The sequence below is a fragment of the Eucalyptus grandis genome, chromosome 3 (genome assembly GCF_016545825.1).
Source record: "Eucalyptus grandis isolate ANBG69807.140 chromosome 3, ASM1654582v1, whole genome shotgun sequence".
In the NCBI taxonomy this organism is placed as follows: Eukaryota; Viridiplantae; Streptophyta; class Magnoliopsida; order Myrtales; family Myrtaceae; genus Eucalyptus; species Eucalyptus grandis.
Window position 1 is genome coordinate 6,300,060 of NC_052614.1, and position 72,089 is coordinate 6,372,148.

The 72,089-nt window shown below is 38.5% G+C and overlaps 3 protein-coding genes and 1 pseudogene across 7 annotated transcripts; 2 read left to right on the forward strand and 2 right to left on the reverse strand.

Moving 5' to 3' along the window:
- The first annotated feature begins 1,032 nt into the window (after positions 1–1,032).
- Positions 1,033–5,144, forward strand: LOC104436245 (VAN3-binding protein). Its single transcript, XM_010048969.3, has 9 exons — positions 1,033–1,136; positions 1,229–1,512; positions 2,094–2,159; positions 2,391–2,459; positions 2,544–2,916; positions 3,761–3,931; positions 4,047–4,096; positions 4,427–4,484; positions 4,563–5,144. Coding segments are annotated over exons 1-9 (1,266 nt in total). The 5' UTR covers positions 1,033–1,135; the 3' UTR covers positions 4,757–5,144.
- LOC104436244 (probable lactoylglutathione lyase, chloroplastic) lies at positions 4,092–8,070 on the reverse strand. 5 transcript variants are annotated; one of them, XR_005548939.1, is made up of 11 exons: positions 7,824–8,026; positions 7,140–7,344; positions 6,914–7,038; positions 6,756–6,817; positions 6,348–6,560; positions 6,193–6,240; positions 5,560–5,667; positions 5,294–5,434; positions 4,967–5,038; positions 4,522–4,596; positions 4,092–4,438 (listed from the first exon to the last, which is right to left on the reverse strand). XR_005548939.1 is itself a non-coding variant. In XM_018869722.2 (10 exons), the coding sequence occupies exons 2-9, from the start codon at positions 7,280–7,282 to the stop codon at positions 4,997–4,999; spliced, it is 882 nt and encodes a 293-aa protein (XP_018725267.2). In that variant the 5' UTR covers positions 7,283–7,344; positions 7,824–8,026; the 3' UTR covers positions 4,092–4,438; positions 4,967–4,996. The 5 variants fall into 5 exon arrangements, 4 of the variants coding, with proteins under 4 accessions (XP_018725267.2, XP_018725266.2, XP_010047269.2 ...); XM_018869722.2 differs by lacking the exon at positions 4,522–4,596; XM_018869721.2 differs by lacking the exon at positions 4,092–4,438 and having other exon boundaries at positions 4,474–4,596.
- Positions 8,071–14,557: 6,487 nt separating this feature from the next.
- LOC104438935 lies at positions 14,558–38,207 on the reverse strand (annotated as a pseudogene).
- A 14,259-nt stretch (positions 38,208–52,466) lies between these two features.
- LOC104436246 (dehydration-responsive element-binding protein 3) lies at positions 52,467–54,205 on the forward strand. Its single transcript, XM_018869724.2, has one exon. It carries the CDS (start codon positions 53,103–53,105, stop codon positions 53,820–53,822), a length of 720 nt encoding a protein of 239 aa, XP_018725269.2. The 5' UTR covers positions 52,467–53,102; the 3' UTR covers positions 53,823–54,205.
- Positions 54,206–72,089: the final 17,884 nt, after the last annotated feature.

Here is a 72,089-nt window from a genome sequence, read left to right on the forward strand (position 1 = left end):
AGACTAGCAACGAGACAAAGTTGACCCCCCTTTAACATGGGTTCTTCCAACTGTCTACATGCTCTTTTGCAAATTAGCTTTAGATATATGAATGCAGAAAAACCGCAATTATGAAATGAAGTATCGGACTCCAATTGCATGCTATAAAGCATACATTTACTCTATATTGAATATAATCCATTTATTTAGAGACTTGCATATAATATGTCACATCGTTTGATATGGTTCTAATTGTAAAATCATTATGATATGATGTCAAGAGAATGTAGCATGAATTCTCTTTTAAATTTATGGGACTGATGAAGTGATTGTCGAAGCAAGAAGGCTTGGACAAATTGTGGTTCCTAGCAGGCTTTTTAGATGGTGAAGGAGCGCAGGAATAAATTATATGGAAGGAGACATTTTTAGATTATGTAACTTAGTGCCTTTTGATATAATGACATTGTTTAATATTGGTACTCCAAGATTGAGCGTATTCAGATAAGAGCATTCCTAGGTGAGGACTTCCTAGAAAAAAAAGGTGCGTACTTGTACACCATAGAACACATGAGACTTGGTATAAGATGAATCTTCTTCGGTGCAATAAACTAAGAGAGTCACAAGTTCCTTAAAAGTTGGGTGGTGCAATACCTAAAAACCATTTTAGTTGTTGCAACGGTGGATGCCCTACAACCTACTAATAAGAGATGTTTATTGAGGGTTTGATTAACGAGTGCTCTCGAGATACTTATTACATAAGCTTAACGAGTGAATAGTCAATTTGAGGTATTGACATGTATATGAATATATATTAATATATATATATATATATATATATATATATATATATATATTATGAGGATGCATTCCTTTATTCAGTTACTTGACAAGAACTCCAGTGACACTCTTTTAACAAAATCTTTTTGCTAAACAGTGAATACCTTATAAAAGCTGAAGCTCCTTATACGGTTGAAACTGCTTTAAAAAAACTGTACCAAACAATATTTTAGTATATCTATAATCATTCTTTCCTCGATAAAGAAAATGAAGGCCCTTCTTTGCCCGCAACCCAATATAAGTACCCTTCTGTCATCATATCATGATCACTCTTGACTAGCTTGTTCTTGCAGGTTCCTCAAGTCTTGAATGTGCAAAAAGTAAGCTTTGTCTCTTGAGTTGGAGCTCAGTCCCGAATGAATGACAGTTTTATATGAGACTAACAATTGTTTTCTTTGAGCTTTGTTTACAGTGACTTCATGCAGCGTCAAGCAGAAGAAGCTGGAGCATATCGATGAAAATGGGCCTACAAACTTGTCGTCATTGCAAGCGTCATGCATGACCCCTGAGACTCCAATTGAGTCCATGGAGTTTCTGGCAAGATCATGGAGTGTTTCAGCCATGGAGCTGTCGAAAGCTCTCCACACTACTCATGTCTCTGGCGGCAACGACAATAATGATAATGCAGAGAGATCATCTTTTTCTTCAGTTGGCACAGATACGAACGAAGCAAATTCCAGGTCTCCAAGAGACTATGTAAGATTCCCATTCCAAACTCTTATTTTGTACACCGTGAACAAAAGGAGAAGTTTTATAAGCCTATGGTAGTAGCCACTGGCATAAACACTTGGATGGGAAGTAAGATCGCTTATGTGTAGCTCCTACTTTGTAAAATGCTCAGTAAATTTTCTGTGTCAAATCTATTCTATGTATTTTCTTGGTTGTATAATCTATAGATAAATCTCTTATCTCTGGTCACTTGTAAAATTATCTTGACTACCTCAAATAATTTTGGAGCTGGAGTTATATTAGTTTCCCTGCAGAGATAAAGAATCCCACTTACTGTAGAATCTTCTAAGGACCTGTCAAGTCTGTCTTCCAAAATTTATGTTCAGATGAAACAATATCATGTAAGTTAAGTTGGGTCTTGAAAGAAGAAGATGAAATTGACACCATATTACTCTTGAACGAAGCAAAGCAGAGACATTTACCTAGTTAAAGAGTACCTTAAAACACTTGCCACCCATCTGTATTTTTTTTCCCCTTTAAAGTTTTGTCATCTTTGCCATCTGCTTTGGTTGTACATGATCTTGACAATTCTTTCTTTCACCTTGCAGCTACCTCAGCAACCACCAACTAATGAAACCGAGTCCATCTCTCCAAGAGACAGTGGTGAAGTCAGGGTAACTCAAAGCTTTCTATTTTTTTCCCACCCCACACACTTGCCCTTCACTTGTCATCAAGCGGACAAAAAGAAAAGAAGTTTTCAAGCACTTCAGATAAAAATGGTTATTAAACTTTTGTTCCAAGAATGTTCTGGATAAGCTCAGAAATTTCACTTTGAAAAAGAGTAAGTGAAACACATAGGTGACAATCTGCAACTCAAGTTTAACTCAGGAGTCTTGTCTGTGAAGGAATTATTCCTACTCCATCAAGCACTCAACCCGGAGTTCCTTTCCAATCAACAACTTCTCAGAAATGGGGTAAATCATCACTCAAAATCACTACTTTCACGAAACTCCAGAAACAATACTTAATCATATTGACATTGCTACTTTGTTCTGCAGATCTACAAGAACATAATGAGGGGGAAAACAATTGGGAGGTGGTTGAAGGACCAGAAAGAGAGGAAGAAGCAGGAAACCTGGGCCCATAATGCACAGCTACACGCAGCCGTGTCTGTGGCAGGGGTTGCAGCTGCTGTGGCGGTGCTCGCAGCATCCAACGCAACCCTGACAGAACAACCGACCAATCACCAGAAGAATCATGCCAGGACATCCACAGCTATAGCTTCTGCAGCAGCTCTGGTGGCATCCCACTGCATCGACCTTGCGGAGGAAATGGGAGCCGATCACCAACAGATTACGGCTGTGGTGAGTTCCGCAGTCAGTTCAAGGACTAATGGTGATATCATGGCCTTAACTGCTGGAGCAGCTACAGGTACGAGCAACGCTTAAAACATAATCCTCAGGATAATTAGGACACAAAAGCCAAGTTTTTCTCAAAGGGAAAAAGAAGAGGCAGAGTAAGCTTTAGTTGAATAGAATTGAGCTTTTATCAATGGAAAATCATAGTGCAAACCCCCCGCACTTTGTTTAGCAATCCTTGGTCCAGAATTCTACAATTTGGCCCCATATGTCAAAGGCTTGCATTGCGCAATTTTTGGTGTTCTTTGAATGGAAATTCAATTAATATATCTTACAGAAAAAAAGTACACCTTAAGCTGATTGGTTCAAGTATCAACAGAAAATGTAGAAAAAATGGAGGTATAAACGCTTGTTGAAATTTGGAAAGGGTACATTTCTGGGGCAAGGGGGTGCTCAGCACCAATGGTGGTTTGGGCTTCTGTTCCCAAACACAAGATCACCACTTCAGATTGCTTGTGGTAGCAATGCGTTCACTCACTTTGATTGATATGATTTGGACCTCTAAACACTTCAGCAGGGCTAAGGTGATGGGGCTTGCCTACCTCAGACCAGTGGTTCACCACTGTTGCTAAGTGACAACCACTCTGCCTTTTTAATCTAAACATATGTAGGCCGCAGTGGGTGTTAGAACCCTCATGGTAACGCCCAATGGGAGTAGCCACGATGATTGCCCTCCCTCGCCTTTTTGACACAGTTAAAAGGAAAAAGAAAAGGACAAAGAGTATACCTGTGCAATTTGACCTACCCATAGAGCTTACTGTACTTTCTAAGTTATCATCTTGAGGAGCACTGTCATTCTTGGTATTTTTCCTACAATAATCCAATTAAGTGTAACTTCTACAACTCAAACTGTGCAGCATTAAGAGGAGCCGCCACCCTGCGATCAAGGCTTCAAAAGGGTTATGGAGGAGGGACATTTGCCATGGCAGAGGACAAGGGAGAAACTGACAAGGAAAACTACATGTCGATGTCAAATGCATTAGACTTTGTGTCTAAAGGAGGAGAACTTCTTAAACGCACAAGGAAAGGTATACGGACAGCATTAGAGAAAAAAGAGCATCCGCTTATGCTTTTATGCTTCTGACTTCGTTGTCTAACATTTACACTTCTGCATTCGGTTTCCAACATAAATGCTGTTGACAGGAGCCCTCCACTGGAAACAAGTGTCTTTCAATGTAAATTCAAACTTTCAGGTACAAACCTAATATTATAACAACTACATTTATGTTAAGAAAATTGGAAGGGTACATCAAATTTTACCGGTGCACTTAAATTTTTTTCTTTCCTTTTCTTGTCTCCTCCTTAATTTGCTTCAAATGACACAGAAAGCTCCACGTGTTCATGAAGAGCAATTTATTATCATCTTTTTCATGGCTCGATAGATAATTTGATAAGCCAATGATTTTTTTCCGTGTTTCAGAATACGGTTAACCAACATGTTAACTAATCGATTCTCCATCAGACCCATAGATAATGCATTCTTCTAATCTTCAATTCTAACGATTGCTCAAAATTTGAGGCAGGTGGTAGCAAAGCTGAAAAGCAAGCATGTGGCAGGAACATTCACAAAGAAGAAAAAATGTAAGCGAATGCTTTTCATGATAAACTCTTTTGTCACCTGTCGGCTCTGTTTCATCTGAAACGAATTTCAAATTACAGGTGTAGTCACTGGAGTGCATCATGATATCCCAGTCTGGAATGGAAGGGAAAAGGAAGACGGCGGTGAGAAGGCTTACTTTGGTATTATAACAACAGACAGGGTGGTTGAGTTTGAATGCCAAAGCAAGGGAGACATGCAAATGTGGACTGAGGGGATCCAGCAAATGCTGAATTACTGTTCCGACATGATATGATCTGGAGGGAAAAGTGGTATGGTTGGAATTTAGAAGCCCAGAGAAAGTTTGTTCCGCATAAAAAATATCTGCATGGTGAGATTGATTGGAGAAGAAGACTAGCAATTAAAACGTCTGAAAGAGCCGTGGAGTAATCTCCAAGGCTACCTCTGTACAAATACCTAGTGAAAAGCAAGATGAAAAAGCTAATCAAAGGTGAATTTGAATTACCTCAATATCTGCCCCCCATCAATGCTTCAGTCACTCCAATTCTTTGAGGAAGTCGACATTATCAACAAAAACCTGAGTGAGAGAGAGTCAAACTTTGTACTTGTATTTAAATGGAATTAGAAAATACAGTGTGTGTGCTTTCAAAATCATTTAGCACCAGAATAAAATGAGTTCCACATGCATATGCGTATTAAATCTTCAAATGAAAAGATTATAAAGGTCTTCATTGTTGAACTTAGCTCTTTTTATTTGCTCAGCAACATCTACTGGGTAAAATTATAAGAAGAGTATTCATAAGGCCAAGGAAATCACAAGAAAAAGACGTACCGATTTCCAACCATCAGGGTCCAAGCAAGCAGTTATCTTCGTATTAATACCTGGTAACGGGCCAGGTTCAAGGGCAATTATCCCATCAAACAGTTTAATTGCCTCGGCCGTCTTATAAACATCATCAGTTCCAATTGCTATCTGATGAAAGACATAAAAGCTCGGGTGTGTCACATGATTCACCATGAATGAACACAAGGACTCCAAGTGAACTTTTGCTCAAATGATAAGAAAGACTGGTGGGAGCATAAGGGTGGAGACCTCACCTGGGCATAGCCGTCCCCCTTATCATATACCGTGACCCCATAATTGTAAGTTAGTTTCAGGACTGGGTTTGTGTCTTCGGGACCATAACCCAATGTAACTTCAGAATACTAAAAAGTGAGAAAAATGCTGAAAGCATCAGAGAATGAGACATTGCCATTTTAAAGAGAAATTATCTGCAGACCACAACCAATAAACTGCTTTAAGAAGGAACTAAGAAGCATTCCTGAATTGAACTAAAGAAATGAAGGCATTGACTTGTGCTCAGAACAGGGTCAATGTGTTCAATGCATCAGATATTGAACGAAGAGAGACAAAACGACACATGGTTTTGGTGCAGACCTTTCTTGAGACATTACAAATCATCACTCACCAAGAAAAGGAGTGTGCCTACGTACTTACACCACATGCCATGGGATAAAGGATAAAAGATAGTATGAAAAGATTCAGGATCAAGAGAGATGCAGAATTCTCATTGCCACACAACCTTCCCATGCATGATTACACCACACCCACCATACGACATGCAAGCACACGTTCCCAACTTTTAAGACTTCATAGGACAGCCTAAGCTCAATGCTTTCAACAAGGTTCAATTAAGTTGAGATTGGCTATGATGAGAGACATTAAATCACCTTGTATTCAGGGTTGTCTTGTTTGCTGAGAAGGTCCATTCCAAAAGCCTTGCAGTTCAAAAAGGACAGCAATTTTTATCTTAAGCACGTATATGCGACAAGAACTTACATGGTCTGGTGGAAACAAAGGAAGCTCTTCATAATTAGTCAATCACCTTCTTGTAAAAGTTTATTGATCGATCGAGATTGCCCACACAAAGCTTTACATGATGTAGGGGCTCAGGAGTAGTTGCTGCTTCTGACAGCTCAAATTTGTATCCATCTGGATCTTCCACATAGGTAATTATTTTACTGTTTCCATCAAGTAGAACAGATTCCTTTATCACTTTACCTCCCTTTGCCTTTACAAGATTCACTGCTTTTGCTACCTGCAAGGAAATATTGGTACATAAGCCACAATATAGAGCAGTGGATAAGTCTATTTCATTGGGCAAAACAAAATTTAAGAGACAAAGAAAGTAACTTTTGAGATTTCATAGCAAACTTTTAGACGAATGCAAGGATACTGTCAGTCTCATAGACACAAGAAAGGAACAAACTTTAGACAAAGAAGGATAATTTACATCGTCCACTGTGATGCCAAAGTGGAGTCCATTTCCTACATTGTACTTGTCCGTGCCATAATCTGTTAGGCATCAGCAAATTAGCTCAAGAATAGAAGGAATATCTGAGCAAAGATTTCAAATTCAAAAAGGATGGAAAAAAAAAGGAAACAACTTACTATAAGTTAGTTCCACAGTGAAATGGGAATCTTCAGGTCCATATCCAAGAAAAGCATTCGAGTATCTCTCCTCTGGTATGTCCCGTTTTCTCAATAGTTTCATTCCGAAGCATTCAGTGTAAAATCTGCAGTATCTTGCTAATTAGCTATTTGCATGAAAGGCACATCATTAGATGAGGAAATGAGCAATATGAGCAATTACAGGTCAAACGGTTAATGGACATACTTTATAGTCTTGTCCAAATCACCAACACGATAAACGGCATGGAGCATTCTTCGCTTGTCTTTCTTAGCCCACTGCAATGCACTGTCCTCAGTGAGATTACTGTTCATTTCTGCTACATTTCCGATGTTATTTGTTTCGGTCATGCTTTCTGCAGGCCTAAGCAATTCAGATGCTTTTACACCCAAGACTTGTGACTGAGGAATAGCTGGAGAAATTCCCCAAAAGCTCTTCAGATCGTGGCACATAACAATATTATAATCACAGAATGAAGCAAAGTAGAAAAAGCTAACTCAACAGGTTATTACAGAATAGTCACAGATAATGCAATCACTACATAATCCATGAATTATTCATGAAATAGGAGCTCTGTGACTACTATGTTTCGGGCATATTTTCAAGCATTGATTTTTATATATTGACTATTTACAACCGCAAGAAAGAGAAATAAAAACCACTAATCCAGTAGTGATCAGAATATTCATAAGAAAGCAGTTAAAATTGGTCAATTGTCATTCAAGAAACCACTGGAGAGAACCGGTCAGAGCTTGCTGTAGACAAAAATAAATAAATAAATAAAGTAGTGAACAATGCTGTGGAGTTGAATTTTGTCACCATCAACCAGAACAAACCCGAAGCCGAAATGTCCAAACTCTTGACATTGTTTCCTCTTCTATGAGAATTTACCTGTACCCAGTTGGAACAGAGCGAGCCTCCGGGAGAAATTCGAGCAAGAACTCTCATTGCTTTGGTTGTCGCTACAACAGAGCTTGAACGAGCACTGTGACGAAAAAGAATGCTTTTTTGGGAGAGAAAATGGCGTGGAACCGGTACCGTTATCATCGTCAACATGGCGCTGCAAATCTGCACTTGCTTGGTCACCGACGAACGGAAGCAAAAATCCTAGCGAAATTGGAAGCTGGAGATTGGGTGCATGTGGACGGGCTTCAGCTTCAGGCCCATTTGATCACCTACTCTGTTCTTATTGTATTATTGATGGCGTTGAGCAGCCTTGCTTTTCTATTACGTCGGTTCATACGACACTCGAAAATCAAATCTTTCCCATTGTAGTAATCTATTATTTGTTGGAAAGCATGTAATAGAAATCCAATACCTTCATCCATCCATGGAGATCGCCAAGATGAAGCTTAAATTCGAGCCCATCAATACTAGTAAAGCATGTAACGAAAACTCAATACCTTCACTTGTAGTGATTGCTAAAAGAAAGTTTAAGTCCGAACTCGTTAATATATTCAGTTGAATCATCCTTTACTCAAAAATCAACTAAAATATGTTAACTGCTCAATGAGTGAAATTTTATTGACAAAATTCAAATGTGTAACTTAATATTTTCTACAATAGCATGAAAAACCTTTTTTTTTCTTATTATATTCATCATCATGTCAACTTTTTTATTCTTTTGTGTTTGAGCTGTCTAGATGATCATATGAAGCAATCATATAATCTTATGCGGAATAGCAATTAGATAAAGTTGTGATTATCAGAATCCAGTCTCATGTTAGTAATCCGCCGGTTGGTAAATGACAAGTAACCCTGATAAAGGTAAAGTATTTGGTAACTTGCTTACGCAAGTGTTAGTCATTTACCAACATACTTTGACAAGTACCAACATCTATCTACACTTCGAATATTACTAACCTTTCTAATAATTTACAAAAAATTTATGACTTATCAACGACACGAAAGTTTATACGTGTCTATCACGTTATGATACTAAATAATTTTTGTCTCTTATTAATTGTTATTTTACTTATTTTGAAAAGTACCAAAAATTACTCTAATAATGTAGTAACACCTATTTTAATGGCCTATTGACCCTTTTATTTGAAATTACCAATCTTAATTTGACTAACGTGCCAAAATCTGTCACGTTATGATACCAATTATTTTTTGTCACTTATTAAATATTTATCTTACTTCTTTTCGAAAGTAGCGTTTTTATTTATGCTTACCTAGAAAACATCCACTTTTTCTTTTCTTTTGATTAGCGGGTCAAGTGGCGTCTGGGCCAACGACTTCCTGCACCTCAACTAGTACATTTAAGATTTTACCCCTTCAATGCTATCAATAAATACTTAAACCCAAGACCACAAGGAGATGAGCAAAATTTCTTACTCAAGGCTATTTTGTGACTTAATAATACCTTGAAAGTTGTTAATTTTTATATAAAATCACCAATCTTAATTGTTTCAGTTTACTAGTTTTTGTCCCATTAAGATATCAACAAATTTCAGTCGCTTATCAATTCTTTATCTTGCTTGGTTTTGAAAAGTGCAAACCTTTATTTATACTTCCATGATTACCAATTACTTGGGAAAAAAGCCAAAAAAGTCTTAAACATTTAGTTTTTGTACCGATTTAGTCCTAAACATTTTTTTGTGCCGATTTAGTCCTAAATCTTTTTTTGGTATCGATTTAATCCTAAACCTTTTTAGGTTGTGCCAATTCAGTCCTTTCCGGCCAATTTTGCTAGATTTTGCTGATTGAACGCTGGCTGGCCAACGTGGCCTAATCGGCGATGTGGACAATTTTTAATAATATTTTTTTTTTTTTTTTTTCTTTTTCTTTTTCTTTTTCTTTTTTTCTTTTCCTCTCCTTCCTCCAGCCGGTCACTAGACCTCAACAACCGGCCAGAGGCAACGGCCGGCGAGGTCACCCTGGCCGGCCACCTCGCCAATGGCTGCGAGGGCGGCCTCACGCGAGCCAACGATCGGTGAGGACAAGCCTCGCCCATGGCCGGCGAGGGCGAGCCTCACTCGCCCAGCGCAAGGCCGCCCTCAAGGCCTAGGTGGCGAGGCTCACTGGATTTGGCGAGTGAGGGGGTTCGAGTAGGGGGAGAGAGTCGGAGGGGTAGACCGCCGGCCACTGCACCTAAGCCGTAGCCGTTGGCCTACGGTCACGCCTGGTTTCAAGCACCGAAGCTCCGATAGGCCTTGGTCCTTTTGAGCCTTGCGTTGGTCGGACCAGGCCGGAGCTTGCAATCGTCCGTTGCACAAGCTCCATCCCCGACCTCCCTTTGTTTGCTGTGCACATCCTAGATTGTTCTTCAAGGATTCAATTCGAGATATGAGGGTGTTCAATCTAGGCGGGACCTAAGAGAGAGAGAGAGAGAGAGAGAGAGAGAGAGAGAGAGAGAGAGAGAGAGAGTCCTCTCTCGGCCAAGCCGAGGAAACCTAGCCACACGAGACCACCGCCACAACGCTGCTGTCCGGTTCCGTCCATCGATGCTCGCCACTTCACCAACCCACCACCATATCCAGCGAGCTAGCTAGGCTCACCCTCGCTAGCCATGGGCGAGGCTCAACCCTCCCAAATCCGGCGAGGGCGAGCCTCACCGCCTGGGCCTCAAGGGTGGCCTCGCACCGAGCGGGCAAGGCTCACCCTTCGGCCACTACGGGCGAGGTGGCCGGCGAGGTCAACCTCGACCTCACCAGCCATCGCCTCTGGCCGGTCGCCGAGGTCCGGCGGCGGCCAAAGAAGAAGAGGAGAAGAAAAAATTAAAAAAATTAAAATATATATATTAAAATATTAAAATATTATTAAAAGTTGTCCACATCGGCGTCGATCAGGCCATGTCAGTCGGCCGGCATCCAATCAGCAAAATCCGGCCAAAATTGATTGGAAAATACTAAATTGGCACAACCTAAAAATGTTTAGAACTAAATCGACACCAAAAAAAAGTTTATGACTAAATCAGGACAAAGGTGAAAGGTATAGGACTTTTTTGCCACTTTTCCCCCAATTACTTTTATAATTTACTAGGATTCATTTGTGTGACTTACTAACGTCCTTAGTTTGACTGATAAATTAGCATTCTCCATATTAGGATACCAACTAATTTTAGTCGCTGACCTTGGCGATGGCCAGCAACCTCATTAGAGCCTCGCTAGCCCCTAACAAGACTTGGCGTCACCTTGGTTGGGTGAGGTCAAGCCAAGGCGAGGCCAACCCCCATCGACCGCTAGCCAAGGCTCGGCTTCATTGGGGCTAGACCTCACCCAACCACTAGCCAAGGCTCAGCCTCACTGGGGGCTGGTGACACTTTGGCCCTCATCTAGCTTATCACCAACCTAGTTGAGATCGACGATCGGCTAAAGAAAAAGGAAAAAAAAGAAAAGAAAAAAGTAAAAAGTAATATAATTATTAAAAAAATTGTTCCCAGAAATAGAAATGTTATTATACGCATCCTTAAATACCATATCAAAGAAAAAAATTACTAAAATACCAATGGCGAGAAATTACAGCCAAAAATAAGACGTTACTTTTATAATTAGAAATTTTATATAACTTGGCATATTATTTAAAAAATCCAATCCGTGTGGCATTTCCATGTGGTGTGCTTGGCATTAAAGTGATCATTTTTTAATAATAATTGGCACTAAATGATCAATTTAAACAAAATTTAGCATTCAAATTATCACTATATATATATATATATATATATATATATATATATATATATATATAACTTTTAAATGATGTCGTTTATGGGTTATATACTAACTAGGCACGTCGACAAAGCACGAGATTGAAAATTAATAAAACATGGCATAATGTCGAATTTTAAGCTACCTAAATCTAAATTGGCACTTAAATGATTATTTTTAAAAATGTGGCACTTTAACACTAAAGTAAGTACCGGCTATAACTTTTAAAACTTTTAGTGTCCTTCTCCCATTTAAGACTTTAACAAGCTGAGGGCAATCAATTGACAAGCCACAAGGGGAAAATTTTCCCCTTCTTTTTCATCATTACAGAGTTAAAAACGAAGGACTCATTTCCATAGCAAGAGTAGGCAGGAGGAGCTAATCATGAGAGCCAAAAGAAGAAGAAGAGCACTCAACCCTATAGATGCAAGACCTGGTAAAACGATAAGATGCTACATGGTAAGCGAGTTCTCGAGACTGATTCACATATCTTAGAAGTTGTAAAGAATCGATCTTTTCGGATAGACAACGGTTTGCCTAGAAAATAACCACGTGAAACATCGATAAAAACAAATAGAATGGATAATCTAAAAATTGGACGGCAAATCTTTCAGCCAAAAGAAACGACAAAACCCACCCTCTCTACATGTATTACCTTCCGATCCAAGGGAACCGACAGCTTCAGGCGATCAAAACTACGACTCTGAGAAATGGATGGCTTGTGGAGAGATGCACTGACATGCAAAGCATGAGAAGAGAGTGCCATCTTCTTCTTCTTCCTCCTCCTCTTCTTCTGCGATACTACAACAGACTATCACGATGTTTACCGAGAATGAAGAGAGGCTACAGTGATGCACACATAAGCCTTCGACATATATAACAAGAGGCCTCAAAATTCGTCCGATGACATAGGTATGTCGCTTTCCCGGAGGCGGATATTCACTCATGCTTGTCTCTGCCAGAAAGGACAGATGAAGAACATGCTCATCGAAGAAGGGAGAAGAAGAAAGATTATATATATCATCACACACACACACACACACACACTTCCATCCATGCACTCAGGCACTTAAAAATCAGCTCAAAATAAAACGCTACATCCCATGATCTGCGTCGTAAGAATAAGTCTGCAATAAAAGCTCTAGTTGCTGTTGTTCAAGGAGGGATGGCGTGGCGTGGTGGGTGCTGCATCTCAAAGTGTCGCGACATTGATCGAATTCAGCCATTGCTGGCCTTCGAATATTCCAACGCGTACACTATTGGATATTTGTACAAAATCAAACGTAGGATCTCAAATTCAATTCCTACCAATATTTGGGCAGGCATGAATGACTTTGTTGAGGTGCAAGAGTGAGTCGTGATGAGTGTCGGCACCTAAATTTTGGCAAATTATTTAGTTGTTCCTTGCATGGAAAATTAAAGAATCGACATCAATCCCTAACCAAAAAAATAAAACAAAAAAAAAAAGTAATTGCATTTACTTATAGATTACATTTCTTATGCATTGTTAAACCCATATAATTTGCATGTTAGTTCAACTAGCAATGGATGGACTGGTACAGGGGAGGTCATGATCTTGATCAGACTAAACCCATGTAAATTAAAATTTGGCCAAAATTCATTACATGGCCAAAATCTTAGGGTGGCGAAAAACATATTGATTAGAGAAAATTGGAGAACCGATTTAACTAGGTGTAGCCAAATTTTGATCATGGAGGGTGAGGAACGAGGATAAAGAACATATTTGAACTGTTTAGCACGTCCAAGTTGTGTGTTTAAATATTGGAAATGTGTATGTCAGCACGTTCACACGTGGCAGTATCCCCTGATTTTTCGAAGAAAGGATGCAAGGTAATATAGTTTTGTTTTAAAACAGGATAGAGGGGAACATGGAAGACACACAAGTTCAAAGAAAAGCGACAAGAAGTAAGATATTTTCTAAGCATCCCCCAATAGGGAAAGAAGATCTGCCCTCTTTCCTTAAAGATCACCGGCCATCTCACTTATAAAAAGAACATGACCCTTTACAGAAAGGGGTCTTCCTCCCTCTCTCCCCTTATTACATGCTAAAAAGGGAAAAGCACGTTCTTTCACGGACATAAAAGACGACATGGGGAAGAGATTGGACCGAGATCGGACGCTCGCCCGGTCCCTAATGGTTGCAGGAGCAGGCATTTCGCCATCAATGGAAGTTGGGTAGTAATAAATATATGAGAACGATGCGCTCTATCCTCTAGCCGGTTTCAACTAGCAATCTTTAAATAGTTACAATAGAATATGTCATTTCTAGCCAAGCACTTCTTCCCAAAGCTGGTATTGCTTATACTCAAACAAATAGATTTCACTTTCTTACAGCTAAGCACATACTAGAATATTGATAACACTTCTCAAAAGTGCGATTTCAATATGCTCAAAAAGACAATGTAATAATTTTCGTATAACGTTCATTTGAATGTTATAACCTACTTTTCAATCACTTAAGTATCATAACTTTTAAGAAAAGTTTACCTAAAATACTTGCATCTTAAACCCTCAAAATTCACATGGGAGATTTCGATATGCTTCGAATCACCTTATAGCATTATATATTTATGATTTTGTACATATATCATGAGGCCGATGGCCTTGAAGCCTCTAGTTAAGGTGGGATTTCAATCTTCTCTGACACATGCAAATTGTAATTGGTTAATAAGTTAGTTTAATAATAACTAAGAATTTTCAAACGCAATCTCGATAATAATATGGCGCGTAGTCTCAATGGCTCAAACAACCGATACCATGCTAACACATGCTCAACTTTAAATGTTCGTTGTGTACAATAGATTAAGCGATTGGGCAAATGCAGCCACTGATAAGCACGAAACGCTTGCACATAACTGAACTCAGAAAGAAAGAACATCTCACACAAAAGGCAAAAAAAAACTACTATATGATGACAAGAGTAAGGCCTACTACTATGATTTGCACGTGAGATCTGGATTCCTGGTGATCAATTCGGTACGCAAATGAAGGCACCGTGAAATCCATAGGGTACTCTTTGAGGCAGCGTGATTTTGGCTATCGGCTCGCTTTCAAACTTCTGCGCGTCAATCACGTGCACCTGCAAATTCACAATCTCAAAATCACAACGAAAGTCGTTACCGGTAGGCAAAGCTACGTGCTGATACTACTGGAACACCCAGACTTGACCTGCGACACTGTTGGTGTTTCATGAATCATGTATAAGAAAAATTAACGAAATGAACGCAGCGGAAACAAAGATATCTTTTACACATGATTCTCCTAAGGCGTTGTTCGTGCGTTTTAATCAAAAATCTAAACATAAAAGGGAGTTAAACGAAATACCTCTCGAAGCGCGCTTTGAAACAAGTCGGTTCGGTTGTTCTACATTCGAGTCCCACAAGTGTCGGACCTCTAGTTCAGACACACCAACAACGAACGTCGAACGGAAGAGAGAACTTTCGGATATTCTCCACTTCGATTGTGCTAGCAATCACGTGGAAAGAATCCAACGTATCCTCTTGTGTATTATAGTCACAGCCCGAATGAGAAAAACACTCTTCTTTTCGTGTCTCTCAAAGAATACAAGAACACAAGAACACACACATTTCTCTTTCTCAATATTCAGCAAAGAGAACTCTAAATTTGTTTATGGTGTTTCGGATCCGGAACAAAAGACAAAACACACTAACTCTTTTCCAAATTTTCAGCAGCTCTTTTTTAACTCGTCCCTCATTCATTTTTTATAATAAAATGACCAGCAACGGTTGCTGATCGATGGACGATCAGCAACCGTTGCTGATCGTCCATAGCGGACGATCGTGCATGAGCGGTTGCTCATGCACGACCATCGTGCATGAGCAACCGCTCATGCACGATCTTGGCATGATGGTCAGCGGTTGCTGACCATCCATGCTCGTGCATAATGGTCAGCAACTGCTGACCATTACGCTCGTGCATGTGCACGAATTCGTGCACATGCATGAAGCTTTATTTTTTTTTTTTCTTTTTAATTATTTATTAATAAGTTAATTTAGGGCATACTACTAACAATCTCCCACTTGCACTAAAGCCAACTTGTTTGGTATGTTAACATATATCCACTTTGGGCATGTGTGTGCATCATATGCAAGTAGGCTTGTGACTATAATACAAATTAAATTAAATCTCATTTAATTTAATTTCAAATCGACTCAATTCGATTTCAGTAATTGCAAACACATTTGCAATAATATTTCTCTCTTGTTCCACGTCATCCTAGTTGTTTATGGTGTGTGACATCCCTAGGTTCATCACTAAGCTAGTAGTAAGACTTGTACTAACACATTAGTACTTCCAAAAGAATTAATTGTCCCGATTAATCTTTTAGGTCCTACAAGCCACGATTGACATCTAGCAATATGTCATGGCTACCCAGATAGTGTGAATACTTTAAGAACATAATGAACCTGTCAGCTTTGGCTACAGTGTAATTCAATCCCTCTGTCTTACTATGTCCCGATCAAACAAAGACCATGGAATATTTGTCAAGTCATTAATTCGATCATATGCACAAATCTAATTGACATGCATTTTATTCGAGACATAAACAATTTATTCTCGGTTACAACCCCGGCCGAGGATTTCAATGCAGTGTCACAATTAGATCGCATAGGACATCATTATCATACCTTGCATATAACAAGGAGACAGATTCCATATTGCGCACACGTGTAACTTCGTATATGAACAAACTATGACCATCAAGTATAAAGACGGATCGACGACCCGGCATTATGTGCACCCGTGAACCATAGTTGTTCGATACACAAGTTAACACTGTGCCTCAGGTCTAAGGATTATTTACACAAGACCAAAGCATGAACAATTAGACATTGACCACGCTAAAAGCTTCCATGTCGCTAATCGTTCCATATGCGTCACGTTCAGTGAATTTGTCTAATACAAACACCTGTGTTCTAACTCAGGCATCATAATACCCAATGACATGTGACTCATCATTCCCTTAAGTATCCAATACTTAATGGCGAAGTTAAGAACACACCGGTCTCAACAGGATTATTAATATCCACTTAATAATCCATCGACCGGGAACAATTTAAAGATTCAGTCTAACTATGAACCCGTCACATATATTCTTGACGTCTCAAGAATAGGTCTAGTTGCAATTGATCTTATGGAATCATTCATCAAGATAAAATAATTGGACAAATGAATGAATACGTCATTGCCATTAGTTAAATAATAATAATGAAAGTACAACTGAAATCCCTAATATGTAACTATTACATAACAACTTTAGGGCATACATCAACAATTTCTCACTTGCACTAAAGCCAACTTGTCCGGTACCTCAAACCCATTTTGTCAATATGTCTTTCAAAAGAAGATTGAGGTAAGGCCTTAGTGAAGGGATCTGCCACGTTTTCTGCCGAGGCAATTTTCTGCAAGGCGATATCACCTCTCCCAACAATTCTCTCGATGAGATGGAAGCGTCTCTCAATATGCTTGGACTTCGGTGAGACCTTGGTTCCTTAGCTTGAGCTATCGCCCCATTGTTGTCACAAAACAATGTGATCGGTTGCTCAATTGAAGGAACGACTCCAAGTTCAGAAATAAACTTCTTCATCCAAGCGGCTTCCTTTGCTGCTTGAAGCGCCTACATACTCGCCTCGGTGGTGGAATCGGCAGTTATGCTTTGTTTGGAACTTTTCCAACTAACCGCACCACCATTGAATGTGAAGACAAACCCGGATGTAGACTTATAATCATTAGGATCCGATTGAAAATCGGAATCGTATAAGCTACAACTTTAAATTCTCCTTCTCCATATATCAAGAATAAATCTTTAGTCCTTCGCAAGTACTTAAGAATATTCTTGATTGCTATCTAGTGCTCTTCTCTGGATCGACCGATATCTCGCTGGTAATACTTACAGCATGCGCAATATCAGGTCTAGTACATAGCATATCATACATTATGCTTCCAATAGCGGATGCATATGGTATCTTTGCCATCCGCTCTCTTTCTTCAAGAGTGTTGGGACACATCTCCTTAGAAAGACGGATCCCTTGCCTAAAAGGCAATAATCCTCTCTTGGAACATTGCATGTTAAACCGTGTTAACACTTTGTCTATGTACGTAGATTGTGAGAGGCCAATCAATCGTCTTGATCTATCTCTATAGATCTTGATACCTAAAATGTAGGTTGCCTCTCCTAAATCTTTCATGGAGAATTTCTGTGACAAGAATAGTTTTATCGATGATATCATTGGTACATCATTTCCAATCAAAAGTATATCATCGACATACAAAACCAGAAATGCAATTGCACTCCCACCGATCTTCTTATATACACAAGGTTCATCCGGATTTTTGATGAAGCCAAACGATTTGACTACCTCATCAAAACGAATGTTCCAACTTCTGGAGGCTTGTTTGAGTCCATAAATGGATCTCTTAAGCTTACACACCTTCTGTTTTTCACTATTGGATTCAAAACCCCGTGGCTGTTCCATATAGATGTCCTCATCGAGAAAACCATTTAGAAAAGCCGTTTTGACATCCATTTGAAATATCTCATAATCAAGGTGTGCAGCTATAGCCAACATAATCCGAATGGATTTTAGCATGGCCACATAGGTGAGAAAGTTTCGTCATAATCAATTCCTTCTTTTTGACGATATCCTTTCGCCACCAGCCGTGCTTTGTAAATTCCAATTTGACCTTCAACATTCATCTTCCTCTTGAAGATCCATTTACAGCCAATTGGTACAATACCATCAGGTAGGTCAATCAAGGTCCAAACCTCATTGGAATACATTGAATCCATTTCGGATTTCATGGCCTCTAGCCATTTACCAGAATCGATGTCCAACATCGCCTCCTCATAGGTTTTAGGATCACCGGGTTGATCACTATCATTCACAATGAATAATGGTTCAATATGATCAACCGAGTGTCTATAACAAGCAGGTGGGCGAGACGTTCTCGCACTTCTCCTAAGAGGTTGTGTATCGAAGCTCCCACCGAATCGAGATTGGTATCTCGAACTCGGTTGTTTGGCACTTCATTATTTTCTTCTTGTAAGACTATTTTCCGCCCAACACCACTTTCTTGGATGAACTGATTCTCCAAAAAGAAGCGTGCTTGCATACCAAAATTCTTTGGTTTGAATGAAAATAGAAATAATATCCAAGAGTTTCCTTTGGATATCCAATGAAGCGACCTTGTTCAGATCTTGCCTCCAATTTTTCCATTTTCAGCTTTTTCACGAAAGCTGGACAACCCCAAATCTTAATATGATTAAGACTAGGTTTCCTACTATGCCATATCTCATAGGGCGTAGTTGGAACAGATTTGGACGGCACTCTATTCAGTATATATACAGCAGTCTCAAGGGCATATCCCCAAAGGGATATTGGCAAATCGGTGTAACTCATCATAGACCGTACCATATCTAATAAAGTACGATTTCTTCGTTCAGATACACCATTATGTTCTGGAGTTCCGGGAGGTGTCCATTGTGATAAAATGCCATTCTCTTTAAGATAGTCCAGAATTCAGTACTAAGGTATTCACCTCCTCGATCCGATCGAAGAGCCTTAATACATTTTCCTGTTTGTTTCTCAACTTCAGCCTTGAATTCCTTGAACTTTTCAAAGGATTCAGATTTATACTTCATGAGGTATAAATAACCATACCGTGATTGATCATCGGTGAAGGTAATGAAGTAATTATAACCACCTCTAGCAGTTTCATTAATTGGTCCACATACATCTGTATGTATTAATTCTAATATGTCAGCAGCTCGCGCACTTTGTCCCACAAAAGGCGCTTTGGTCATTTTTCCTAGAAGACATGCCTCACAAGTCGAGTATGACTCAAAATTTGAAGGATCAATGTATCCATCATTACTCAACTTGTTAATTCTGTCTTCTCCAATATGACCTAATCGGAGATGCCAAACATACTTTTTATTTGGACCGTCTCTAGGGCGTTTATTAGTTATGGCATTTATATCAATTCTATTTTGCTTATTGACATTGGTAATCACATTACCGGACATTGTAATGGTATAAAGATTGTTGGTTAATAAGCTAGAACCAACACATATTCTATTATGATAAATAGAACATACATCATCAGCAAAAGAAAATTCATAATTCTCTTTACCCAAACGAGGTATAGAGATGATGTTCCTAACAGCATTCTTATAATGCAAACAGTTCTTTAAAACCATTACATGTCCAGAAGGCAAACATAAACGAAAAGTCCCTATAGCTAATGCAGCAACTCTTGCTCCATTGGCAAACGTTAGGACAATCTCATTTCGCCTTAGCATCCTGCTTATTTCCAGATTCTGCAAAGACATACAAATATGTGAAGTTGCAGCAGAATCTAGAACCCATGAGCTGGATTCAGCACTAACCATAAGATTGGTTTCAATAAGCATAGACACCATACCTTCATAAGGTCGGTTCTTGGGCTTGACCTTCAAGCTCGCGAGGTACCTCTTATAGTTCCTCCTCCAATGCCCTTTGACACCACAATAATGACATTTCCCTTTATCAATCATGGGTTTTGGTTGCACAACAGGTTTGGCAGGCCTCTTCCATTTATTCTTCTTTAAAACAATCTTACCCTTTGAAGAAGAAGCCTTAGCCATAGCCACTACATTTGGCCTCGTGTTATGCATTTCCTTCTCATAAACTACCAACATGCTATGTAACTCAGCAAGAGTTTTCTCCATCTTATGCATGTGGAAGTTTTGGACAAAACCAGAGAAGGAATCGGGTAAAGATTGGAGGATCAAATCCACAGCTAACTCATTGTCCATAACAAGATTCAGCCTAGCCAATTCTTCAATGTGCCGATCATTTTCAAAGCATGATCATTAACAGATGATCCTTCAGCCATCCTCATACGGTACAATGCCTTAGATATCTCATATCTAGAGGTTCGACCATTCTCATCAAAGTATTCCTTTAAGTGCAAAATGATCGACCCAAAGCATCTTCCATAGATTCATACTTCTTTTGTAATTCATTATTCATAGAAGCAAGCATATATGACCTAACTTTTAAGTCATCATCACGCCACTTATCATAAGTGACACGCTCCTCTTGGGTCCCACCCTCGGGAAAGGAGGTTGGCATCTTTTCATCAAGCACATACCCAATTTTTTCTGAATTGAGAACAATTCTCAAATTCCTCACCCAGTCAGTGAAATTGGGTCCAGTCAAACAATTCTTGTCAAGTATAGAAGCGAGTGGGTTTGTGGTCACCATTTTTCAGAGTAATAATATATCTGTTGCAGAAAATAAATTGTTAGCCGTTGTACTTTTCAAATAACTATTTCATTTTGGTCTTTAAATGAAATAGATCCTCCCACTAAATTTATATTCGAATCCCATACTCCTTAAGATGGGAAGCGGTAATCTTTGTTGGGTAAAGATTACTAGTGGGGATTGGAGTCCCACTAGCCCAAAGTCCACCTCACCTAACAGTTATTGGTGTCCTATGAACTTAGTGAGTGAACCAGCTTGTTCAACGCATCATATGCGAGTCCCAATCATAACTTCGGCCTCTAGACCATGAAAGCCTCACCTAACAGTTATTGGCATCATGATCATAGTTAAGTCTAGCCCATCGTCTCATGCAAGTATTGAAAACACAAATGATTCCCTCACCTAACAGTTATTGGAAATCATTTGGCTCCAACCCCACAACATCATATGCATAATGGAGTGGTCCAATATTATAAATGGTAATTAACCCCTATGTATCCATAACCGGTTAATTAACCACTATAATATTGGATCAAACCACGACGATGGAAGGCCACGAGTCCGAAACCCGTTTCGACTTAATATTCTTTGTAAGGAGATTTGGGTCGTTATTAACGGTCTCACTTTGCACATTAACCGGTTTAACATGCACGATATCATAAACACAATAAATAAATAGATATCACATAATATCTATCCTATGTGGTGATCATGGAATTATGGTTCAATGGGTCTCGAGCCAAAGAGACCCATTTAGCCATTTTAATGTTTTAATAATATGGACCTGCTCTTCACTTTTTCTTCAATCTTTGAACTCTTCAAAGACCGGGCCCAAAGAGCTCACCGGTTTAATGGCTCCTCCAATGGCTCCTCCTCTCTTGTAGTATTTACATCAATAATTGAAATACTAAACTATACTAAAATTACATTTCATAAAAATAAATATAAAAGGAAGGACGCAGCCTCCATTTAATAATTACATCCCCAAAAAGAATACCTGTAATCATCATACATTCATCCATACAACAATCACAATAATTAGGATTTTTCCATGATCACCACCCTTCCTTACGAGCCATAAATTCAAAATTTAAAGCTCTGGAAGGCATGCATAAAATTCTGCATATCATTTGTAGAATATAAACACAAAGTATAACAAGTTATAGATTTTTGATTCAAAATTGATTTAGTTCTAATTTTTGCTTAGTTGATTAAATTTATCACATAAATTAATCAACTTCTATAGGCCACATAAGAGCAAGAGAACCAATTCTCTTAACAAAAATAAATTGGCCATTAGAATGCAAAAATATATTTGAACTATAAATCAATTAAACGCACGAAAACGCCTAAGGTTGGCTCTGATACCACTGTTGGTGTTTCATGAATCATGTATAAGAAAATTAACGAAATAAACGCAGCGGAAACAAAGATATATTTTACACATGATTCTCCTAAGGCGTTGTTCGTGCGTTTTAATCAAAAATCTAAACATAAAAGGGGAGTTAAATGAAATACCTCTAGAAGCGCGCTTTGAAACAAGTCGGTTCGGATGTTCTACAGTACGAGTCCCACAAGCGTCAGACCTCTAGTTCAGACACACCAACAACGAACGCCGAACGGAAGAGAGAACTTTCGGATATTCTCCACTTCGATCGTGCTAGCAATCACGTGGAAATGATCCAACGTATCCTCAATGTATTATAGTCACAGCCCGAATGAGAAAAAATTGTTTCTTTCTCGTGTCTCAAAGATACAAGAACACAAGAACACACACTTTTTCTCAATATTCAGCAAAGAGAACTCTAAATTTTGTTTATGGTGAAGAGCGGATCCGGAACAAAAGACAAAACACACTAACTCTTTTTCCAAATTTTCAGCAGCCCTTTTTTTTAACTCGTCCCTCATTCATTTTTTATAATAAAATGACCAGCAACGGTTGCTGATCGATGGACGATCAGCAACCGTTGCTGATCGTCCATAGTGGACGATCGTGCATGAGCGGTTGCTCATGACGACCATCGTGCATGAGCAACCGCTCATGCACGATCTTGGCATGATGGTCAGCGGTTGCTGACCATCCATGTTCGTGCATAATGGTCAGCAACTGCTGACCATTACGCTCGTGCATGTGCACGAATTCGTGCACATGCATGAAGCTTTACTTTTTTTTTTTTTTTTTTAATTATTTATTAATAAGTTAATTTAGGGCATACTACTAACAGACACATCTGTTTCTTCATTATGTACCCAAGTGACAATCCAACCACTGTCTTCTCCAGCGCCGTCTTTCTTAGGGACAAAAACACTCCCGCTGCAGAAGCTGCCCTTTTGGAAATTATGGTACTCGACCTTTACCGAGTTCTTGCCTTGTCCTCTTCCCTAATTCAAGGCTGAAGTTTAGCACATTTCGACATGCAGAATGGATAATTAGAAGAGTGACTAAAAAAACTCTCGCTAGTACCTCAGAATCAGATAGGCTAGGACAAGGTTCGTCGAAGTATAATTTCGCAAGACCTCCATATTTAGCCATTCCTGAATCAAACAAGTGATGCATAAACATTAGGAAACCGATCTTATGCGCTGCTTTGAGCAACCGGACATGCACTAGAGAGTAGAGACTGGCATTGCATTACCAGATTCAGAGCTTGACTTTGAATTGATGACTTGAGCATAACCGTACTTGTTAGGCAAGCCGGTGAAATCGGCATTTATGAAAGGGAAGTCCATAGAGAATTCAGTGCCAGTAAGATTCGACTCCTGAACTTCCCCGGTTTCCATGTTCAATCTCCACTCATAGGCACAGGTAAACAGATAGCCTCCACGCTTGTCAGCGTGTGGATCCACCAATTCCCTGAAGTCGAATCCTCTCGAGAACCAGTCGAACTTGTCCATACCCCAATCAGGACCCGGAAACATCGATGCAAGAGCCCTGCATCCTCTCACCACAACCTGCTTTGTCCAGCAATATCGGTCGAGTTGAGGCCTTTTCTAAGAGATCTTTAACACTCAAGTTAGGCTTTTGGAAAAAAAATACCTCATCACCATCCTCAAAGCAATTGAGTACGTGAAATGTGCAGCTTGATTCTACATGATACCACCGGACTGAGCTAGCGTCTCCATATCGAGGCATCACCACAATCCTTGCATACCCTTCCTTGTCATACTTCACTAACCTAGATTCCAAGAAAGCTGTTGATCTAAAGCTGCTCGACATGCTTGAAAAATATGGCTAAAAATATGATTACGTAAAGATTTCAAGGTTTTGGATTAACTCACTGTCCACCATTGACGAGTCTGTTAATGTCCAGGACAAGGGGATGATCAATGATCACATTGTACCTAAAATCAAACGGATCATTGGTTAATCTCGTACATTGTTACCTACCGATGTTTCCAAAGTAGAGTGCTCACCTACACGTGACCCCAATTTCATGGCTGAGAACACTACGATCAAACTTGAGATCGGCCTTATGTTTGAGTTTCTTCCCATCAGCTGAAACGATTAACCAATCTCAAGATTGACAGTCTTATCCTTAATTCTTACTGTAGAATAGGACAATATCATGAAATCAAAAATATCGAATTACCGGATATAACGCCTACGACATAATAAGGTCTCCTAACATCTACTCCCATGGTGACCAGCTCCCCTGACACAGGCGCTCTCTGTTGCACAAAGCAATGATTTGTAGTAAAGCAGTGAAATTCAATCAATCATATGTACGTCGGGGCATACTTTGCATATCGAAAGATCAAACCTTTGGGTGGCTGGAGAAAGGTTGATCCCAATTCCCATCCAAGTTCCAATTGCCACAAGCTTCCAACGTGGTGATATCTACTTCTTGAGGCACATAATTCTCCGCAACCGAGTATGTTTTCCCCGCGTGCTCAAAAACACTAGTGTTGCTTATGTATTTATTCACTGTTCCATACCTAAGCTGATAAGATGAAATAACTCAACTTATGCTGAGGGTAGAGCTATACAATTTACATAAAGGCAAATAAACAATGTTTATATAATTAAGTTCAAATGAAGGGGCGAAAAGTAATACAGTGTTCAGGAGATAAGCAGCCATAATAGCCCAAGAATCTCCTTCAACAGCTGGAAGAAAAGACGGCTTGTTGCGTGGCTTCTCTAACTTGAAAGTCTCGGACTCGACGTATCGGTTTTTGTAGGATAGTAGCCATTTTCCTCTGGATTCCTTTTTGAAATATACTGCATGAAGCATTCCTTCTCCCTCGACCCAGGTATGGCTTGATCTTCCAAAAATTGATTTCGTCGATTTAAAACCGCCAAACAGAGGATTTGGACCTGCACCATCATATATTACTCATTAGTTAGCTTGTTCGAGAAGCTAGTCATTGTTCTGCTTCTACAAGCATTGCTGAGAATGCCATGCGTACTTCGAGTTCTCTAATTACAGAAAGTGAACAAAATAAGCTAAAACTTGTAAGATTGATTTAAGTAGTTGGCATACCATTTCTAACGAAAACTCCCTCTGGAAAATCGACAGGAATGTCGCCTCCGCAGCAAGCGACTACAGTTGCCTCGCCAATTTCTTCAACTGGAGAAAAGTTTTTCTGCATGAATGCGATGCCCTTACTTTAGGCTAGACAACTCACCAGAGTCTGGCAAATTATTTTTTTAATCAAATTTATAAATCACCATTTGTATCTCAGGCATTATTCTTAGGGTGTGCTTGGTACTTAAAAAAAATATCCGAAGAGCCATTATACCTTAGCAGATAACATATCTAGCATCTATATAATCAACCCGATCAATTCCATTTTGTTACACTTTCCCATATTAAATTAAGAGACATAAGCAATCAATGATCAATCATCGACCATATCTCCGAATTTAATTTGGTTCCATTCTGTATTTTACATATCTTCCATTTTTATTGATGTGACCTATGGTTCGCCGAATGTCATCATATAAGAATGGAATAGCTATTTTATAGGAATAAAATAGCACAGAAGAAATGGAATAGCTATCTTAAGTTGACAATATGATGATATACATGTTCGGATCGATAGGTTAACCATTCCATTCCAGCTCTATGATTAATAATATGTTTGCTACACCCGGTTGTTAATTACTTCTGTATGGCATATCTAGAATGCTCTATCCAAAATATCGGTACCCTCAAAACAAAACTAACTACTTTGACCTGTTCTATCTCATTCATAATCCATACGCCTCCCACTCAAATTTGTTCTGGTACCTGAGAGGGAAGCAATGGCTGATCAACGAATTGAAACATGAAATCCACGACGGCGTCCAGCATTTTCCTTGAAGTGCTCTTCATGGCTTCATGCACATGTTCTGGCCATGGCTTTTGTGGCAACCTGATCTTCCACGGATGCTGGGAGACATGTTTTAGCAAGTTCATGAATGAAAGTGAATTTGGGGTTGCATCTACAATATCAGTAAGTAAAAGGAGACTATTGGTAGCAAGGATCTATTTGTTTCATATGATCATGGAGAATGAGCATACATATTTTAGATCTTATAAAAAATAAAAATAAATAAAAGAGCAGACGGGCGTTTAGTTGACATGCCACAGGGATTTTATCATTACAGATGCTTAATAACGAAGGACTCATTTCCATAGCAAGAGCGTGCCTGAGGCGCTAATCGGGAGAGGCAAAAAAAAGAAAGAGGGCTCCACCTTATTGACACAAGTAAAACGATATAACCTTGTAAGATGAGCGAGTTTTGGAGACTGATCCACATATCTTAGAAGTCAGAAGAATCAATATTTTCGCATACCCAATATTTCGCTTAAAATATAACTGTGTTTAACACTGAAAAAGAAACCGAAAGATTGTCTAAAATCGGACAGCAAAATGTTCAGCCTAAAGAAATGACAACACCCTCTCCGCATGTATTACCGTCAGATTCAATGGTATCGAGATCTTTAGGCGATCGAAACTATGAGTTTGAGAGTTTGATGGCCTGTGAAGAGATGCATTGACATTCAAAGCTTGAGAAGAGAGTGCCATCTTCTTCTTTCTCCTCCTATTCTTCTGCAACACTATGAGAGACTATCCAAATGGTTATCAGAGAAAAGGGAGGCTACAGCGATGCACTAATGAGCCGAACAACTCATACTTATTCTCTGCCAGAAAGGAAAGACAATATATATATACATATATGTGTCATCATATACACACACTTCCATGCACGCACGCACCCACGGACGCACTTACAAATTCAGCTCAAAGCAAATCCCTACCTCCAATGACCTGCGGTATTAAACTACTCTCGGATAGAAGCTGTAGTTGCTGTCGTTTGCGGGGGCAATGTGCTGTGGTAGGGGACGCATCCCAAAGTGTCGCGACATAGATTGAATTCGGCCATTATTCACCTTCGAATATTCCTAGGCGTACACCAGTCGCCACTAGTAAAATTGCCGACTTATGCAATCGGAAATGCTGGCGGAAGCCAGGTATAATGACTTGGACTTTATGTCCGACAACAAATGGGAAAATTGTCTAAAAAGTCCTAAACTAGTTGCACTTTTATCAATTCAGTCCTAAACATTTTTCACTTTTTGCTAATTGAGTCCATTCAACCAATTTTAGTTTGAATTTGCTGACATGAACACCGATGCTAACGTGACTAAATTTTTTTTAATTTATTAATATTTTTTTCAAATTTTAAAGTTATTTTTTATGCTTTTAATTTCTTTTTTTTCTTTTTCTTTTTTTTTTATAAATTTCTTTCCCTTTTTTCCCTTTGTCCAGTCGCCCAACCCTCGACAACCGGCCAGAGGCCACGATCGGTGGGGGTCGGCCTCGCCAACCTCAGGCGAGGTCACCCTCACCGGGATCTGGCAAGGGGCAACCTCGCCAACCTCAAGCGAGGTCGAGCAAGGTCGAGCCTCGCCGGAGGTCCACAAGGGTTGGCTTTGCCGCCTTTGGCGAGGTGGCCCCGCTAGGATCCGGTAAGGGGCGACCTAGCTAGCTACGAACAAGGCTCACCCTCGCTAGATCCAGCGAAGGCGAGCCTATCCAAGGCCAACGAGGTCGCCCCTCGCCGAGGCCCGCAAGGTCGACCCTCACCGGCCTTTAGCCCAAGGACAACGAGGTTACCCCTCACCAAATCCCAACAAGGGTGACCTTGCCAGAGGCCGAGAAGGCCGACCCTCGCTAGTCGTGGCCTCTAGCTGGTTGTCAGAGATTGGGCGACCAGCCAAGGGAAGAAGAGAGAGAGAGAGAGAGAGAGAGAGAGAGAGAGAGAGAGTTGTTAAAAATTTGAAAAGATTTAAAAATTCGAAAAAAAAATTAAAAAATCAAAAAAAAAAAATAAATTTTGTCCACATCAATGTCGAGAGTGTTACATAAGATGGTTGACATCCACATCTGTGAATTTCAGCCAACAGATGGACTCACTTGGCAAAATATTGAAAGGTTTATGACTCAATTTGTAAAGTTGAAAAGTTTATGACTAAATTGACAAAAAAATAATAGGTTTAGGACTTTTTGAATAATTTACCCGACAACAAATAGAGGATGACAAATTCAATTCATGCCGATGTCTTCAAGTAAGACTATATATAAAGAAAAAAAATCATTCCCTACACTTGCATGGATGACTTTGCTAAGGCGCAGGCTGAGTGGTGGTCACTTTAGTCACCACCTTAAAGAATTGATATAACTTGAAGCAATTAATATATATTTTCCATATGAAAAGAATTTTCCTAATATATCTGTTCAAAAATATGAGATAACGAAAATGTTTTCACTATCGACAAAAATATTTAGGCATAGGTTATTATATTTGTATCGATTAAAAAATTTGCATTACCTCATTTTTCTAAGAGATAAAAACAACCTAAAATTAAGAAAATATTTTTTGAATTGTTGACTTTTTACGAAACAAATGGAAACTATGCTTTTGAGTGAAAATGACACAACTTTGGATATGTTAGTTAAAGGGCTCAGAGTTAGGCCTCCCTCTTGTTTGATCTCTCAAGGAGGGACTATTAGGCTTCTATAACATGTCTGAAAAAAAAAAATAGTATCGGAGCCGATGATTGATTTGCGATCCCTCCGAATTTGTATTGGTGTTGGAGAATATGTTAAGGAAGGAATCTTGTAATCAACATTATTTCCAAGTGAAGAACGGCATCACAGTTCAATCTAATCTAAAGAGACCATAGGTAAAGGTGAGCGTTGGGGTAGAGCAAACCGGTTTGGAGTTGGCAATGATGTAAATGCGATGCATGACCACAAGTTCATAGAAAGTAGGTTATTTATTAAGTCGAGATATATGTTGATGAATGAAAGGGAGTGTCGATCTAACACAAAACAGTCAAACATGAGTGAAAGAAAATGTTCAGTTGCATGTGTTATGATTTGAAATAATTAATGCAACTTATTTGATTCATAACTTATTGACTTTAAAATGTTGAACCTTAACATATTCGACTAAATATGCTAATAACTTGGTATTATGCTGACTCTTAGCAATTTCTAAGCGATGAGGTATTAAGTTTTTATTCCCCAATCTTAATAGGCTTCTCTTTGAATAGATTATAATTTGCGAACCTTCTCAGAGCGAAAATTGATCATAATGTGACCTGGCTTCAACACCAAAAAAGAAAATATCTAATTCACGCATATCAATGTTTGGAATATGATATTCAAGAAATAGCAGTTTAGCTCAATGTTTATGTACCACTAGAAATTCGTCTTGTTACTTTAATTAAAAATAAACCTTCAGTGGCATTTTTTTTTCCCTTTCATGAATTGACTGTCCACTAAAGCAAATTAAATCAACCAGGAAGGGGAAATCTCATTCCATGAATCTTAATTGTGACATAAATTGCAGATATGATGTGATTTAATTAATTTAAAAATTTTCCCTGCAGTGTTGCACAGAATCGATTGACAGGTGGAAAGATTTTGTCCTGTCTCTGCACGAATCAAGATCCTGACAACCAGGATCGAAACCCTGACTAGGAAGGACAAAAAGGAATCATGTGCTCAGTTTGTCATTGGGTTAAGCGAATCTTGCTAGATAAAAGCAAGCATAACAGCCGAAGGGAACAGTTTTTTCACTTGAGTGCAAGGTATGCGTTTCACTACCCTTACACATTCTTTTCCGAAAAATTATCAAAAAAATTCTAAATATATTACAATTGTACCAATTCAATCATAAATATTTTTTTAACCAATTTAATCATAAATTTTTATAATTATATCAATTTAGTCCATCCAATAAAAATTAGCCGATCAAGCGTTGATATGGACACCGACCATCCGACAAAAACTAACATAACAATTTTTTTAATATTTTTTATGTTTTTCAAATTTTTAAATATTTTTTTGAATTTTTTAATTATTTTTTTTCTTTTTGTTCCACTTTCTCTTTCCTCTGGCTAGCTAACACCAGCTAGAGGCAAGGGTTAACAAGGTCGACCTCGCCAGCCAATGGCGAAGCCGGCCTTGTCGTCGCTAGGCGAGGCCCCGCCACATCTGGCGAGACTCGGCCCTACCCAACCTCGGCAAGGCCGCCATTGCCAGATCTAGCGAGGAACCTCGTTGGCCCCAAACCGGTGCAAGGAGCCTCACTAACCACTAGCGAGGTCGACCCTCACCTTAGCTGGGCGAGGCCCCGCCAGACCTACCGAGACTTGGCCTCGCCCAACCATGGCGAGGTTGAGCGAAGGACGGCGAGGAGCCTTGTCGGCATTGGCGAGCTCGGCCCTTGCCAAATCTCGGCGAGGCCTCGCCCAACCAAGGCAAGGGTCGACCTTGCCGATGGCCGAAAGACTCCTTGCCAGATCGGCAATGGTGACCTCGCCAAGGCTAGGTGGGGCCGAGCCAAAGAACGGTGAGGCTAGCCTCACCAACCAAAGGAAAGAGAAAGTGAAAAATAATAATAATTAAAAAATTCAAAATAATATTTAAAAATTCAGAAAAAAAAAAATTAAAAAATTGCCATATCGCTTTTCACCGGACGGCTGGCATCCAGTCAGCGCCGATCGGCCAATTTTAGCCAAATGAACTAAACTAGCACAATTGTAAAAGATTTAGGACTAAATTGGCTTTAAAAAAAAAATATGATTGAATTAGCACAATTGTAATGGTTTATGACTTTTTTGGTAATTCTCCCCATTCTCTTCAAACGCTCCAAAGCATGAATCTATGTAGTCCAATCAGTACCACAACACATTCAATGGGAAACTATCACTTCCAATTAGAATTAATTGTGTAAAGATCATCTTGTGATTTTACTCATACTAAAAATCTAGACCCTCTCAAAGAAAACTCCCTATTCAACAGCAAATCATACCAACGAAGTTTGGGAGGACATGGACAATTATAGTGGCCCAAAAAAATGTGCTGCCCATCTCCAATCACATGTTTGATGTGAGGCTTAGGAAAACGCCTTGTTTTAAGCAATTTTCTCCAATCCAAGGTACTCTCTCGCCTCGAGCTTGGACAATCCCAATTGTCTCATCCTGGAGGAAATAACAGTAAGTCCAGTCTAGATTTCAAAAGGAGTCCCCATAAGTTCTATGCACAAGCAACATTCCACACTGCAAGCTTCCTAAGGCCCAGCCCTCACATTTGGGCAAACAAACATCTTCTCATGATTACTTTTGCTCCTTTGACAGTCTGCATTTTTGCTCTATCTACTTGATAACTATTGGGTCAACACCGCAGAAATCCAACACCTTCACCCAAGAGATCGGCCCAAATCCGACCCGCATCTAGTTAGAACCATATCAGGGAGATATATACGTAATCTTGAGAGATATGAAAAATTGATAAAATTATCTAATTATCTCTAACATAGAAAATATAATAAAGAAATCCTTGATTATCTCTAACACACTCAAAATGTTAAATCAGTGATTTATCGATCAACTAAAATATATTCACTGCTACACATTATATTGATGTGGAACTTCTTTCGCCTAACACCCTCACACATACATGCACCTCAATAATAACTTAGGTTAGTATGAACATCTGGAACCAATGATTAGTGACACTAAAAATAACAGTTCTGATGAGCTGAAGCCGACCAGCGTACGAAAGATGCCTTACCGTCCATTATTCCATAGTAGTAGCCTAAACCAAATGCTTACACTCTTTGTAACTTAGCTAACCTGATATCAATGGGAAACCTAAAAATTTTACTGGCAGAACACCCCTCCTTTAAGCTACTCAATCTAGCCAATTCGGCCCGTTGTTCACCACTGGAACCAGCTAAGGAAATTTCAGTCCTTGAAAGATTCAACTTTCGGCCCAAAAGATAATGAAACAGCTGTAACGGAGAAAGGATTTGCTGCAAGGAATCTTGTCCCCTTTGGAGAAAATGATCAAATCTTCCGCAAAGTTTAGATAAACGCTTTGTTTTTTAGAGCAGAGAAAGTGAAGTTCTACAGTATCCCTAGAAGCAGCGTCGTCAAGCACTTCTGAGAAAACCTCCCTACCCCTTAGCTATATCACAAACTAACAAGTAGAAAATAGATCTCCTTGCCTTTGTCCCTTACCTCCTTTAGAAAAGCCTCCGAGGCCACTATTTAAGGAAATAGAAAACTAGGGAGAAGTAATGCAAGCTGTAATCCATTTCGCGTGAATTGATCAAGAACACAATAACTCGAATCACATAAAGCAAATGATCCCATCTCACTGGGTCAAAAGCCTTCACAGGATCAGCTTTAGTCAATGAATCTAGGGGGAATCCGACCGGCTATGATAATTTTCACAATTCGTGGGTTAAAAGAACAATATCAGAGATGCTGAGAAAATCAATATAGATATGGGGCATGGTTAGAAGGGTGTCAAGAAAATGTGGGTTTTTGTTTTTGTTTTTTCTTTTCTTCGGCTGGCTAGATTAACAAAATATGCTGACTCTTGAAATGCATGATTGGAATGGACTCGTCGCCATCAAATGAAATGAAAGGTGGTGCTCCTCAGGCCTAGTCTAACTTGGCCCATTCAGCCAATAACCGAAGATCTATTCAGAGTCAATCAGCCCAAGCATGATGCATAGCTGTTAAACTCCTCAGGCACGCATAATATTCTATACAGAATCTTCTCTTTTTCCTTGTGTATCTGGTAAAAGGTCTTCGAGATGGAATGGGCATTCCAAATGAAAATGGCGATTCCATACTCATATAGGAAACCCGAACACAATGGAAAGCGATAAAACAGATTAGACAGACGAGATAAGCACCCGCGAGAGACGGCTATACAGATGCACATAAGAGGATTTCTATGGTCATATTATGCTATTCGAGAAAATGCAAGAGGTTGCAACATGCACATATGCCTCATTCATAGCCCTAAACCCAATAACACCATCTCTCTCAGTGTCTAATCTCAACTCAGAATCCCCATATAAATGTTCTCTCAACTCACACGGTCCCTCGACATTGTTTTACTGAGGCTAAGCACTACAAAACCCTTATTACCATGCAAAATATGGAAACCCACACATCAAGAAATATGCTCTACTGTTATCTTTCTCTAACTGGATTGACAGTCGAATTCAAATGGCAATGCATGTCGTTGGGCTAGAAACTCAAGACACGCTTAAAAGTCTCAAACTATACAAATAGAAATTTTCATTTTTTCCATCAAGACGATAGGACTCACTTTGTCATTTCTTTTTCCCATACGTACTTGGCTTTTCCTTTTTCATTACCTATTTAAGGAGAGTTTTGAGCATTTGTTGCTGTCAATTTCTTTCCGTTTTCCGCTTCACATCTTCATCACGGCCAAATAAAGGAATGAGAGTGATTGTTCTTTTCAATCTATTGGAAGAAGTACACATCAAGTGTCAAAACTTAACACAAATGGACACTTAGGCTGCGCATGACAAAATTTCTGAAACAGAAATTGATTTCTGGTCAGAAATCAATTTCTTAATTTCTATTCCCGATAAGTTTCTAAAAAAAACCCGTTTGATAACGACTCAAATTTTCTATTCTTGAAACAGAAATCCGTTTGATAACAAAACAAAATTTCTATTTCTAGGAATAGAAATTGATTAGATAACAACATAGGAAATCCTCAAATACAAAATAATAGTCGAAATAATACTAAAACAATATAGAAAATCCTCAAATACAAAATAATAGTCGAAATAATACTAAAACAATATAGAAAATCCTCAAATACAAAATAATAGTCGAAATAATACTAATACATTACAAAAGTTGAAAATACAATTTCATGGAATTTCCGGCATATTATTATCCATTGTCATTTTATTAGCAATTGTTTTCCTAAGCATATTTATTTGGTTTACCTCCTCGGTCAATGTATCATTTGCAAGCTTATCCTGCGTAAGTTCAAACAAGTACTGCGAAAGCATGAATATGGGTGCCATCCATGACACCTATATAGCCTTGTCATTTTATCAAAAACTAGTATTATACAAGATTATCAACAAAATAAAATTAATTGTGTAAAAGAATATATGAGAATTCTACCTTAAAGTAACGTTTATGGTTCGGAACCAATCGAGGGAAGGTTGGTTTATTTTTATTCTCGAATTGAATCAGTCTAATTGCTCATCCCTAATTTCTTTATTATTGCTCAATGAACCTTTAATGGCCCTTGCATAGCAAAGAGAGAGATTCTCTTGAATCTCTTGCCTTCGAATTAAAATTCAAGATTGTGTAACAATCTAATTATTTTGATTTTGCAAGAATTTTGAATCTGTAAAAAATAAGGTTAAATTTCTAAGCACATTTTTTATTCATTTATTACGTAAGAACTTTTTCTTCAATTGGCCATGCGCGTGCCTTTTCTAGGAGGAAAGAGCCCAATTGTTTTTAAGTAAGCATTTAAGAACTTTGGTCGTTTTTGAAAATTGGGGACTCATTCGATTGCATTTCATCCTAAAGAGGAAGTTATCAAAAGAAATTGAAAAAAAAAAAAAAAAAAAAAAGAAACACAAGCAAAATAAGAAAAAGAAAATTAGCAATAATTTGTGAAGTTGTAGTTATGAGTAAATTAAATTAGCAAAAAAGCGCAATGTTCTTTTATATGGTTTGATTTCGAGTTTCGATTTCTATTTCGTAAACCGAGAAGTTAAAAATTTTAGTTTCGATTTCTTCAATTTCTCTATTTCTGAAATAGAAAATCTGTTTCAAAAATAGAGAAATCAAATTGCGTTACCAAATGGATTTTTGTTCCAAACCTGTTCTAGGGAATAGAGAAATAGAGAAATCAAGAAATAGAAATTTTGTCATGGACATTTAAGTGTCAAAAGTTAGAAGTGTCACTTTCTTTTAAAAGTAGAACACTTAAGTGCTATCTTTAGCGAACCCCATCGAAAATCCTACGTGGCGATTTTTTTTTTTATTTTTTTTCATCTACATGACTCGCCGGAGTGCTGACTTAACAAAAAAAAAAAAAAAAAAACAAGGCAAAAACGACATCATTTTTTAGCAAATTCGAATTTTAATATAAAAATTAATTTAATTGAATTATAAAATAATAATAAATAATTAAAATTTTAAAAGGGGGTGGGAAGAGAAGGCATCGGCTAAGGGTTGAGCCCTCGCCACTACCTCCCCCACCTTTTTTTTAAATTTTAAATAATTAGTATTTATTTTTATAATTTAATTAAATTAATTTTTATATTAATTATTTACCACGTCATAAAACAAAACTATATCATTTTTGTTCTTGTTTAGCTATGTCAACGTGCAAAACGATGTCGTTTTGCATTTATCTCACCGGAAAATCGTTACGTCAGCATTTTGGCCGGATTGACACTTAAGTGATTCATTTTGCTCCGATTTTAATACTTAAGTGTCACTTTCCTAACTTTTGTCTCTTCGTGCCAAGTTTTGGCTTACCTGCAGGAAACTAACTCTATCTTCATTGGTTCTAAGTCTAGGTCCCCTCAATGGTATCAGAGCCATGGTGATGTTTGTAATAGTATCCGTTCCATGCGCTAGTAGGTAAATCCAATACTGAGAAGATCTCTTCACAATATGATAGATCCAAAAATACTAGAAGCACATGTTTCTCTTGCAGCAACTCCATCTTCTTCAACCCCTCTAGATTTTCATGTTTCGAATGCTTCTAATATAGACTATCTCTATGAAGTCTCTCTTAGTGATGAAATCAAGATCTCTAAAACTCAACTTCCTTTGATGAACCCCTATTCGCTTTTGCTAAACCTACTTCATCATTTTCTCCCATCCGCTCCATTCGCCAACTCATTCGCCAAACTCCAAAGGAAGTAAAAGAGTATGTCCAGTCCTCCAAATTTGATTAACATCCTATTCCTGCCACTGAAAATGAGTACTTTGTTAGTCTCTAGATCCCTCAGAGTTTCACAAACAGTGGATTCAGCAAGGATATTCTTATGTGCATTATGGAGTTGTTCGTCTTGCTCTTACTTTTCATGGTTGCAAATGTTTGCCAGTTGTGGCAAGAATTGCATTGTTAAATACCATATTCCTATCATACCAGCATGCTTGCATTGGTATTGTCCAAACCACTTTAAATGCCGGAACGGTCTTTGTAACTCTGTATCCAAACTTCAATATTGCTCTTTCAGATCCCTTATACTCTCATTTCTAAAAGTTCAAGTTCAACTCACCGAAGCCCCTCAAACTGCTAACTCTATTGCAGCAACGCTGCATTACTAGATAATTTATTGAGTGCAGAACCATGCGCTTGATTTGAATTTCCACAATGGAAATGAAGATGCCTTATTCATCTCCATGCAAAATGATCAAGCATCTTGCATTCATGTTCCTAGATAGATCCCAAAGGAAAAGTTAGTCAAGCTCCTCCAAGAGACTTGGATCACCAATTATGAAAAGTTGCATCAAAACAACAAGCCTTTCTAGTCTTCAAACTCCGAGTTTGTCAGAAAGAAAGATGGAATTGTATCCATCAAATTTGGCAAGGAAAAGAAAGAAAGTCATTTTATCTTCCAAATCCTCTTTATGATTGAACCATGTGTTCTTGAGTCAATTTCTGAGCCAGATCCAAAAAAACTTGTTAAATACTTCAAAAGTGATGGACATCCTGTCCATTACTACAAGGACTAGTATGGTCATTGTTTTTGGGATCCTTTTTGTCAATACTCCTATTGCACAAACTCTCCCGACAAAGTAAATCCATTTGCAAAACCTCCACCTCGATGGAAGCATAAGAAGCCAAAAGATCCTATATACCAAAGGTACTTGAACGGAGCTGTTAATACTCTTGGTGAGTGTGATAAATTCCAATTTATGGTTTCCTATGCACCAACTCCACCACCAAAATTTACTACTCCTCCCTCCACATCACCAATTCCACCACCATCACCTCCTCCATCTCCTCCTCAAAAAAACCAGCTCTTTCTCCATTTTATAAGCCAATCATAAAGTGGCTAAGACGCACTCCTACCCACTTGAGGCTCTAGCAAAAGCACCACCAAATTCTTCCATCGTTATGTTTCATGAAACAGACTTTCCCCCTCTTGCTCAAGAAAGTTCTAAACTCTCGTTTCTTGCTCCAAAAGAATTCATTGATCCACAAGACAGATATAGGCATATTCCCAAGATACATGCCCCCACTGATGTGGATGAGCATGGAAGACAAAAAAGAACCCATGTTGCTGAAGCTGTCCTAAATTGAAAATCGGATACTCTTTTAGCACATAATAATGTGCTCAAAGCAATTGATTCAAATATCGTGAATGTGCAACAAGATCTTCGAAGGTATGATGAAACCACCAAAAAGATGCTTTCCGACTTCTAGAAGAAGCTTCATGCCTTGGAATCTGGACAACATTTAGGTATCATCATCTTCAAAAGTCCTAAGGTGGAAATAGAGAAGCTCAAAAGGCAAATCGAGATCCTTGAAGAAGAAAGACTCAATCCATTTCCGACTACCCTAAGAATAGAGCATCCCCCTCCTCCACCACCCTAGACGTCTATTTTTGCTACTCTCACAGATGTTCCTATCAAGCAAGATAAGACAGATGTGGCTGAAATGAGAAATCACCTTAAAGAATTGGACCGAATAAGGAAAGAAAAGGGAAAAGAGAAGATGCCTGAGGAATCCTCGCTTGTCATAAAGGAAAAACCAAATCAATTGATATTGTTGAATCCATTAGAATCTTTCCTGAGAGATCTGAGTAATTAGGAATCACAGCCTGATCCTGTTACTCAACAGCCTGATCCTGTCATCCCGACAAATCAGATTCTATTCCCAGCAGAACCAACTTTTCCAAACATCTTCGATACTAAATCAGATTCGGTATCCCTCTCGTCCTCATCATCCTTCTCAATCCCTATCATTGATTCATTTCCTATTGTACCAGTAACCTCATCAATATTCATGGCTGATCCACCGAACCGGGACATGGAATCAAACCCTTCTAAACCAGAAGTTGTTCAGCCAAATAATTCCTCCTCGCAAATGTCTACTGCATCAAAATAGTTTTTTTTTTATCATTGATGACATTCCCTATCACAAATGATCAGAAAAACTTGAAGAATTTCATACTTAGTTAAATGTCCAAGCTCTTACCAATTGGACAAGTATGATGTTCTTTTTAGTTTTGTCACAAGATTTACAGGTAGCCTCAAATATTGGTGGCAATTTGTGTCAGAACAAGACCAGCTTCACTTCTTACTCTCACCTGATTTTGGTCATGCCATTACCCTCCTATATCATTTCTTTGTAGGAAAACCCATTGACCTAGTAGAGCTCAAAAGAAGATAATTTTTTGAAAGAATATGCTGCTCTCTCCAGAAAAGATATCTTGATAAGCATTATCAAGAAATGATTAAGCTATTCTATCAAATTGGAGCTGATGTAAATTTGAAGCACATCTTCTTAACTTCCATTCCCAAAGAATTATCCCAACAATTAAAGAGAACTTTTCTTACCAAACAAATAAGAATTAAGGATATTCTATTAGGAGAAATCCAACAAGAAATCCATTTGTGCCTTGAAGAATTGTGTATCAAACGCCAAATGATCCAGACTTATGTCAAATGCTCCAAAAATATGACAACAAAAAAGAAGCATTTCAAGAAGCTCTGGATAAAAAAAATCTAGACATGTGTCACGGGCCTAAAGATGGACGACCCAAGAGGTTCCCCAGAGTCGACCCCAACTCGCCCGTGGACCTCCTGCTATCACCAACCGTCATTGAGTCACCTTCTAGTTTTCTGCACCTTTCATTTATGTCGGTAGACGGTACTTAGACATTATGTCGGTAGTTGAGGCGGTGCGATCTCACCCGCTAGATGGAAAGTAGATCAACGGAGGATCAAATGTAATCATCCTCCCAAAAATCGAGTTTCATTCCCTTCTTAGATCCGAGCAAGCGAGCGAACGCGATGGATCTTGTGGCAAATCTTCCAGAAAAAAGCACCAAGCATTTCAAGAAGGCTCAACGAGAACCGCGACCGAGCAAAGAAAAGAGACACCTAGATGCCGTAGCTGCGTTCAATGAAAAAAATCTGGAAGTCTTAACGATGTGCAAGATCGGATCATGGAGGTCGAGAGTTCGCTCCGTGAAGACTTCACGTCATGCCTCAACGAAGCTACCGCACCCTTACACGACAAGGACGAAGCCCTTGAAGCATCGATCGATGTGTTGAAGAAGCGCGTCCAAGTGGTCGAGGAAGAAGCTCCGCATAGGAACGAGGTCGAAGCCATGAAGGCTAAGATCCAAGAGCTCAAGACCGAGCTCGCCCTGTGCAAGTTGAGCATTACCAATTGTGCTGTGCCGAACCAAGCGGTGCCCAAAATTAAGGTGCCAAAGCCGAAAGAGTTCAAAGGCGAACGATCCGCCAAGGAGGTGGACAACTTTGTCTGGTGCATGGAGCAATACTTTGGTGCCGTCAACATACACGACGAATCGATCAAGGTACGAACCACTTCCATGTTCTTGTCTGATACGGCTATGCTTTGGTAGCGCAATAGGTGTGATGAGGTTAGACACGGCACCGATCCCGTGTGCACATGGGACGACTTCGTGCGAGAGTTTCGGGACTACTTTTTCCCCGAGTTCGCTCAGCAAGAAGCCCGTAGTAAGCTCCATCGCCTCGAGCAAAGAGGCACGGTCCGAGAGTACGTGAAAGAGTTCACCGAGCTCAAACTCCAGATTCGCAACCTGAGCGAAGAGGAGGCTCTCGGAGCGTTCATGGATGGATTGAAGCCATGGACACTTCTCGAGCTGAAGCGGCGGGACGTGAGTAGCCTGGCACGTGCGTTGAGCGTGGCCGAGTCACTCGTCGACCTCACCAAGACGAAACCAAGGAGTCGACCAAGGGATTGGAGGTCGGATCGACCTTGTGAGGATGAAGCACGAAGCACTCCCCAGGCTGCGCATGATCAAGGCGGCTGAGCCAAGGCATGGGGAGAAGGAACTTCAAAGCCATCCTTCCAAATGGGTCGACCACCGATGGACTACGTGAGTAGGTACGATCAACCCCCGCCTTCTCCTTGCTTCATTTGCCAAGGTCCACACTGGACTCTGTCGCGACCCGATCTCGCCGCCCTCGAATCCCTCATCATCGCGAGGAGAGAAAAGGGGGAAAGGTCGGATTTAGGGGTACTTGATCACGAAGTTCCCTCACGGCTTGCATTCCAAAAGACGTCATCACCTCGCCTTTGGATCAAGCCTCTCATGAGTTCCCTCTACGAGATCGCGAGCTCTCCCAAGCTCGTACCCCGCGTGACAGCGGAATGTCGCGATCCATACCCACATAAGCGACACACCTAAAAAAAGGAGTCAAATGTGGATATCAAATTTAAGGGTACTTTTACCATGGTAGTCCTCTTGATAGTACGCTTCATCCATTAGGATGGCATCACTTCATCCTTTGGGCTACTCCCACATCAAGTATGCTAAACCATAGTGAGTTTCATCGAAACTCATACCCCGCATGACAACGGATTTATTTATACGATCTACTTATTTATGACAACCTAAAAATAGACGGGAGTCGCCACTAGCCTTAACTTTGGGGGTCGGCTAGAAACCCAATCGAGGGTCGGGAGTGTTCCCTCGATTCCTACGCAACCAGATATCTAGGTTCGGGACTTGGAGTTACGCTAATATTGCTATTAGCGCCCTTTCGCACCTAAACAGTATGTTGTATTTTTCCTAATATGTCCATGCGTTTCATTTTACATTTTCGGGATCATCAATTCCTAGGCTAAGTGATCATGCGTGGTTGATCATTTTCATTCGATTCTATTTCTAAAAAATGAAAAGAAAACAATCAATGAAACTGAAAGCACAAGACATGAAGTAAACAATCAAGAGAAATCAGTAAACCTAATCATGCAATTCTAAAGAATATAAAAGAGAAAACAATCGAGAAAGAAAGGAAACCCGCAACTCATCGGGCTTTATACAATGCATAAAACCCGAGACATATGTCGGAAAAATGGGTATTACATGAAAATGGTCGGAATGGACATCGACCTTCACCCTCTTCGTGCCTTCTCCACTTTCGGGATCTTAAGCTAAACATAATCTAATAAACCTATAACTAGGTATATGCAATGGAAGGAAACAAACAAACATATCAAAACATCAAAGAACAGGACATTATTAGCGTTCAAAAATGGTGACTAAAGTCATAAAGTCCTTACACCAAATTCTAAATGAAATCCCAAGATTTAGCATCATTATGTATTACACCTAAATCATCTATCTAACGATCACACACAAAGCATATAACATGACAAACATTCAAGCCACATGACCTTGGTCCTCAATCAACTCAAAACAATGAATGAACCAACTAAAGATCACTTATTCCAAAACATGCACCATTGAATTCACTCAACATATGTATTTAAGGCAAACGGAGCAATCAATGTAACCCACATGATACCTAAAACCGTTTTGTAGACAATTGATAAAGGATGTCATTCCATGAAGGAAGCATCTCAAGATTCCTAACGCATGAATTTCTAAAAAAATATTAAGAACATGAACAAGTCAATCAAGAATAGATCATAGTAGCATGTCATACCGTCATTCTACAACATATTGAAAGCAATTTGGACAAATCTACTATTTCATCTTAAGACTAACAACAACTAGCCACAGAAAGGACAGCATTGCAGTTCAAGACAAATTCCAAATTTCAAAGCTCAATTTGAAAAAAGGAAAGGCAGGGCAAATAATGGGCAAATTAGACAAACTAGGCATCGTTAGAAAGCTTAAGGTGTCCTTTATGAATTCCTATTAGGTGACAATTGCAATTTAGGTCTTTTTCTAGCTCAAGCAAAGCCATTTGTATAAATGGTCAGATCAAATCATAACAAGCAGAACACATCAGCAGATTAGTGCTCTTTGCAAGAAGCATCAGGCAGGGCAAATGATGACCAAATCGCACATATAATATGTCATTAGAAAGCTTGAGAAGTCTCCTATGAATCCTTAGAAGGTCATGAACACAATTAAAATCATTTTCTAGCTCAAACGAAGATATTTAGCAAAGAGGTCAGATCAGTAACAGAAATAACCACACAGACCAGAACAACTTTCCAGATTCTGGAGTAGACTTTTAAAGAAGATTTCATGTGGCTAATGATATCGGATCAGGACGTATTATAGCTCGTTAGAAATATAATCAAACCATCTTTGACTTTCATGAAGACATCGAGCACAGAAAACCACAACAACCAGCTCATATCAATTCATTTTGCACAGAAGGTCATCCGAAACAGAGAAACAAATATTTGGCAGATTCTGGACCTAACTTTGGACAGGAAAAAACCATATTAAATGAAGTCTAATTAGGGCATTTTATAGATCATTGGAAAGATAATCGAACCATCTTCAACCTATATGAAGACTTCGAACACAGACAACCACAGCAACCCGCTCATCTAACGTCATTTTGCACAGAAGGTCAGATCAGAACACAGAACACAATAAACAACACAGGTTCAGTAACAATGGCACAATGAGTGGCATCAGATCTATATACTCGGTAAATCAACTTCTAAGAAATGTTTCATATCAACACGTTTTCAGATATGACATTATCATAACCTATTTCTCGCTCATGCTTTTGAGGTATTTCGTCAAACACTTCACGTACAACAAAACGATTAACTGAAGCTATGAAACGGGACTGAAGCTATGTTCTCATCTAACATTCTAAAATCAATATTAAAATCACAGAGCTATCACAAGTCATCTAGTTACAGCTCAGATCTTAAGTGAATCACACCTGAACTACGTGAACGTGATTCTTCTACAAATCTTTTTGCAACGAGCAGGAGAGAGGGAATGAATTTACCTGGTTTATTAGTGATACGGATACCGATCGAGCCGAGAGACGAGAGAGTTGAGCCGAGGCTTCCAACTTGGCGTGAACCCGAACTACGTATCTCGAGCTCCGGAAGGGTGTGGTCCGCAACAAAGGCGTCGGATTGATTAAGTGAGTGAGCGTCCGAAGGAGGGATAGAGAGGTCAGAATCCGCGACCCAAATGGATGCAAATAGAGAAAAGAAATTGAAAACCCTAACAGATCGAGAAGGATGGAAAGAGAGCTCACCGATCCGGTGAGCCTGATCCAGAGAGAAGATCGGTTAAGCGCGGACGTCGTCGCCGATGTCACCAATCCTTGCCTCAAACCGAGAAATCTTCAAGAGAATGCCTCCGATCCGGCGAAGAGGGAGACGCTGGTGTCGTCCCCCCTTCTGTAACCACCACCGTTTCGCTCGATTGAACCAGCGAAGAATCAACTGGAGATGTCCACCCTTCAACGACAATGAAGCTGCTCTTCGATCTCGCTTCAAGAATCGTCGAACGAGAAGAATATCAAGTTCGACTATAATACAAGAGCTATCCAACGCCGATCTTCAGATTCTCGACTTGCTGTTTTGAAGAGAAAATCTCGACCGATGATGGAACAACGACTTTCGGTGTTCGCATTTCAAACCTCGATTACGAACAATTTCCTTTTATCAAATAATGAGGAACCGCTTCTTCGTATCTACTTTCTCATTCAATCGGAGAGAGAATGAGTGGAGTCCCTCCACTTCGTCAAAGCTCATGCGCATGAAGCAAGATCAAACCAATCCGAGAGAATGAGCGGAACCTTCTATGAAAACTTGCAGAAGCCCCCATCTTGCGAAAATCCACTGCGAAGTCTTCGAAAGAGAAGATTCCAAGAATCAACGTCGCTTCCGCAGACGAAGCATTGCTTCGTTCTCCCTTTGCTCGACCAAGTGCGGAGAGAAAAATCGGGAGAGAGATGTAGAGAGAGAATTTTAGTCCGAGAAACTAGATCTGGAAAATGACCCCCCGAGAGAGAAATCCCCGTGCAAGCTAAAACCACCTTTTTCTTTTTGTTTTCTTCTCTTTTTTTCTTGTTTTCATTCTTTTCTTTCTTTCTTTTCACTCTTTTTCTTTATTTCTCTCTATTTTTTTCTTTTTATTTTCATTATTTTTATTTTCTTTTTATTTTTTCAAAATGAATGATTAAAATGTCGACGAAAATTTCGGGTGTCAACAGACCCAAAAGTGCCCGAAGAAGGGTCGAATCAACGCCCTCCTTGCCATTGAGGAAGAGAAGGAGGAGCCCAAAAAAGACAAGCGGCAGATCCGGATTAGAGCTGTGAGGAAGATCAACTCGGTCCAAGCCCGATCGCCGACCAAAGAAGAGGGAATCGCTCCAAACACCGACATGTTCTTTGTGGAGGTCGAAGTAGGCGGCCGAACGCTTTACGCTTTGGTCGACACCGGCGCATCCAACATGTTCATGTCGACCGAGGTTGCAAAGGCCTTGGGACTTCACGTGGAACCATTCGGGAAGTCGTACAAGCCAATCAATTCGGGCGACTTCCATGGCGTAGGAGCAACACCCGACATGGACATCAAGATCGGCGAATGGAAGGGATGAATGGCATTCGAGGTAATCCCTCTTGACGACTATGATCTCATACTTGACATGCAATTCTTCGAGAGTGTGGGAGCCATGATCGACATGAGGACGAAGTGCATGATGATCCTCGACCAAAAGTGTCCGTCGATGATCCCCATGATCAAAGGGGTGGTCGACACCAAGACCACCGCGTCGATCCGACGCCTCGACAAGAGCTTGAAGGCCGTCATGCACATCAACAAGTTGTCCGAGGTCAAGCCAAAGGTCGAGTTAGATCCTACTCCGACTCACGACATGCCCATCCAAGCGCTCTTCCCCGAGGTTGAGTGCACACCGCGTGCTCCGTCCAAGCCAAAGACTGAGCCGTGCACCAAGTCCGACTTCATCATTGAAGGATGCGGTCCTTCGTTCTTGAGCATCCGAGCGAAAAGAAACAAGCACAAGAGAGATCGTGCCAAAGTCCACAAGGCTGCCCACCAAGTCGAGAGCGACGAGGACGTCACTCGATTGAGTGGGGGAGAATGTCACGGGCCTAAAGATGGACGACCCGAGAGGTTCCCAGTCGACCCCAACTCGCCCGTGGACCTCCTGCTGTCACTCAGATTCCCACCGAGCCTTCTCCCCAAACACTACAAGGGCGAGCACAACCGTCATTGCGTCACCTTCTAGTTTTCTTCACATTTCATTTATGTCGGTAGACGGTAGTTAGACATTATGTCGGTAGTTAAGGCGGTGCGATCTCGCCCGCTAGATGAAAAGTAGATCAACGGATGTAATCCGAGGCCCTCAACTATAAAAGGGGTGTCCTCCCTCATTTTGTAATCATCCAATCCATTTCAGAAATATCAGAGTTCCATTCCCTTCTTAGAGCTCCTCTCTCTAAACTTTCTCTCTCAACGATCCGAGCAAGCGAGCGAACGCTGATTGAGCAAGGCTTGACTTGGGTGATCCCAAAGTTGCCCGAGTCGCCGCACGGTCACGATCCCAATCGATCGGCCCGTGACACATGGCTCTAAGAATTTTCGAAGGAAGAAAAAATGACGATACCTACGCAAAAGGAAAAATCACTCAAGCCACAAGAAATTAAACCGATGCTTCATCTACAATCAGAAAGGACATTTTACCAAAAATTGTCCTCAGGCAAGAAAATGTCAGAATCATCTAATACATCATATAGAGAATGAAATTGGTATTTTCTTGAAAATGATAATATCGAATCTTTATTCTCTACGGATGAAGAACCATCTAAACAAACTTTTGTGTCATTCCTTGTTACCAAACTCTTAGTAAAACTAATTCAGATTCAAATCCTAAAGATATTTTTCATATATCTCTCACTTCTTCAGAACAAAGCACTGACATATTCTCAAGCCAAATTCACTATCCCCATTTCCCTGTGAAAATCTTTACTTCAAAGTTTGTCAAGTTTATTACTGTCATTGCTCTCATAGACACTGGAGCAAGTTCTTCAATCTTAGATACTAAAGTTCTTCTTGAAGAATATTGAACTTCCTGTGTTCGATATTTCAATTCCGCCTCAAGAGATACTTTTTATATGAATGTAAGAACTACTGCGGTAACCATTTAGTTTTGAACACAATGTTCCATAACCACAAAAATCTTTAATTCCAGTCTTCCCAACAAAGATTTGGTCATTGGTTTGGACATCATGACTCAAATTTCTTAACTCCGCATCATTCCTGGAAAATGTCTTAAGTATAAGAACAATTCTCTGAATTTGTCAATATTCAAAGACTTTTTTCCATTCAAATGAGTCTATTAGATCCAATCATGCAAAAATTGTTGGAATCCTATTCAAAATTACATTCTAAATTCACTCAAAAATGTTCTCATCATTTATGAGTAAACCCAGAGTTCTTTATTTTCCTTCCTTTCAAAAAGAATGAAGATATCAATCCAACCAAGGTGAGTCACATGGGAATGAACCCAGAACATATGGTCTTAGCTCAAAGGGAATGCTCGGAACTATTGTAGTAAGGCTTGATTGAAATATCCAATTCTCAATGGGCTTGCGAAGCTTTCTATGTCAACAAGCATTCCAAGCAAAATAAAGGAAATATGAGACCGGTAATTAATTATCAGCCTCTTAACCTTTTTCTCCAATATGATAAATTCCATTTACCATCCAGAAACTCCATTTTTGTTGGACTATCCAAGGCCCAAATCTATTTCAAATTTGATCTTAAAGCCAGATTTTGGCAATTGGGCATTCATCCTGAAGATAGACCCAAGACAAGGTTATATATCTCAAACCAACATTTCCAATGAAAAGTTCTTCCTTTCAGCCTAAAGGTTGCACCATCCCTATTCCAAAAGACTATATGTCGAATCTTTCAACCAATCATGTTAAGTGCAGCAGTATATATTGATGATATCATGCTCTACAGTCCTGATGAGCAGTCACACTGCCAACGTCTTGAATAGTTCGCAGAAATTGTGAAAAAGCATGTGATCATGCTTTCCCAAAGAAAGATGAACATTGCCCAAACAGAAATTGAATTTATTGGTATGCATCTTAACAAAGGTAGATACTACCCAGGGCCACACATTACTCAAGAATTACTGAAATTTCCTGAAAAAAAAATTTCACAACAAAGCAAGTTCAGCAATTTCTTGGAATAATTAATTATTTTAGAGACTTCCACTACAAACAATGTTGAAAAAGAATCCCCCACTATGGGGAAAAGCTCAGACTAAAGCAGTTGTTGAACTCAAGGAGATTATACAGACTCTTCCCCCATTGCAAATTCCATCAACAGGAAGAAAATTCTCCAGACTGACGCTAGTGATGAATACTGGGCCGCCATCTTGTTCAAAGAAATCGATGAAAAGAGACATATGTGTGCCTACAAAAGTGGTAAGTTTTCTCAAGCTAAAATGCATTATCATCCCACCTTCAAAGAAATCTTGGCGGTGAAAAATGGGATAAAAAAGTTCGAATTCCATCTCATTGGTCATCACTTCATGGTAGAATTGGACATGACATCTTTCCCTCAAATAATCAAGTTCAAACAAAAGCAAGTTCCAAATTATCAACTGCTTCGATGGGCTGAATGGTTTTCAAAAAGTATTTTGAAACCAAACATATTACCGAAAAGAAAAATGTGCTTGCTAACTTCTTGTCAAGATCAAAAGCACCAGCAGAGTTCAACATGTACAACATGAGGCATGCTTTTCATATGCTTCATCACAATGAAAAGTATAAGATTAAGAGGATAAAAGATTGGCCAAGATGGCAATACCCCCAGGAGATTATTAAACAAATCCAAAATGACAATCTCACTGAAAATTTGAAAAACTCATGTGGCAATGCCACATAGATCTGTTTAAACTTAATGGAGGTTCGATTCTTTATCATTTTGGATTAAATGTAGCCTTTCGTTCATACATCCTCTTATCTGGAAAGAAGATGATTTTCCTGACCAACTTCGATGGTTATTATGGTATTTAACCAATAAGTACTTAATAACTATTGAAATTCCAATCAGAAAATTCATTACCAACCTCACAAGATATTTGGACTCAATAGGGGAAACATTGAAAAAGAAAAGTGACAGAAATATTTTAGATTTCCTTAACTGGTTTTATCCTTCCACTCAATGGAAACATCTCTTGCAAAAAGAATTGAGAACAACACAACCAAACCTTGAGGTCCATACTATTTTGTTTTTTAACCGACCATGGGCTTTTGTCACAAATAATGGCAACATTATCAACTCTCTCCTAAGTATAGGTACCACATCCTATAAACCTTTACCTCACAATGCAAAAGCTCAAATTCACAAGTCTTATCCAAGATTTGTTGGTTGCTGTGAACACCAATACCAAGAATTTCAAAGGGTTTTGTGCCAAGAAAATAAGACTATTCTTGAACATGCATGGAATTATAATGTACCCATTACATGGGATCATTATAGTGTAGCACCAGAAGCCAAAGATGCACTTGATGAATTTAGACAAGCTGCATCATCACAGGAGCATGAAATGACAAACACTGATGACATTGCACAATCCTCTCAAGACCCTTATGCTAAATGGGGAGGTCCCCTTTCCCAAGACTCCTATGACCAAGGACCTTTGTCCTTATCTCAAAGCATGGACATATCTTACTATGCCTAGCCATCCAATTGGCCTCAACCAAGCATTTATGTCGACACTACAGGCTTCTCCCAGAATCAAGAGGAAGCATCCTCATCATATCAGCTAAACCAGATTGTCTTACCAGATTCACTTGCAGGACTCGAGCAGAAATATGAAGAACGGCTTGTGGCAAGTCATAGTTCAGACAACTCAAACTACGACTACATTGCTCACAACAAACGAGACCGCTAACTCTACAAGACCATTGTCCATACAAGATCACTGTAACAAGTCGTTGTTCACTTTTACTATAGCAGTAGACTAAGGAAATTTTATTGTCAATGTCCATATCGTGTGAATAATTCTCTACCAAAAGTTTCCGACGTCTCTATTTGTTTCGAGACCATGAGCATGGTCATTGTTTGTGTGTGACCTCTTATTACCTATAAAAGGCAAGGATGATGTAATGTATTGGGCAGAGTCCCTTGAAGTAAAGTGAGTGTTTTGTGAAAATCTCTCTATGGCTTTCTAAACTCCTTCTTCTTCTCCAGTCTAATAGAATCCTCTGAGAAATGCAGTTCGGACAGTTAAAAATGTTACCATCCTAGTTCTATCTAAATGTCTCTAGACTCTGAACTAAATGGCAAAGTGGTTTTTTGCTAAAAAAGGCTATCCCGAATGGCTTGAACGTGAGATTCGCCCACGGTGGGAAGGCATACCTACAGGAAACTAACTCCGTCTTCCTTGGTTCTAAGTCTAGGTCCCTTTGAATTACCAAAAAAGTCATAAAGCTATTGCAATTGTATCAATTCAATCTTAAACTTTTTTTTTATCAATTTAGTCCTAAACTTTTTACAATTGTAACAATTCAGTCCATCCGGCCAAAATTGACTAGCCGGGGACAGCTAGCCAGCAAACGCTAATGTGGCAATTTTTTAATTTTTTTTCAAAGTTTTGCATTTTTTTTCTTTTTTTATTTTTTTTTCCCCACCTCCTTCTTCCTCTAGTCAGTCGGCGAGGTTAGCCTCACCGGCCACTAGCGAAGGTGAGCCTCACTAGTGGCCGACAAGGCTGACCTCGCCAGCCAGAGGAAGGAGAAGATGGGAAAAAAAAAAGAAAAAAAAATTCAAAAATTCAAAAAAATATTTAAAAATTGCCACATCAGCGTTCGCCGGCCCGCTAACACCGGCCGATGTCCACATCAGCACCAACTGGTCAATTTTGGCCGGATGGACTGAATTGGCACAATTGTAAAAGGTTTATAACTAAATTGACACAATTGTAATAGATTTATGACTTTTTTGGTAATTCTCTCATCCAGGTGTCCGACACTCCAATCTATTCCATTCTTTCTTCCATTTCAATGTCTTTTACTCATCATTAGAGAAAAGAGGCTAAACGAGGAGATAAAGAAGTACAATGTATGCAGTATATTACTCTCATGAACTCACACGAGCATAAATAAAGGAAAGTGTACTTTCACACATCCTCCGGAGGACAAAAATCCGAAGCCTCTCGCGAGGCGCTCCTCATGACCTGCCAAGAAAGGCCGTTCATAGCTTGTGGGGCAACAGTCATTAATGCCGTACTAGTTGATCCCTCACCCGTTCAAGAAGATGCAGAAGTGCCAAGTAGGTTTGAGACATCGCATGACCCACGGGCTCATCACACGCATTTCGTTCGCGGTCGAGACCTGGGATGAGGTGTTGGCTAATGTTTGGTGGCCAAAGCGTTATCACGATGGGATAAATGAATGCATCTCATGGAGAGAAATGTAGCGTTGCTTTGATGGCGTGGTGGACCGATCAAAGCCAAAAACGGTGCAGAAATTGTGCGAAACTTACGGCCGGTGGATTTCATTTTCACGTTATTTGCAAAACCAATGCAATACCCCATGAATTCGAGGCTCACTCATGCACCGTACGGGCTCATTATGTATATGGGCCATGCATTCACTCATATGGACAATGGACATATCTTTGCTCAATCACGAGGCCATTATGCACACGTGTACGTAATGTAAACGTACAAATCTCTTGGTCGTATTCCTATAGTGACAAATAATAAAAGCTTAATAAAAGCTTAATAAAATAGAGAGGTGGGGCGAATCAATGGTGAAACTTGTGTTATTGAGAGAATTCAAATGGATTATTTGGTTGAATGGTGTTCGGTGCATCCTTTTTTTCTCTTTCTTTTGCTTTTAGTTTTGTAAGTTTTGTCCTTACATTTGTTTTGGAAGTTGTCCGTACACCAAAACACGTGCCGTTTAACGGCGTTAATGCTAGATCTTGTAGTTAACCATTATAGTCCTCTTTAAAAGCCACAGCCTCTTTTTTACACAAGTTCACAAAAAGAAGTCAAATCTTATTTTCAAATTGATGAATAGCCTAGATGCGTGGTACCATTCCCAAGTACATGTAGACTCACTCGAAAGGACTTCAACTTCAGCTATTCTGTAATATATCCGCATAATTAGCAACTCACCTCAGTAACACTTAAGCCATTGAACTTATGCATATGATCTTAAATAGTTGCAACAAAACCATGGATAATCGTCCTAAACTTATTATACGCAATCAATTCATTCCTAAACTTTTCAATTTTGCTAATTTAGTCTTAAACATTTTTATGATTTTTCAATGTAATTTTTCTAAGTCAATTTTGGACAAAAATCACTTATTAGACTCCATGTTAGTAATATTTGATCAAAATACGCCATAAGGTCAACATTTAAAAATCATCAAAATGTTTACAACTAAATTAGGAAAATTGAGTTGAATAAAAATTGGAAAAATTGAAAGTTAAAGATTGAATTTGCCGTCATATAATGAGTTTCAAGGTTTTTTGGACAATTTTTCCCAGAGAAAATTTATTTTTGGCAAATGGGGCAGGCCATACAATCACATAATAACATTTTTTTGAAAATAGTGATTGGACCCGTTCTCTAGCATCCGAGCTGGGACTTTATTGAATATGGGCCTCAAGTTCTTTCTTTCCACATCTAGCTAAAGGTTCCTCCAGATCTCAATCAATCATGCAGAAGGAAAAAGAAAGACCTGATGAACATTGTGTTATTCCAACACCCATCACAATATAATATAGTCATTCCCTTATTTATAAATATCCCACTAGGGCATGGCGGCACTGTAAACCCTAACCTGTTGCTTCACACTGAATCAGCATATCCCCACCAACCAATCTTGGGAAGACAAAAGAAGAACTTGTGAACGAGGATTTTTGTCTTTCTCCTTTTTCTCTCCTTGATTTTACTTTGGCAATGGAAGGAGAAAAGGAGAAGACTTCTTTCTTTGGGTGATGAATAATTAATTGATTTACATGGGGTTGGTGATGGCCCCTGAAACATGATAAGGGGTTAAATGAACAGAAGTGACTAAGTGAAATACTGAAGCTACAGAGAGAGAGAGAGAGAGAGATGAAAAGCAAAGATTGGAAGCTACCTTGTTGCTATGACCTAAAAGAAACAAAGATCAAATAATTAAATGTGAGGGTTTCTTTGGGTCTTATAGAGATGGGGACCCCCCCACCTTGCACCTTAGGGTGACCCATTTCTTTTATGGGTCCATCTCTCCCTCGTTCTCTCCATCGAAGCCCTTTATAAATGTTGGGGGTGACTCGCTGGGAAATATTGGGGGAGGGAAGGGAACAAAACAAAAAAAGAAGAAGAAAGAGAAAGAAAAAGATGCAGCTTTGTTCAAGTAGAGTAGCTCTCAAAGTGCACACCCACTTTGCTTAACTCCTTCCCTGCCCAGTGGCCTCAAGTCCTCTCTCTGTCTCTCTCTCTCTCTCTCTCTCTCATTCATCATCACCATCACCATCATCATCTCTCTCTCTCTCTCTCTTTCTGCGAGAGGTCCTCTTTCTCTGAGTCTCAGCATCTCAATCTCCTCTACTTTTAGCCAAGAGGGAGACAGTTTCCATAACTGAGCCCGTCCCCCTTCTCTGCCTCACCAAGACTTTGGAATTTTCTGAATTTGCCCCATGTGGGCAAGCAAGCTTGATTGTCATCCCTCTTGGTTGCTTCACTTGCCCCGAAATACAAACCAAGCGACACTATAGTCTCCACACGATAACCTTTTCTTCTTCTTTCATCTGTGAAGACCCAGTGGTTCTTCTTCCTCTAAAACCCTCATTTGGTCATCCATTTCTGAACTCATTGTCTGCCAAGAAAGCACAAAATCAAGAATCAAGAACAAGGAAGAATCCCCCAAGAAAGCAAAGAGAGTACCGTGTTCGCCAGATAAAATGATTGAGCCGCCCAACTCGGACCGCGAAACCAGTTACAACTCGCTCTCTTCCCCACCATCCTCCCCTTCCTCGCCCACAGGGTGGACTGACTCCTCCCTCAACACGGTCCCAAAGCCCACCGGCCACCAGAATTCTGCCGACTTGCCAGCCGAATCCGATAAGAAGATCAAGCGCCTCCGCGACTCGGGCAAGCACCCGGTGTACCGCGGCGTGCGCATGAGAAACTGGGGCAAATGGGTCTCCGAGATCCGCGAGCCGCGGAAGAAATCCCGCATTTGGCTCGGGACGTTCCCAACCCCGGAGATGGCAGCCCGTGCCCACGACGTGGCCGCCCTGAGCATCAAAGGCAGCTCGGCGATCCTCAATTTCCCCGAACTCATCAGCTTGCTGCCTCGGCCCATCTCGCTCAGCCCGCGCGACGTGCAGGCGGCGGCATTAAAAGCAGCCCAGATGGATAAATTCGATACAATCACCACATCAACGGCGTCTTCATCCTCGTCAATGAGTCCTTCGTCATCACTAGTCTCAGCAATGGATCTGTCCGAGACATCGGTGGAGCTGAGCGAGATCATCGAGTTGCCTAGTCTTGGGACGAGTTACGAGTTGACGAGGCCGAGCAGCGAGTTCGTGTTCGTCGACTCGGTGGACGGGTGGCTTTACCATCCGCCATGGCTGGGGGCGAGCTTCGATGACGAGTGTGGTTATGTGGGTGGATGATCCAATGCCAGTACCGGAGAGTTTGATACATGATGAATCTGCAGGTTTGTTGTGGGATAATTATCAGTGATGGTATGGAATTTGTGAATAACCTGTCCATGTAAAACATGTGCTTTGACTTAGTTACCTCTTCTCTCTTTGTGTCCATCTTCTCCTCATAGTTCTCACTCATGTAAAGCCCTTCTTGTTTTATTTTTCAAGGGCTTGTGTTGGACTCCGTTCACCATATGATAAACTCGGCCAATCACAACATGCAATAATCAAGATATGTATTAATTATATATCTAACTCCGTTCATGTTCATAACTATTGTTGGCCGAGTTTATTTGAACTGTGTGTAATTAACTTCTTAATTAGTTCTTCTCCATTGTTAATTAACTCCATCGTCTCTCTTGATTGCTTGTGTGTTTTGCCGTGCCCACTTCAATGGACTCAACCACTAAAGTATGTTCGAAGAGAGGCCTCATAAATTGCTTCTGCTTTTGGATGGTTGAGTGCTCATTTACTCTCTCTCTCTCTCTCTCTCTCTCGCTCTCGCTCTTCTCTACTGTGTACGTAATGTGTTGTGTTACAATTTCTGGATACGTCCGCACCTGTATAATCTATACTCCTCTCTCTCTCTCTCTCTCTCTCTCTCTCTCTTCTCTTCTCTTCTGCGTACGTAATATGTTGTGTTACAGTTTCTGGATTCGTCCACACCCGTATAAACTATACTCCACTCAAATTGCCGATAAAATAATGACCCTTTCAGCAACTTTTCCTAAAGAAGGTTCGTGCATGAAACCACCATATCATGATTCTCATGACTGTATCAGCGAAACGTAATCGACAAAAGTTTTTCTGACCAGAGAGGGTTTTGATCATGACTTGGCGGTATCTTCCCCAGCGCATTTCCTGCCAAATTGGGCATATAAAAAACGAATGATTAGCAAGGGAATGGGCAACGAAAGTCTAAAAAGCTCATGATCACCTCAATGACGAAAGACTTTAGCCACTAAAACGACGACCCTACAAGCCTATGTTACTGTTGTTCATGCTGTTCTTATTTTCTATGGTTGGAAATTTAACTTTTAGGGTTTCTGGCAGACATGGCGGATGGTGAAACAGGGGGTGAGATTGCAAGGGAGGGATGGTGATGGTGACCATTTTGTCCCCTCTCCCCTCTCTCTCTCGGATAATAACACCCACTTCAGCCTATCGTATCTACTAGCCTAATTATTATTCTCAGCTTTTTAAACCGATGTCATAATCAGTGTGCACTGTCAGTCAGCTGTTTTTGAACTTACGTTTAATTTGTTTGGCGTATGGATAAATGCGGGCACGAAAATGTGGCTGGTGTTGAAACCAAGTTCGAGGAGATATCTGTTCTCTTCTTTATTTCTTTCCGCTGGAAGTGAGACGGATTCACGGAAAATATCTGTCAAGCCGCGACAAAAGGATAAGTGAAGAATATGCAAAAATTGAGTCGATTTAACTAAATGATTTGGATGATGTTCGACTGAAAATTGGCAATGATGCTTTTTCCTTCATATGTTTGACTTTTCCCTGCCGAATGAAAGCAGTTGCTTGAACGTGATGCTACTAAAAGGAGGCACATTGAATTTTGAAGGTGAGTGATAACTAGATAGGTTTGCATAGAGAAGAGCAACCGAGCTGCTGGTTCAACTCAGAAAAGGAACCAAACCGAACCGGCTTTACCCAATCGGTTACATGGGGACTGAATCGGTTCTAGAATAAAAGATTTGGGAACTAGCCTCAACCGGTTTAGCTCCCAAGTGGAATCATTTTGAGGTTGATTTTCAAATAGAACAAGTTTAACTTGTTCAAAACCAAACCCTACCTACGAGTTTCTTAATCGAGAGTTTTGCCAATTATAATGTTGTTGAGCATTCTAACACAAGCATGCCATTGTGGTGTCGTATTTGAGAAATTTTGCCAAAATAATGCATGTGATCTAGTACTTAAATAAAATTGACACAGAAAAATATTAGAAAAAAATAGGCAGGCCAATTCCAATGTCAACTGGTTTGGTTCCCAATTCTATAAATTGAGAATTGATACCGACAAGCTAGGTTCCAAATTTTTAGTTTGAAACTTACCCACTTCGAAATCAATTACCCTTAATTTTGTAAGGTAAGAGAAACTTGAGATACTTCAACATTCATGAGCTAGTTGTAATTGTCCAATTGATATTACAAGACTTATCTAGCAAACAAAATTTTTTAATAAATCTTATGGTCCCGGTCATTTAAATCGAGGGGGCTAGACAACGAAGAGAGTGGTGCCATCGGATCTTCAGTGCCCAATTAATTATATGGTCCAAATTGGTGGCACCCATCAAAGCTGAGATCACAAAATTTCAAAAACATATATTTTTTTTTTTTACAATTTTTTTCTTTCGTTTTTTTTTCTTTTCAGAGGTTTTTTTCACCCGCAAATTCCATAGAAATTATATTTCTAGGATATATTGATGAGGAAAACCCTATATTTTTCGTCCCAATAGGTCACAAATCAAAAATTTCACGTGGTCGAAAAGGATAGGGCCGCCTCCCCCCTCGTATAATATTATCCAAGAATTTATTACATAATTATAACATATTGTTGGTATATCGATTTTAATGTGGGCCAGTTTTTAAATTCTTTGCGATTCCCCATTAGCAAAAATATTTTAAATTCCCTGTTGTGTTTGTTTTTTTCCTCTTCTCCTTCAGTCGGGCATAACATAACTTGACGAAAGATCAAATTGCAATTATATTAACGACGTAATTAAATTTATCTTTTTTCTGCCATCACCATCCACTCTTTTTCGAACAGAAATGGAGATGGTGGGATTCTTTTGGCAACTTAAAAGTTCTTCATTTGTTTACCTATTTAATTTGCTTTTCTAATTGCATATATTGGAAGGAGACGTGTCTCCTTTTCTCGCACTCACCTAACATCCAATTTGCTAGGCACAAATAGAAATCAAACGAAAGCGATGTGTATCTCTATTTTTGGGAATCGTGGATTCGGTGCCATCAAGGTGCGATGTTCAATTACCAAAGCTAGAAAAGCAACAAGGAATTAAGAAATGGTGAAGTACGAAGGGGTATGTGCATGAATGAAGCATCGGACATGCTCTATTTTTAATGGGGTTTTCACTAGATTTAGATTAATCATTGGTGTCGAAGAGGCAACCTACTACAAATCAAATATCATTTGCATTGTACTTCTCAAGGTTTAAGCTCTTAAAGGAGGAACTATGTTGGAATTGTAATCACTTTTTTGGTTTGAGATGTGCCAAATTTGCATTCACTAGGCCTTTATCTTTTGATAATCCATGAGCATAGACATGGAAATTCGACTATCTAAAAACCCATGAAACACCCCATGCTCCCACAAACTAGTTCATAAATCTAACCATATAATATGTACAGAAAACTTTAACTTAAAGCAGTTTGCATGCAGTTAATAAAATTTAAATGGGTGATCTTTAGATTCTATATTGGAAATCCCCAACACCATATTCAACCAACCAAATCTAAGGGGTTACTCAAATTGCCTCATATCAAAGTAATACAAATGAACTTAGCTTATGAAAAGAAAAACTGAACTTATAAATAAAACACCTAGCTCTTGCCCGAGAGAAGGCCGAATAGGGTCACTTTTCCATGACACAAGAAGGCATTTATTAGATGGCAATCCTCGAAGTTTATGCTATTTAAAAATGGTGAATACATATAACTTGTTAATTTTCATTTTCCTGTATATAAGTTGGAACTTAGAAACGAGAAAGGGACATCACCGTTGCCAAATTAATTAAACAAACGGAGATAGGAAAATGGGCAAAATATAAAGTACTAATGAAAACTAGTGTGAGTATCAGAATTCAAACTTGCCATATAAATCAACCAATTTTCTGTAAAAATTTGATCAATTACGAAATTGGGTTATAATATACTATTTTTGGGTAAGTCTTATAATGAATTTCTGTATAGCGCATGATACACGTATTTCTTTAACAACAACAATGGATCATGCTAAAAGAGGCCGCCAATCATATGCGATTAAAACATTGCAATTAAATATTGTGTGAAACTTCACTTCACTATTTGGAGATTCAGCACTTCTCCTAATAAAACATGATTTTAATGCTAACTTTATCCAATTTGGCAATGTTTGTAGAAGGATAAAGGAAAGGGTTTGACTATAATTTATGTTGGCTTTAAATTATTGGAGACGGGTATATATAAACATCAGTATTTTTATTTTTTTTATTTTGTGTTTATAAGAGTTCCATTTATTGCACCTCAGACAAGCTTTTGGTTTGAGTTTAATAGTTAGTAGTACTTCTCCAATCGGAGGGCTAGATGACTGTACATGATTGAAGTGATCGGTTTCAGGGTAATTTTTTTTTTTTTTTTTTTTTTGAGCAAGCAGGGTAATTGACTAAGGGAGGAATAAACACTTTGGGATTTTTAAATAATTTGTAAATAAATCTAGGAGTCTAATTTGTCCATGTGGAGGAAAATTGGACCTGATATTTCAACAGAATGGACATGACTAATCAAGTTTTTCTAGTCTCCTTAACGTCTTGAGCTATTGTTTGTGAAATACTTGCTAGGTCATGAAAACTGTTGTTGTATGAAGTTGATGAGCTAGCAAATGAAATGTTTCTCTATTCTTCTCTCCCACAATGTTGACACGGTTGTTGTAGAAATTATAGTGATCACTACCAATTTATTTAAAATAAACATTACGAATAAAAGCATATAGCTCCAATCTAAATATACTATAATACTCCCTCGTTGACCCTTAAGCTGAGATGTGATGTATCACCAATTATAGAAAAAGAAAGGCCAGAGAGGGGCTGGATTAAACACAAGAGCTAAAACTCTAATGTAACATACATAATAAGGGTTGGTGGTAACTTACCTAAAAATTTAGTAATAGAAACATGACTCGATGTATAGATATCGTACCACCAGGGACCAAGTAAAGCCCATACATGATTGAAACAAGGAAAACTACTGGAAATACAATATTATAATGGAAATGGAAATACTAGCGATTAGGGTTTAACGTGAAGACAAAGCACACTTTTGCATCAATCAGCTTCCTGCTTCAAATCCTCCAGCCAACATGCCCCGACTGGTGTACACCGGCCGTCCCTACTGTATTGAATCACACGACCTAGCTATACACTTCAAGATCTTCTTTTCCACAATCATTTTCCCTTTCTTTTCTTTTTGTTCCTGTTCTAGATTTCACCCGATTCGATGTGGGGAACAGCATCAACCCAGCACACTTTTGTTCATCTTCGTCGCAGACAAGTGGGTTTTCTCTGCCAGATATGAGGCAAGAAAATCGCATGAATGCATAAATGAAATCAAACGAGTGATGATAAAGCTGACGGATGACTTTCTAGCGAATCCCATCTTCAAATGTTTATGCATTATGAGACACCAAGATCTTGAAGACCCATCTCTCTCTCTCTCTCTCTCGTCCTTTTATGAGGAGCTCGCTTTCTGAGCAACTGTACAGTGACCAAATTATTTGTACGAAAAATCGTCATATTGACCCATTCCCTAATCTTAGCTGTGAGCCACTCATTTTCCAAGTCCAACACTGCATATGTCGGACCTTTTTTTCTCTCTCTTTCTTTTTCTTTTCTTTAGATTTTGGGTATACTTTTTTTAAAGCTGAGCACCTTTTCTTTCTTCTTTTTGTCACTTTTTGCATTTTTGTTTTATTTTATAAAGTTTTTGGCCAACTGCATATACTAAAAAATCGAGGAAATTAGCACGTGCAGATCGAAATGCAATAGCTTGCTAACTCATTTTCACACGATGGCATGATTCATGCTTCGTAGAAACAATATATACAGAAACATATAAATGGAATGTACCATACTTTGAAATGTAAGACCTAGAACGATTCTAATGATGCATGGTGGGGTCTAATGGATATATTTAGAACATGTTTGTTTCACTAAAAAAATTTATAATAAAAAATATATATAATTTTCATTTGTCTTGTGATTTTGGGATAATGATTTGTTTCTTTTTAAAAGGGGAAGTAATTTTCTCCTAATCTAAGCTTATTGTTTGCAATCCACAAGAAACGTCCTCCATAAATCAATTAATTTTTCGTCATCCAAACACTAGAAAGTAGAAAAACAGTCTTTTGAAAACAATTTCCTTTCAAACAAAAGGACTCCAAAAAGTGGTTTGAAGGGAAAGATCGTGCTATGGATGGTGTTTGTAAAACGTGTGTCATTCTTTTTCGCTTGACTAACACTTGCTATATGTCTTATGAAAAGAAATATATGCTCAATATCAATATAAATGAAGAGAGAGAGACTCTTGAACCATAAATTTAACTTTACGGTGTGAAATGTGATTTTTGTAGCCTATAGCCCGTTGCTGATTTGATCTCTCTTTTTGTGAACACAATCTTTTGCACTTTTTTTGGTTTTTTGGAGACTCGATAGATAGATAGATAGATAGGTATGGGATAAAACTTGTAAAAAGTTTTAAAACTTGACATGAAAGTGCAATTGAGTCCTAAAACTTACAAATAGTGCAATTGAATCTTAAAATTTGTCATATTTCTACAATTGAGTCTTTCCATTAGCTACGTTCAACTTAGCTGACAAAAAATACTGGCATGGCTTTTTTTTATTATTTTCTCTATTCTATATGGCAATGATGTGGTTGAAACGACATCCTTTTCATCCATATTTGATTTTTAATTAAAAAAATTGCTTAAATTAAATTTAAAAATTAAGCTAAAATTTAAATAAACAAATTGATACTACATGGTTTCACACCCCTTTTTTATGAATCTTATTTTTTTAATTTAATCTAAATACATTAAAAATCAAATTTAGACCAAAAAGATATCATTTTAATATTATGTTTTAGCATCAAGACATAGGAGACACACTATTAAAAAAGTCATATTAGTATTTTCTGTTGGTCAAATTGAACAAAGTTAATGAATGACTTTGACAAATTTTGGGACTTGATTGCACTTTTTTGTAACTTTTAGAACTCATTTTCATGATAAGTTTTAGGATTCTCTATGTATTTATCTCATACATACACATACATTATTATTGTTGGTGGTGGTGGTGATGTAAAGAACTTTTTATACATTCATCGTAGATGGACGAGACAATATAACAAGAGATGTTATTCAAAGTTATATGCACGTCAACTATCCAAAACTTAGTCGCCAATGTATATGAACAGTACAAGGATTACTTCTCGGACTTCCATGAACACATATATAAAGAAAAGAGCGATCTCCAGCTAATGGGGATTATAATATAAACCCAGCGTATAGATGACAAGATCAGGAACATATAAAAGTAGGGACGGAGCATAGAAAATCTTGGATTTCCGAAGCCTACAATTATTTAGCAAGATTCTTTCCGCGTCGTGCCTCATTGGTTTTTTAACTCCCTATTGCGTTTGTCATTTTTTTTTTATTTGAATTGACACACATAAGGTCGCCAAGTCGATTTAACATTTTGATTCTTCCACTAAAAATGATGAAGGAATCATGATTATGGTGGTCATCATACAATCTTGTCCCCCTTTTGCTAGGTAAAGCCAAAAAGTGGTAACAAATGATACTTTAATCCGATTACTGTTACAATGGAAAACTTCATTCAGATCTCTTTTAAATTGGTCATTGTCGACGTCAAAAAGTGTCCAAATCCTGACTGTTGACTCGGACTGAAAGTAGCCGCATAAAGCACAGTTGAGGCAAAAATTTACTAAGTCTTTGTGGTCGGCAACTATAGGCAACCAACAAACTCAATGAGAAGTTGCCGATGGGTGATACAAGAGAAAATTACTAAGTATTGAGCCAAGAGTGTCAATGAACAAGACTTGATTCAGCCGATGAAGGAATGGAAGCAAGAGAAAAGATCAATGAATTAAAGACAAGACAAGTATTCAAGTCATGAAGCCAACAATCTCGGATACTGCCATCGTGATTTATTCCATCATGGAGCCATAAACCTCAAAAGCCACAAATATTAATGGTCGAGAAACATGGACTGTTGTAATCATCAGGGACAAGATTTACGATCTACAGAAATAACCATCAATGTGGGGGTGAGTGATGAAGCCATGATTGTTGAGTAGTGAGTCTTTTGGTAACTGTTTGTAAAAAGGTGTTGCTAATTTATAGGAGTCACGTAGGATGTTATTTGCTTTCTTTGTAGCCATTGTTAACTATCAGTAATTGTATAAATGCTAAATCCATAGATTGTAGAAAGGGCCGCCAATCAATCAATGAATAGCATTTGTTCAATTTTATATTCTTTTATCTTTACATTCAAGTATGCTTTTACATAGTTGGCATGATTTCCTCGAATCTTCGTACTTTTAATTTTTCATCAGTTCGTGTTTTCTGTCCAAATCAGCAAATGACTCCTTATATTTTTTGTCGGTTGGTTTACCAATCCATTCTTTGAAAGGTGTTTCATCAACACTTTTCAGCAAAACAGTCATTTTGCTTCTCTTGCTTAGTAGTTCCTGCCATTACCGATGTTTAACCAAATCTCGATGGGTGTAGGCGTGCAATGTGGCCAAGAGAAAGTTAGTAGCATGTATGGAAGAAAATGGACGGTTATCGTATGGTTGTGCGTCTTAGATAACCCTAGAAAGTACTAAAGCTCAATACTGCGACAAGTACTACATTGACTCAAGACCCTTCTAGTTTATGCCTTTTAGCAGAAATGCCACAATCCATACTAGCAGTACTTGCTCTCCCAGTCCAATGATTTGCGATGGATGTAGGCTGATGATATTATGCTACACAGCTCCTTTGCTATATCGACCATTATCATGGGTTGCTCTCTGAGTCATTATATTGCAAAAAATTTATAATAAAAAAATAGTAAAAACAATAAATTTTAAATGAGACATTTTCCTTCGTCTTTTTTCTCTTTTCAAATTACAGAGCTCAATTGATTCAACAAATTAGATCGATTGAATTATCTTATTATTAGTCCAAGGATTATCTGTTTAACCGTATGTGCTATATTGAGAGTAGCATGGGCTAATGAAGCATGCGGGTAATATTGGATTTGGGAACCCAAGGAAACATGGAAATTTATGATGGTTGAAATGGGCAATTATACCAAAATTGTTGATTAATAGTATGCCTTTATGAGGCAAAAAATCCGAATAGCTTATGCGGTAAAAACGAAAATGGTATGCCATTACTTGCCCTTCTTTAATTTAATGCTTGGATAATTTCAAAAAATCAAATAAGTTAAACAAACCTCGTTTGTTTTAGTTATGATATTGGAGAGTTAAATGTTAAATGGCATCTTGTATAACTCATCTGTTAATGGTATGCCATTACTTGCCATTCTTTAATTGAATGCGTGGATAAATTCAAAAAGTCAAATAAGTTAAAGAACCCTCGTTTGTTTTAGTTATGGTATTGGAGAGTTAAATGTTGGAGTGACATCTTGTATACCTCATCTGTTTTTAGTAAGGTAAATATTAGAATGGAAACCATAGCCGTCATGTCACATGATCAATTGTTGCAGTTAATTCTTATTATGCACATATTAATAGTTTCAACGTGAATACAAAACGCATTTTAAAGAAAGATATAGTTAAGCACAGGCCCTTAGTGCCTCTGTATTAAATAAATAAATAAAAAATTAATCAAGAAAATGACACGAAAAATAAATTGTCATTTCAATTGTATTCTCTCTTGTTTTATGTACAATCAGAGTACTGTAAAATAAAAATATTTTTTTATTAAATATGATTAACAGTTAATGAGTTCTCAAAAGAAAATAATGTACCTCTTCTAATTCTCTATATTGCTGAGAAGAGATGAGGTGGATTATGAACGTGTAGTAATTACTTTCCTCCCAATTATTTTCTAATTCTTTTCCAAACCCATAAGTGGATTAGATAGGTCCACTTCATAGAGAAGCTCGATGAAATCAATATCAAAGGGGGATTCATTGCTTCCGATGATGGTACTTGGTCCAAATTATTTAGTTCAATTAACATTCTGATAATAACTCCTATTTTATTAGAAATTTCCTAAATTACTTATTGAGCAAGACATTTCATAGTTTTCAAACTGTATATTCTCAATATGTCTAACCAAAACAAATATATGTTTTATGGATATTGATGCACAAATAAAGAAATTCACGAATTGTAAAATTAATTTACAGTGTTAAATGTGATTTTGTAGCCTATAGCTAGTTGCGGATTTTATCTCACTTTTCATGAATATAGTTTTTCCCCACCTTTTTTATTTGGTTTTTTGAAGATTGTGTATATAACTGTTATTAGTTGTATCATTGGTGTAAAGAACTTTTTATACATTTTCATAGATGGACAAGACAAATAACAAGAGATAGTTATGTAGTCTTATTCATTGACATGTCATTTTTGTAGCCTCTAGTTAGTTGCGGATTTTATCTCTCTTGAATATAGTTTTTCCCCACCTTTTTTATTTGGTTTTTTGAAGACTATGTATATAACTGTTATTAGTTGTATCATTGGTGTAAAGAACTTTTTATACATTTTCATGGATGGACAAGACAAATAACAAGAGATAGTTATGTAGTCTTATTCATTGACATGTCAACTATCCAAAAGTTATATATATCTTTTTTTTCTTTTAATGGTAATGGACCCCATAAGAATCTATTTATAAAAAAATTGCTTGAAGAAAACATCTTATAAGAATGGCACATTGATGACTTCTTGGACTTCTATGAACACGAATATAAAGAGTGGTCTCCAGCATATTTCTATAAATATATGTATGACAAAAACAGGAGCATGTAAATGTAGGGACGGAGCATAGGAAATCTTGAATTTTCCAAGGCCTGCAATTATTTAGCAAGACAGCAAGATTCCCTCCCGACATCAAACCTCATTCGTCTTTAACTTCGCTTTCGTGTCAAAGTCATTTTCCCATTTGGCATACCCTAAGGTCGCTAAAATTTGATTTGGCTTTTGATTCTTCCTGTAGAAACGATGAAGGAATCATGATGACAATAGTCATGGTTATGATGGTTGTCTCGCAATCTATTCACCCTCTTACTAGGTAAAGTAGAAGAGCAGTTATAAATGATGCTTTAATGCGATAATTGTTACGAGAGGCTATTCATTCACATTTCTTTTAAATTGGCCATTTAAGATGCGTGTTTGGTAATTGTTATAACAGAGAACTTCTTTCAACATTATTACAAAGCTCAATTAATTCAACATTTAGATCAATGGAGTAATCATATTATTAGTCTCCGGTTTATCTTTTAACCATAGGTGTTCTTTTGGGAGTAGTATAGGTTAACGAGACATGGGGTCATATTGGAATTGGGATCCAAAGGAAACTTAGCAATATATAATTGGTGAACTAAACAATCATGAGAAATTTGTTCATATATAGTAATGACCTTATGAATACAAAAAATCGGATCACATATTCGTCGCCTCTGTCTAGATTGGCTTTGTATCTCAATTTTTTAAGTTATAAAAAGCATCCATTTTTTAAGTGATTAATATACTTTATATGAACCATTACCCCCATCTAAATGATTGTACACTTATGTGCATGTAATAATACAGACATAATTTTTTTTAAGTATTATCTCAAGATTCCAAAGATTCTGATTAATTAAGTCTGGCATATCTAAAAACAAATGACAAAGCATGTGCTCCATTTGGCAAAATTCTCCCTGACACCTATCTTTCAACTTGCCCTATCAAAGCAAATCACGTTCCCAAAAAGATTCGGGATGAAGAAGGGTTGACGATTTGCCACGTCCTTAGAATATATAAAGTACATATTTCCCTAATTTACATATATTTTGTTTGGATTAGTCACATTCGGGCAAGAATGATTGCAAGGTGCCTACTTGATTAATTCCAAGGGGGATGCAGCCGAGCAGACTGAACACATGCCTTAATGGGGCATCGCATTTTGTCCACCAATGTTTTATTTTTGATTGGCTACCTAACTGCCTCTTTATTTTATTTTTATTATTATAAGTTGTGACACATGCTGTACTTTGATTAGTCATAATTTAGTCAAGTGGGTAAGAATATAAAAAAAGAAAAGAATATATATGTAATTTTGGCTGCAACTTGTCTGCATTCAAATCGAGTTTTCGAACATGGCAAAACTAAAGCAAGTACGGAATTTTCTTTAAAATATGGAATATCACAGTGTTGTGTGGAGCTCGTTCATGTGCAACATACGAAATCTTCTTAAATGAATATCAAGTGTAATTAGTCACTCTATTCATATATTGGATTATATAGAATTAGATGCCCTTTAAGCCGTCGCCTCAGTTCTCTAATCGGTCCTTTAAAGCTGAGATGAGGGGAAAAGGAAAAATAGAACATATGGCCCAAGTAAAAGAAGTCTTGCACAAACGATCTTAATTACCATTGATTTGAAGATTTTAACTTCCCACTTTTTTAAATCAATGATAGAGGGATTGCATTTAGTTAATTTCTTATAAAGTACGCCGTACTCTCGCTACAAGAAAAACACTCTAAAGTGACAAAATCTATATCGCCTTTGATCGTATCCGAAGATGACAAAATCGGAATTTCATCATCTTCAGTTTTGAACCTACTGCCACAAACATGAAACTTGCTGCTTTGGGTCTGATTTGAAGAGACGAAATCATGGTTTCGTTCAAAATAGTGATTTTATGAACTTTCTTACATTATTTTTCTTCTTCTCTTTAGTATATATTTTGGACTAATGTCCTGAAGCATCTTGCAAAAATAAATTTCGCTATTTTGTGAGAGGTCGCTTCGAGGTGGTTCGAACGATTTGATTGCTCAGTGTTAAAAGACAAAGTACATCAATAATGAGGATCTACATTATCTGCTCCAATACATATATATCCACTCCTTTTTATGATATGAAACCCTAAATATCCGCTCCGGAAAAGCCCCTACAGGAGGATTTGTCGATCTTCTTCTCGTTAGGTGGCCATGCAAGGAGAGAAACGACACGAGCAGTGATGGATCGCAGTAAATAGGGATGGACAATTCAATGCAACGTGATATGGCCTTTTGCTTCGATCAGGTCTCTCTCTGCACATCAAATCAAGCCACGCCCTGTGACCATACCATGTCTCTTGTGATTGATCGTTCGATCTTTGGGCGTTCACCATGTGGAGATTGATGAAGAATTTACGGAGGTGGGTTCTTCACTCCGAATGAATAGCTTGGTTTTAGACTCCGTCGGTTTCAATGGATTTGGAATGAATTTATCGTATTAAACTACAGGGGAAAATTATCCAATTAGTCATGAACATCTTGTGCAGGTGCTAATTCATTTTTACTTTTCAAGTTCGTTAATTTAGTCGTAAATCTTTGCATGAAATTCCAATGTAGTCATTTCACCCAATTTTGCTTATAATCGCTGTTGCAATAGTGTACCGCATAGGACGGTTGGCGAAAATTAGATTGCTATATTATCGATTTCTAACTAAAATTGACCAAAATGACTACAATAGAATTTTGCGCAATGGTTTACTACTAAATTGGCAAAATGAAAAAAGATTAAAATGGAATTAATATTCGTATAATAGATTTAAGATTCATTGAGTAATTTTCCTAACTAAATTGTATTAAAGGTTTTTTTCTTTTGTGTTATGCAATGGATCATTACACGATTCGTTCCAATGTGGTTTTCAAATGTCTTTGTTCTATATTTACCCTTCCTCCGCCTATCTAGTAACTTAACAAGCTGTAAAGACGCATTTCTTATTTTTATGTGCCAATGCTCTTATGCCCTACATCCCTAATTCTCTTCGTATCTTTTTATTTTCCTAAGAGAGGAAATACCCTATAGGTGTTTAATGTCCCAGAGATGCTGAGGTGCACACGTGGCCTCAAACAAAGCATTTTGGGGACATACTCAAGTCCACCGTACAAAATGCTTTCATGATACTATTTTGACAAGTTGCACAGAAATCAACTTCACTTGGTAAGCCATATACAACACTCATATTATTCCTCAAAGCTAATGTTAATCCTGTTGAGACTACTAATTCCTCACACTTTTCCAGCTCTGTTTGTTTAGGCTTAACTAAAAGAAAAAATTTAGCATTGTTTAAGGTTCCTGTCAAATTTTAAATACCAGTGAAATTTCTAAAGAATTATAAAAGATTCATGTGTGAATCTGCGTGTTAATGATTACAAAATGAAAATTTCATATAATTGGGATTAAAAAAAGAAAAGTTGAAACATGTGAATTGCAAGATATGCAAAAAAGTAAAAAGTAAAAATCAGTCCAAACATATGTGAAAAGGGAAAATGAAGGAAAAAGCAAAAGAAAAGGATAGGAAACTTGGGTCGGCCATGGAAACATGATGAGCTCTTTTGCTTCCACTACCAAATTTGGAGGATCTTCAATATCGGTTTGAAAAATTTACCGCATGAAACAGAAGTCGTGCTTTGTCGCTTAGTGCACTTTGGTGTTAAGCTCAATCATAGACACAGAGAGGAATAACATGCAGCAGTGCGGAGCCATGTAGGGCTAAGCTATGGCTACGCATGACAGGTGCTTGGCAGATTCAACCTCGGCCGACCGACCCCAGAGATGATATAACGCGCCCTAGCAAAATTTAAAAGGTCGCGCGGACGAAGAGAAGGCATTGGGAACACTGAATAAGAGCCATGACATGCGCCAATGCGTTAAAAGATGGTGAGAGAGTTGGCCATTTGAATTATTAAGATTGTGACTCGCAAGCTTGGCCACTGCTCCTGTATCTCCCCCTTCCTATTCATGTTCCTATCATCTATGGCTCTTCTTGCCTCCATTTCGTCTTCCTTTTTCATCCGCTAGTACACTGTTATGTCGACTATCTGTGTGCATATTTCTATATGGGGATAGTGAAAGCTATAATTAGACATTTATGAGACTATTCAACGGCTGATCCATAGACATCGCACGTGGATCAAGCGCATGAACCGAATTTGATTATTTCGTATCTTCATGTGCAAACGAGTTATCCATTTGTCCATGGTTGCCGATCTATCAAATTTTCACACTTCGGTTAGCTTTGTCATCACATTAGCTTTCGAGGGAAAGGAAAATGTCTGGTTATTTTGTGTAATACTCATAACATAAATTTTTGGAGTAATAGAGATCAGACGCGTCAATCTAATGTCCTCAATTGGAACGTTGAGCTGTAGCTCCCCTCTGTCTCTGCGGCTACCCTACGACCATCGCGTTTTTGTCAATGAGTCCTTGCTACCGTTCCGTGCGCGCCACCATCACCCTCGTGGTCCCTCGCTGTCTCCTCCGCGTCTCTTTCCCCGTGTCATGGAAAATGTAGGAGCTGTCTCGGTGGTCCAACCACCGAGGTCGCAACCGCCAGCCTCCGGCAACCACCGCCCGAGTTTGGTAGTGATCAATCTAAGTTGAGAGCCTAGTGAGTTGGACTCAGAAAGAGAAAGATGTTGAGATGCACAAGTAATTTGTATTTGAAAAATCTCATGTCGAAAGATTTCTATAGAATTAAGCAATTAATATATAGTAGTTGACCCATAACTTATTAGATTAAACTTTTAAGATAATATGGGTTCAATTGAATATATTGATAAGCTTGGACCTACGTTTTCTCTTAACAATCTCCCAAATGAAAATATCAAACTCTGCCATGCACTCCTAACAAATGATATTAAAGTCAATAGTTGATTAGTAGCACATTCCCACTGCGTATTAGCCAAGGCAGGATTCTCGTGACAAACTTGGGTCCACCACTCCCACAGCGTATTAATCGAGGGAGGAATTTCGTGACATACTCGGGTCCACTCTTGTTGCATATCAACCAAGGAAGGAATCTCATGATATAATCGATTTCCAAGCAGCCTTCATGATTTGGTTTGACAAAATAAATTATAAAAGATTACTTGGATTAAGAAGGAATAAAGCTAACAATAAACTCATGTAAATAAGAGATTATTGAGATGCACTATTTCACATTAAATACTTTATGCAATGTGAAGCAACTAATATATGATATTTAACTCATAACTTATTGAATTAAAATTTTGAGTAAATGTGAATCTAACTGAATATATTACACGGCTCGAATTTGAACTCTCTCTTAACTATCTCTCAAGTGAATATATCGAATTTCTGTAATGTACTCCTAACATAAGGGGGCGTAATGATGGTACAAGGCTTGCTAGGGGACTCGAGCAATGGCTTCTTAAGGATCTACCGAGGCCAGCGGCAACGCCGGAGGCTTGAGTGGCATCGGTAGCGCCGTGGCTCAAGCGTGCTCCGATGGAGAGGTTCTTTCGTGATCACCAGTGTGAGAGACAGGCAAAGTGTGAAAGGAAAAGCTGAAAAAAGAGGAAAGAAAAAAAGTGGGAAACCAGTACATGAATGGGATCAAGCGTGAGGCATCATTTTCTCTAAGGTAAATTTAAAAAATTACCTTTAAATTTAGAGCGTACGGCAGTGGTAAAACGTGTCGCCGGCGAGAAGAACGGGGTCGGGTCACCATCCATGTCTCACCGCCCATTCTCCAGAAAGCTGACAGCACCGACAGCGACTGTCGGCAGTCGTACTCCCCGCCACGTGTCCATCCTTCACAGACCGGCCTGTCATGTTTGACTCTGGTAGAGGTTAAAAGGCGCGTTCACTTATTGTTTGAGGTCCCGAAGTGGCAATCCTTTTGTCTCCGTACGGAGAAATGATTGCCGGTCACGGTCTGAAAATTAAAATTGAAATGGGCATAATTCATGTGACAAATGAAGAAAATTGTGTTTGGAAATTTGGAATTCATTCCAAGCCCTAATGTTAAATTCCCAATAATATGTTAACCTGCTCGGCTAGCTGAATGTTTATCGGTGTTTTAGATAGAAATTATCCATGTAAGATGCAATTGATTTTACTATCTATATTGCATTGATCATTCCATCGATTAAAAAATAAATTTGATTAATTTTTTTACATCACAAGATATTTAATCATCATAACCAATGACGTTAATCCTAACACATTTTATGGCGTGCCCAATTGATCATTTTTTATCTTATCATAGCATTTATAGGATTTTCATGTAAAATTAAAATGAAGATACAGGAAGAAACATGTTCACGCAATAGACTTAATTTATTTGCTTCAAGCTTATAATATTATTTTCCAAAAATTGAAATAAGAAAGTGTTGATTGGCATTTAAAAAATTTATGAGGAAACTATAGATTTCGCTACTTATAAATTCTTCTAATTTTTTAAAGGTTTCCGATGTTTCATATTAAATAAATATAAAATTTGATGTCCTATAGTATACAAGTATAGCGGTCAACCCAAATAGATCCACTAAATTTCATGACTAAAAAGCATTACTGGGGTCTCCATTTAAAGTCATCAAGTCATTATTCATCTATCTATCTATATATATTGTTTAAGCAATGCAACGAGGACTTTAGATAGACCATTATTCCCTAGTAAAATAAAAAAAATAAGGAAAAGTAGCAAAATGTGTCACATCAACTTTTATGGACGATGGAGTTGAACATGATCTTATGAGGATATGGTATGAGATTTTTTTAATATTTTACGGCAGACCAGATATTGGTTTATTCAGCATTTTTCTAGGATGATTAAAGTTAGGATACCAGTGTTAGTGCGTGTACCAAATCTTGCTTTGGAGACAATCGTTAGAAGGACTAATTTAACAATATCTTGCTCTAGATTTTTCTTAATATTTAATATTTTCAAAATCCTTTTCAATTCATGTTTTCATGGACAAGCATGTATCAGGTGTAACTAATCATGCACAAAAGGAAAACTGTTTAATTTCTCAGACATCCCTACCACAGAATTATGTCGTTCTTGGTTTTACTTGTCTCACCAAAAATGAATGATTTAGAAAATAATTGACCGTATTGCTTTTAAAAAAATGAATCAACAAAAAGCATTTTCATCATTGGACATAAATTGTTATCAATAATAACAATGTTATTCATTGAATAATTATTTCAAATAATATAAGTGATGATTTTAGAAAAATATTCTTTAAATTATTTGTTGTTTTTTAAACAAGCAGAACCTTAGATCAAATTAATTTTTGTTTCCTAATGTACAAAAAAATATCGGGTCAATGCATTTAGGTAGCTTTAGCCAGATGTAAAGTTTTCAAATTGAATATGATTCGGTGATTGGGCCTCTTCAACATGCAATTTTCTAACCAGGTTGCAATTCAAATAACGAAATTCCGTTCATTGTCCAAAGAACTCAGT

What these genes read in the sequence shown, in the direction of transcription:
- LOC104436245 (XM_010048969.3), top strand. An exon ending in GAGACAGTGGTGAAGTCAGG is followed by an intron (nt 2,160 to 2,390) that starts GTAACTCAAAGC and finishes TTGTCTGTGAAG; the next exon opens with GAATTATTCCTACTCCATCA. An exon ending in AACAACTTCTCAGAAATGGG is followed by an intron (nt 2,460 to 2,543) that starts GTAAATCATCAC and finishes TTTGTTCTGCAG; the next exon opens with ATCTACAAGAACATAATGAG.
- LOC104436244 (XM_018869722.2), bottom strand. Translation starts at nt 7,282, where the DNA reads ATGACCGAAACAAATAACATCGGAAATGTAGCAGAAATGAACAGTAAT. An exon ending in GATTTGGACAAGACTATAAA is followed by an intron (nt 7,039 to 7,139) that starts GTATGTCCATTA and finishes AAGATACTGCAG; the next exon opens with ATTTTACACTGAATGCTTCG. An exon ending in TTGGCATCACAGTGGACGAT is followed by an intron (nt 6,561 to 6,755) that starts GTAAATTATCCT and finishes ATTTCCTTGCAG; the next exon opens with GTAGCAAAAGCAGTGAATCT.
- LOC104436246 (XM_018869724.2), top strand. Translation starts at nt 53,103, where the DNA reads ATGATTGAGCCGCCCAACTCGGACCGCGAAACCAGTTACAACTCGCTC.